Genomic DNA, 72089 nt, shown 5'->3' with positions numbered 1-72089 from the left:
ACAGTTAACCACAAATTATTCCTGCAAGCATTATGTATCTATTCGTATGGTAAAGCAACCTGCAGAAAAGAGATACATATTATAATAAGGTGTTTAGATTATATTCCCATTGCATACATGCAAGTGTTTGCCAAAGTAAATTAAGCTGGGAAGCTATCATTTTCTTGTTACTGATAGAGTTCATCTATATTCACTTGCATTTCCTTTTTAATATACATTTTACTATCAAATTTTTTCAACCTCTTTCCTTCATTGGGACTAATCTTCTCTTACTCTCTCTCATTATGATGGCCTTAGAGAGTAAAGCATATCTTATGAACACTTACAAGGGTGTGGAGCAAGACAATTCTTTGATTTTTTTGTTCCTAAACGTTAATACCCATTTTAATAAACATAAACCAAATATTGTATTTTATTGCCTTTAAATTATCTAATATGCCCTAATCTTCCAGGGTGTCCAATTAATGTCTGACATCAAGAGCACCTAATTTTGTATAAAGCTTTATAGGCATAAAAAAAGTAAGTGAACTGGGCAAAGTACTGTGTACATAATATAGTTATAATAATTATCACATTGTTTTCAAATTATTCACTTGTGTGTCACACATATCTACTACCTGTGACCTCTCCAGTGAAAAGAACATATGTTATTCATAATTGGTATCACCAGGGCAAATCTCAGTGTCTGCTACAAAGGGAGTTCTACAAAAATTATGGCTGAATGAGTGGGTGGGTGGGTGGGTGGATGAGTAGATTGTTGAACAACTATAATAATGCATTAACTCCCCCCAAAAAGGAAATTATGATGGAAAACTAGATTCCAGATGTAAAAATGCTTTATAGCCATATATATTTTTAGAGAAATAAAGTGTCATAATACTTAGCATAAATTTGGCCCACTTTTGTTCAGCATAAGCAGAACTAATTATATATAAAAAGGTATTTGAAATAATTCTGAAAGACAATCTAGAATAAAATCTTTAAATCCACTGATGTCATCTCTCAAAAAGCAGCACTTAGACATGCACGCAATTATGCAAGTCAATCATTTACACAGAGAAGCATAAAAGCTTACTGCAGAGGCAGAAAATTAATGAGAATCAATAATTAACCTTATTTCATCTATTCAAACATCTTAGAATTTGAAATATAAGTTATTACACTACACAATATCCTTTGGAATTTAGAGTGATGGCACCAAGGAAAAAGAACCATTATTCTCTCCTTTCAAAGCTACTGAAAGCAAGAGCAAAAATCAGAGTTAAATAGAGTTTTAAAACGCATTGCCACACAACACATTTCAGCTGACTGCTCAGCATTCTTTCCACGCGCCATGTTGTGTGGCTCTCTTGTTCACTTTCACCTGTATTTTGTTCTTCCTCACAACATGATCCTCAGGTAGAGCTGCATTCTACCCTTATAAATGCTCATTAGTGATGAATCTGGCATTCACTGCATGTGTGATTTCTCCAGATTTTACCATTAAAGTGCCCACCTTGCCAAGTTGTTCTATTTATATCCAAGGAGAACACCTAGTCCTACTTTTACACCAAATTGTACCTTAAATTAACATTGTTTAGCTTCCATATCTCACAGTAGACTCTCTCCCCCCACACATAATTTATTCATTTTCTTCACACAGATTCTTCTCTCTAGGGGTTGTACAAAGTTCTACAAAGCTTGGCTGGATTATTAATGAGAAAAAAGTTACTGAGAAAGACTGAGGGATCCTTTGTCAGTTACCCACAGACAAAACAACCTAATCATCCTCTCTCAGCTGTAAAGTTCTTATGCGACTTGATTCATGGGAGGCCTCATTACCAACTAAATTGACATTTACATTTATTGAACAAATATTTAATGTACTAGGCACTGTGTAAGGCACACGGAACACAACAGTAAACAGGAAAGACAATGTTGTTGTTTCCTGGAGCTTACATTATTGTGAGTGAGTGAAGGTCAGATTGAGAGCTAAATTAATATACAAAGAAAATATCAAATAGTGAGCAATATGTGGAAGAAGGGAAACAAGAGACTAGAATATCTTTGAGAGAGACAATACTGTGGACTAGAAAATGTAAGATATTTGCACTCTATTCCTAAAGGAAAGGCCATTCTCACACATGTTCAACCTTTAGGAATGTATTTCACATGCAGAAACAGTGTCCAATACAGAGAAAATGAGAAAGAAATGCTTGTTTGTAGGGAAAAAAACCCAGTATTGTTGCCATAATTTGAGTATCCTCAGCCACAAGAATGGAGAAAACATTTGTCTAAAGAAATAGAGGGGGAGTTACCAGCAAAGAACATGGGCCTCGGGGGGCCAGCAAACTTCTGTGGAATTACAAATATTCATATGAATGAAAGAAGGATATTTATGCTGAGAAATGAAAGACTGAAAAAAGAAGTTACATCTTCAGAAAAAGAAATAAAAAAAGACCTTTCAGTAGAGAAAGAGTAATACAAGGACCCTAAGTGGGAATAAATCTAGTGGATTCCAGGAACATAAAGACCAGTGTGTCTACAGTGTGATGCTTAAGAATGGAGTGGTATTACAAGAGGAAAGAGAGTTAGAATAGGTCCAGATATATCAGGATAAGGGGGTGTGTTTGATTTTAGAATGATTGAAATCTACTGGATAATTTTAAGTAAGGTTGTGACATAACCTGTCATAACATTAAATAATAATAAAGGTCATTTAGGATTCTACACAAGAAATGGACCAGTACGGACACAAGAATGAAACAAGATGAATTAGGAGGCTACTGTGGAAGTTCAGGTAGGAAATAATTATGGCTTATGCCAGGGAAATTAAAAAGAATGGACACATTTTGGAGGTAACTTTATAGAAATTGATAATTTAGTTAGATATGGGATGGTAGGAAAGGGTAGAGTCATGGATAACTCTCAAATATTCAGCTTTCACAACTGACAGAATGGTTGTCTCATTTTCTGAGACAAGGAGGCCTGGGGGGAAGAGAGTATTTTGGTCATGTTAAATTTAACTTGTGTATTAGGCATTAAAGGTGAGGTGTAAACTGGATAGTTGGATACTGTATATGAGGTTAAATTCAGTAAAAGATAAGAGCTGCAGAAAGTTCAACTTCATGTAAATGGAATGAATAGTTATGATAACTGAGGCAATCACTAAGGGAGATGTGTAGCCAGAAAAAGAAGAGGACCCTGGGATGACTCATAGGGTGATACAATGTTAGGCTAATTGCATAAGTTTCCTATTGTAGCTATAAGATATCACTACAAACTTTAAGGCTTAGTACAACACAAATATATTTTCTTAAAACTTTGGAGATGAGAAGTTTAAAATGTGTTAGTAGGGCTTCTGGAGTCTTAGGAGAGAACTCATTTCTTTTTTCCAGCTTCCAGAAGCTGCTCACATCCCTTGGCTTTTGACTGTGCACAACTCCTTCCTCTGCATACAACATCATGTCTCCTTTTCTGACTCTCCCACCTCTCTTTTTCTCTTATAATGTTCCTTTTGATTACATTGGGCTCACCTGGATAAACAGCATAATCTCCCCATCTTGAGATCCTTAACTTGATCACATCTCCAAAGTTCATTTTGCCATATAACTTATTCACAGGTTCTGGAAATTAAGACATGAACATCTTTGGAGTTCATTATTCTAACGAACCACAGACATGTAGTAGAGTCTGGGTTCAGCTACATGGATTGTGACTTCAGAGTCCACATACTAGAATCTTTCTGGGTATCAGTTACCCTTGGAATTACTGTGGAGAGAGGTGCAATTTGGGGAAGAAACTGTACTAGGCTCGAACCGTATATTTATAGGATTTTTAAGATGAAGGGAAAATTAAAGATCACCTAATTCCCCCAATTCTTATACAGATAAGAAAAATAACACTAGGGATAATTAAATGGGGTTAGGTCTCACTGATGAGTGGTAAAACTAGAACTTAAATCCAGGTCATTTTACATGCAGTTTCTAACATGTCCCTCACCACAGTGTATCCTGGTTTTTAATAAACTCATGTTGGATTGTAGACTACCATTTGCCCGACTGCTTGGGTTTGAATTCTGGCTCCACCAATTAAAAGATATATGATCTTGGTTATCTCTGACCCTAGTTTCTACATTTGCAAAACCAAGACAATAATAACATCTGCCTATTAGTGTGTTTATCTAGTGTGTTTACCTGTTAGCCCAGGTTTCATCAAAAGAACAGAATCAATAGGAGTGGTATCTAATATGGGATTTCTTATATGGATTCAGACTATAAAACTGTGGGAGATGCTGGGGAAATGAAGGATCAGAAAGGGGAGTATGAATATCCAAGCAGGTGTTACCAGTCATTCTGGGAAGATATTCATTTCCAGCAGCGGAAGTGGGGCTGGGGATTAGATTTTGTGGGGAGGTCTTTGGGAAACTATTGTGTGTAGGTAGTTTTGGCCTCAGTGGGTCCACAACAAAGCCTCTGACAGTGGGCCTAGAAATGCTGCTCAGCAGTAGATCCAATAGTTGGGATGACAGCCTCCCAGCAGAGTGGAGGACAGAAAAGACATTCTAAAGCCCACCAGGCAATTATGTGTCCTGTCTTGGCATCCAAAGACCTCCTGAAAGTAATTCACTTCACTTCTGCATTTAAACTCTCACAAGTTTCTATTGTGGCCAAGTTTAACTCAAAATTATATTAAGAAAGGAGATTCTTAGAAATATATTCTCTAGCTTAATCAAGTTGACACAGTTAATAAGCACTTACCATTTTCATTGACACACATACACATTATTTTACAAGTGAGAGTCTAATAAATTTGATGCAAAAATCTAATATTTAAAAATTGATCTAAATTGTCAATAGATGAGATTCTTTAAAATTCAAAAGACCACTTAGAAATAAATCATATAAAAAGAACAAATACATATGCATCTGATGATATGAAAAAGTTTCCCTGAAGAAAATTAAAGGAGAAAACTTATTTATATATAAACTGCATTGTTTAAGACATGTTTCATACTTTTGGGGGATGTGCACTTATGTGTAACTATACCATTTTTGTTTAATGTCTGTCTTAAAACACACTTTTTGTCACCAGCTAAAATATTTTCGAAATTTCAGTTACCAGCGACACAGAAATGCTCATTTATGCTCAGTATGGTGATCCAGCATTCTCTATAATTTCTTTAAAGATTAGTCATTGATTTGCAATTCACCTCTCTAAATACAGAATGAAATTGGATTGCTGCAATTTTTCTCCAAGGACCTAGTTTTGATCTGAGGTACTTTGATTTTTTCTGCAGAATAAGAATAATATATGAATGTTCTATTACTGAGGTGCAGTTTTAATGGCCTTATTGTTTTCTTGTGAACTTTTCTAACCATAGATCTAGAATTCTTTCCAAAAGTTTATCAAAACTTTAATGAAAATAGTTATCTATTCTTGTACCAAAGTTAGATTATTGCAAATGAAAATTATTACTTTGGAATTTCAAAATTAGATAGCTGTTTAGACTCTGAAACTTTGGGAAGTTTTTTTTATATACAACATTGATTTTTAGTATAATTGTTCTTACTACAACTTTCCGATTTCACAAGTCTGGAATATGTTCCCAGTCAGTACCATTTTTGCTCAGAAGAAAACATCATTTCTAAAATTCTCTTTACATAGAATAATTGTATATACAATTTATTTATTTATATTTTATATAAAATATAAATAAATTTTAAATATATATTTAAATAAATATACTTTATATATTTAAATATACAAATATATATTTATTTATATTTTTATGGTGAATTATATTTTCATAATTGAAATAAAACTTTTTGGTTTTTTTTACAAATATTGAAACCGAAGATAAGAATGTTCAAGTCTCAGTTTGAAGAGTAAATCCTGGAATAAAAATATAAAACATACGGTTACTTACAAGTATAGTATCTTTTATATTGTGCCAAGTGTATTTCTGTAAAATTGGATCATATTTTTCAATGAATGCTTTACCTCCATCATAGTTACATTGTTCTTTCAACTTACAGAAAAATAACATTTCTTACAGACATTTTTACATATAGAGCTTCAGGTTCCATTTCTCAGTATTTGTGTACTTTTATGAGAAATATTCACAGCTAACTGAGCAGCCAAGTGTTCTCCTATATTTCCTGGCCTCACTTGCAGTATTAAGAAGTGTTTTAAGAAGATGTTTAATATAATGAAATACTAATTAGTATACTATTAACTGTGAAATTGGTTGCATTTAGCTGATAATATTGTGGTTCCACAAACATGAATCTTAAAATTTATCATTTGGGTACTTTTGGAAAGAGATGGAAAAAGAGAGAGGGAATAAAATCATAGTTAAGTAAAAATAAAGAACATATTAAATGTTCTTTATTGCAAGAATAATGTATAAGGCCCAAATTCATAGCTGCTTTTTCAGTACTTTTTCCCTTAGAAAATTTTGTTATAGAATATAAAGAAAGGAAACTAAGTATCCTCAATTACAGTGTGGGGAATTCGATTTTGCATTTCTCTCTGCCATAATATTTCATTTTACTTCTTCTCATACTATAGAGCTAGAATTACCCTGGAAGAATTTTCTATGTGGAAATATAGAAACCAAAATTGAAGAGTACTTTTAAAATCATGTGGGAGAGCATCCTTGCTATTCGAAGCCAACATGCTCAGTATAGCATTGCTACCAAGTGGCTATCCAGCATATATTTGAGTATTTCAGAGACAGGAAACTCACTGGCTACAGAAAAAGACTTTTCTCCCTTTGGTCAGACAAATCATTAGAAATTCTCCATTATTCAGAGTCTGAGTTACTTTTCCCTGTGTCCATAGGTCTTGTTTGTACCGTTGCAGATATACAGAACAAGTTAATTCTTCTTCCTCATGATTACTTGTAGCAGAAATGAAATAATATGTGTATATGTTTCTCATAATATAAACTAGTCCCAATATGTAATCATGGCTTCCTGTAATCTCATCTAGTCTTAATAGAAAGTTCCAAACAAAATTTCAATTAGTCTTATTTACCATCTGGTTAGACAGGCAGATTTGTAATGGTAATCTTCCACTAATAGAACTGCAATAGCAACTGTCTGTTAGGAAATATGAAAGGATAGAGCACTCTGCCTTTTCAAATGCTATATCCACCAAACTACACCAATAAAAAATGAATAAATAAGACTTTAAAAAGATAGAACTGAGTTAGAGAACTGTAAATAGGATGAATTCGTGAATTCACTTACGCCTTTGGCTAAAATACATTACTCTTTGAGTCAGTTTGAAGCTGTTTACACAGTAGGGTGTTTCACCTACTAATGATATCGCAGCTGTCACATGTATGCCATCAATGTTTATTGGCATCCTCAATGTCAGTTATTTTTAAGAAGCTCTCTTCCAAGCCTCTGAATAAATTATCTATCAAGTGCAGCAGTGCATGACAACAACCACATTACAATTTGCAGTCTTGCACAGGCTCTCATTATTTGGTGTAAATGAAATCCCAAGTCATTAAACTTCTTAAAAAATGAAGGTACCTTGTATTAAAAATATGAGCAATTGAAAGACCTAAGTCATTCTTTCAGTCCATCATATGCATAACAATGATCCTAGAAATAGGTTCAATCCCTCAGCAATTGTTTACTTTCCTTTGAAAGACAAAAGTTTCTGTCAAACACATCATAGAAAAAGTTCAAGCAGGCTAGTTTCATCTATTCCACTGGGAATACGCTTAGAAAATTGATCTAGAGAAAAGACAACACAAGCAATGATGATAAGAAATAACATACTCTGAAATTTACAAAGTTATAAGTTATAAGTCAACAAATAGTGTAGGGTGTCTGCAGAATAACTATCAGTGGTTCATACTTCTATGTGTTGGCAAGATTTCCCCCCCACATATGCTGTAAGATTTATTAAAAAAAAAAAAAAAAGAGGGAGCTGGAAAGAGCTTTTCCTTAACCTGGTTATATGGGTCTTATCAATTTCAGGCAAGATGGCAATACTTTCTTGACAATGATTTTAAACATATCTGCAGTCTCTCCTGCTATGTTTACTATGAATTTTGATGATGCTTTATATGAGCCTCAAAGCTATTTGACGTTGATATGCTTTTAATCCATGAAGTGAGGTCATAGCCCATTAAATAAAACATTTAATCGCAAACCAGTATGGAGTAAATGTATCTACCACAGCTTGCTTTGTTGTTGGTTTACCTATGCAGTAAACACATACGATACAGTGTAACATCTTAATAATGTGAACGTTGAGGAAAAACATTAAACACTTATAAACTAACCAAGTTTAGGAGTGATTTCACTCTGCATTACCAATATGTTTTAGACATAATTTAACCCCTATGGTATATCTGAATCTGTAGAACTTAAAAAACAAAAAGAAAAAGAAGGAAAAGGCTATAACAGCTTTATCCAGAAAAATCTAAATGCAATTAAACATTTGATTAATATGGTTCTTTCCTACTATTGTTAAGTTCCACGAATGCAAACACTTTCATTTTTTTCTTCTCCAGTGTATTTTCCTTACTTGACATGTTCCTAACATGGTAGACTCAGCCAGTATTTGTTAAATGAATGAATAAATAATGAAAGTAACTGTCTTGTTCAAATTCTTGAGTATTATTGCTTTCAAATGACACTGTTATGGCAGGGGTTGCTTTGGAAATGTGTTTCACAAATAAATACAAAATTTTTTGGTGTTCCAAGTGATGATAAATTTATTAGAAAAATTCTAGCACTGAAAGAAATTGAGCTGAATCTTAAAAACCAAGTTCAAATGGCATGTTTTTTGCAGATGAGGACATAAGTGGTAGAGATAAAGTAAAGGATTTTCTTATGGACACAGATCCAGTTCCCAGCTGAGCTGGAACAAAGTGTTCTTTTCATTATCCTGTGCTGTTTATAGTTCTCTGTGGATTCTCTGCCATTCTATAACTCCCACAGCTCTGGCAACATCTTCAGTCATCATTATTATCTTCATTAGCAAACAAAAGCTTACTCAGCTAAGAAAGCAACTAGAAACCCTGATTAATATGCTTATACATACAGTTAGATTTTTATCAGATGGTCTCAACAAGAAGAAGTGGAAAGAACAACGTGAGAGGACTCATTCAATGAATTAGTAGACAATCTCATTTATATAAAAATACATGGCTGGGTCTAGTAGCTCTGGACCTTCCACTCCTTGAGCCTGCTTTAATTATCCTCTTTGATGTCCACAACACTATAATCTAGAATTTCTTCTAGTTTTCTCACTGTCCCCTCAGAATTATTTACTGGCTCATCTTTTCCCTTCTTTACATCCAATCAATAAAAAAAAACTCCCAAAGAATGAATTCTCAGCTTTCTTTTCTTCTTTGTGCCTGGGAAATACAATCTAATACCCTAACTTCACTCTCCTAGTTCTGCAAATTACTTCCATTTCTGTACGTCTAGCCTTACAATTTCTCATGCTACTGCAGCATTTCCCATTGGAATATTTATTAGCAATATTCTGAAAAACTATTCTATGTCTCTCACTCATTATGTCTATTCTCTCTTTCCTCTCTCTCTCTCTCTCTCTCTCTCTCTCTGTCTCGCCCCCCGCCACCAGCCCCCCCCACCCCCCGCCAACTGCTAACCATTAACACGAATCTCCAGGTCACCTTGACTGTGTCATTTGACCATCACATCTACCCACTGCTAATTCCTAACAATCTACACAGTATCTCTCCTCTCCATCCTTATGATTACTACCTTAGTTTAAAAATTCAGTAACTTGTCCTTCAGCTTACTGAAATATATTGAAAATACATGTCCTCCTTTAGTACCTCTTGCCTCTAGAATATTTTATATATACTAGTCTTTTTGAAGAACATACTACTTTCTTCCAGCTTTAAGCAAATACTAATCTACTATCTGTATCTACAGATCTGCATATTCTAGACATTTCATATTAATGAAATTTTACACCACGTGGTCATTGTGACTGGCTTTTTGGAATTGGTATAATGGTTTCAAGGTTCATACATGTTGTAGCATGTATAAGTATTTCAATATCTTTTTATTATCAAATAATTTTTCTTTGTATGGGTATAGCACATTTTATTTATCTATTAATCACCTGAGGGACATTAAACTCCATTTTGATTAGGGGTCCAGATAGAAAGTGATAGTGAGGAAAATTATTTGTAAATTTTTGAAGGTTGGTATTTTCAATGTGTTTATTTACTCAAATTTTATGTAAATCCCTTAACAGTCTTTGACACCAGGGCAAGAAGAACAAAACAGATGCACCAGTTACAGATTCAGTTGCTGGTAGTTATTGAAATAATTTTACATGGTTGAAGAGAGATGGAAGCTGAGTAGTTTCCGAAAAATGGAGAAACTGCAGAGATTCAGTATAAGAAAACATTGATTATTCATTTCTCCTCTTTTACAAATAAGAAAGTTGTTAACACCTCAACCCTTTTATAAAAAGTTCCTTTCTACCTTGACAAAAATAATGAGCAATACCAAGAGAGCAATCTCGGGCTTCCCTGGTGGCGCAGTGGTTGAGAGTCCACCTGCTAATGCAGGGGACACGGGTTCGTGCCCCGGTCCGGGAAGATCCCACATGCCGCAGAGCGGCTGGGCCCGTGAGCCATGGCTGCTGAGCCTGCGTGTCCGGAGCCTGTGCTCCGCAACGTCCGGAGACTGCTCCGCAACGGGAGAGGCCACAGCAGTGAGAGGCCCACGTACCGGAAAAAAAAAAAGAGAGAGAGCAATCTCTCTCATAAAGGATGGCGTTAGTTCTTAGTAGTAGGCTGAGTCATATTAACTTGCTATTTTTGTAGGTGGAGAAATATTGCCTAATACATGATTAAGTCTACTAGAAATTACTGAAACCCACTGGTGGGAAGAAATATTTTCCTTGTGGTGAATGGATAATAAAATGAAAGAAATAGATAAGTACTATTGTTATAATAAACATATACCACAACACATCATATTAGAAATATTTAGTGTCTTTTTTTCCGTATTTCTTTCTGAGAGTGTTTCATACTTCTCCTTACTTTCCGAATGTACACCCACAACTCCTTTCATGTGGGAATTCAACCTTCAGCACTAAATTCAAAAGTCCTGACTGCATCAACCAAAGATAGTTCATTTATAGGCTGGCTGGTAATTTATGACTTCGCTCAAAAAGATAACTTTGGGTAAACAGATTCACTAACAAGAATATGAAGTAAGAGTAAAAAAAACATTGGGGTAAAAATAGGCAAGAAAAAAGTAGCTCATACCTAGATCTGCTGCTGTTTCTCTACCTCATAAGCTTATTTTCACCTTCTTCTAGATTCTCATAAAAAGTATATGTATCCAAAAAATAAATCTACATTTTCTTTTTCTATATATTATATATATTATATTGTATATATATGTTAATACATAATACATAGATTGACATATATATAGCATATATATCCACTATAAGATAAACACCATGAGGGCAGGATGCTATTTGGGATATATCAGAAATTAAGTAGATATACATATATTATAGGTATTACCAGTTTTTTTGTCTGATAAGAATGCAGAGCCAAAAGAGCTTCCAGATGTTAATATAGAGACTTTGTTGCATGTCCTTCATTTACAAAAACAAAGTTTTTTTTTTTTACGTTCTATTTGCAATGATAATAGAAACTATCTTGGATTATAGACAAAAAAAATTCATTGTCTTTGTATTTAAATGCAAAAAATGTAATGATTATTTTTTGTTTAGAGAATCATTGTGCTCTTTTTAGTAGCTCTAAAGTGCCAGGAGGGGTTCAATGTAATGGTAGTTAGTGTGGGATAAAACAAAAAACAAAAAACAGGACGAAGTGTTATTGATTTAGAAAGAGACCTATTGTTCTTAAGGTACCACTGTAGCATGTAAACCTTGTGTATAGCTCACAGCCAAAAGTATAATTATCACATTATAAAGTTATTGGTGCTTTTTAACTTAGTATGCCTTAGTGCTCACTTTATAAACATGACACATGAAAATAAAATATCCATTCTTTAACATTTTTTTCATGTTTGGAATCATTCTTCTTCTCAGCAGTTGTAAAATGGATTATGGATTACTATAGAAAAGTACTAAAAGGCGAACCTACAGCTGGATAGCATGAGCAAAGGGGATGAATATTAAATACTTTTTAAAAACAATATTTTTCAAAAAATATTAATTTCAGAAAAACTTTAAAATATAAACAAAGTTAAAGAAAACATTTAGATGGATCATCTAAAATCTATCAGTCAGACAGAAATAAATATTGTTAGTATTTTGATATGTACCCTTTTAGTATTTTACATGTATATGTAGTATTATTTGCAGATATACACATACTTACAAACATACATATTTATATAAACATTAAAAAGCATGGGATTATGGTGTACATTTTGCTTTGTAAATTTCTTTTCTCAACAGTTTCGCAGATTTACTAAAATTCTAATATATGGGGCTTCCCTGGTGGCGCAGTGGTTGAGAATCTGCCTGCTAATGCAGGGGACACGGGTTCAAGCCCTGCTCCGGGAGGATCACACATGCCGCAGAGCAGCTAGGCCCGTGAGCCACAACTACTGAGCCTGAGCGTCTGGAGCCTGTGCTCCGCAAAAAGAGAGGCTGCGATAGTGAGAGGCCTGCGCAACGCGATGAAGAGTGGCCCCCTCTTGCCATAACTAGAGAAAGACCCCACACAGAAACGAAGATCCAGCACAGCAAAAATAAATTAATTAATTAATAAACTCCTACCCCCAACATCTTCTTTAAAAAAACAAAAAAATTCTAATATATGATTGTAAGCATGAATCTGATTAATATATATTTATATATTAATTCCTTATAATAAATATTTAAGATGTTTCATATTAATCATTATCATAATAATATGTAAACAATAATATTTGGAATAATCCCTTACAATTTTTTTTATTATTTCCTTAGAGAAAGCCTAAAAGGGACTTTGTGAGTCAAAAGATACAGAATACATTTTTATTAACATATTAGCATGCATAATATATATAGCAACTTAGAGTCTAAACAAGAACATAGGGAATGCCCATTTCTTTATACCCTAACTAGAATAAAATAGTACATTTTCCCCCCAATGTTAAAACCATGAAGCATTGTTTTCATTTTAATTCAATAACTAGTGAAAATATTCATTTTTGCCTATTAGCTCTTGTGCAATTTGTCCAGTTTAGTGTATTCATTTATGTACTTTACTTATAAAAGCTCTTTTCAGGTTAAATATATTAGTAATTTGCCTATCATATATATTTTGAAAAAGATGCTCAGATTGTATTTCTTTCTTTTTTTTCATGCACTACAAAAGTTTTATAATTCATGTAATCAAATATACCAATTTATTTTTTATGGTGTTTACCTAGGGAATCATGCTTACAAAAGGCTTTTCTTTTCCAGAATTTATATAAAAAATTATTCATATATTTTAAGTAAGTTTACAATTTCATGCAATATAATAAAGTGTGAATACTTCTGAAATTTATGTTGATTTCTTTTATAAAAACTGCTAATTTTATTTTTATTCCCAAATCTCAAATTCAATAATTTTTCAACCCCAAAATGTTATTATTCTTTCCTAATTCATTTGAAATTTCAACTCTGTTTGCAGTTTCAACTACATAAGTATATATGGTCAGTTTCCAGCATTTATAGACTATTCCACTTATTTTACCATTTATTCCTGTGCCTATATTTTGATATATATAACTTTAACTTAGGATTTTTTTTTTTTTTTTTTTTTTTTTTTTTTTGCGGTACGCGGGCCTCTCACTGTTGTGGCCTCTCCTGTTGCGGAGCACAGGCTCTGGACGCGCAGGCTCAGTGGCCATGGCTCACGGGCCCAGCCGCTCAGCGGCACGTGGGATCTTCCCGGACTGGGGCACGAACCCGTGTCCCCTGCATCAGCAGGCGGACTCCTAACCACTGCGCCACCAGAGAAGCCCAAAATTTAGGATATTTTTGAATAACGGCATAACTGGAAATACAATCAACAAAGATTTGATTTTCATTGAATTTTCTCATCTTCCCCTCTTCCTTCACCTTTATGAAAATGAGATACTAAAGTTGAAAAGGCAAAAATGAATTAGAAAATGATCTCCCTCTCTTTCTGTGTGTGCGTATATATTTCTTTTATTGAATCAACTATGATAAATGTTCTAAATACCTCAGCATTTTTATCTAACATTGTACTATATTCCAAATACTCTTACTCATTTATAGACGAATTTATTTGAAGTTATGGTAAAGAATTCATCCACTGTGAATACCACATAAATTTTCATAATGCCATATTCAAAAGAGTTTTCAGAGGCCATTTCTTTTCTCTGCAACTGCATTAAAACAAAGACACTAGAGCCTTACAAGAGAAAAAAATTTCCTTTCCGTTCACATGATCCACTTAAAATTGGCTGTGTCTTCCTTGGCTAGAAATAACTAGTTCAGATGCTATTGAATTTTTAACATGACTAAAAGAAAAAAGCTTTTAGACTCATAAAGGTTTATTCTTAGCAAAGAGTAGTAAAAGGGAAAGAAAAATTATATTGATACCTCTTTTTCTATTTCAGGATTAGCTTTCTCAAAGACACAGGGAAAAAAGAAGGATTATAAATAAAAAATAAAATTTGAACAAATTACTTTGGCCAAAATATATCTACAGTTATATGCATAGAGTTTGGAGTTAATTAGTAGCCATTATTAAGTTAAAAAAAAATAACTATTTGGAAAGTAAAAATTACTGAGTGACCACTGTACAAAGTGTAGAGAGCAAACTATGGAAATTTTGTCTCTATAAATGACTAAATGCATAATTACCTGTCAAATCATCCAGAACAACTAGAGTTAAAATTTTAGGTTATTACATTAGTAAATATGGTCAGAGAGCTGGTGTTTTATAAACTCCTAAGTGAATAAAAAGAAAATTATTCATATAATTTGTATTTGGCTCTTAGTTGTGTTTTTTGTTGTTGTTGTTGTTGCTTTGGTACATTTTAAATGAACGCCACTAGTGCTCTAAAGAGTCTCTTCAATTATATCAATAATATAGAAGAACCAAAGGAAAAGATGACTCAGTAGGCATTAGAAATGTACCTACTCCACCCTAACTCCTGTTTATCATCTCTATTTACCTCATTGCATAATGGAATAGATTGTTCATCTCCTATACAACGGCAAAGTCTTTAATAAAGCTAAATTGCATTCTCTCTAAACTCATTAAAAGCTTAAGAGCTTCCAATTGACATAAAGGCAAAAATAAATTTTTAAAACACATATTGGTGGATACATAGATGATAAAATACAAATAAAACAAGTAATTTTGCAGTCTGTATTAGTTCATTATTTTAAAATGAAGTCACATTTTATCTGCAATGTTTATGATTAGAAAATTGAGTCAACTTTGTTTTAAACAGTAATTTTTAGATTAAAGAGACACATTTAAAACAATCAATGAAATACTGTTCGTAGGTAAAATTAAAATTTAAAACTTAAATTTTTTGAAGCATGCAACCCTAGGGGAAAATAAAACAAAACAAAAGTAAGGCTGACTCATGATCAATGTGGATCCTAGTAAAGTGTAGAGACACGACTTTTTAGAGTTCAGTTAGATACCGTAAAATACTTTCAAAGCATCGCTGTGAAAGATTAGTTCATGTTTGATTGTGCCGCAGCCTGCGAATACTGACTAGAATGTCCCCAGCTATTTATACAGTTTATTGTTTGTGCACTAATCTATGAAATTTCATAATGAGTTTGCATTTTTCAATCATATTAACTTGTGTCTTTTTTTTTCCCCTTGAAAGCACATCTAGCCAGAAATCCATATCAGATGAAAAGAAAGTTGGTGTTATCGTAATGTATTCAAACACATTCTAAGGGGTGAAAATGTATATCGTGAAAATTATTCCCATTTCCTCTGCAGAAAATTCTTTCAGAGACATTTAAAAATCGTGCTGGTTTCTTTTCCTGAAATGATCTGAACGATTGAAAATATCAATAGAGGGCACTAACAGGCTGTTCTGGAAAGCCTTTCATTTCATTGCTTGTGACAATGAAACCAAGCTCAAAAGGCAGTGCCTTTTAGCTGCATAAAGTTGCAGTTGCAGTAGTGGAAAGAACAAAAAATATACATTGTCCTTGAGCTGAAACATAATTTCACAAACCTAATCCATTAGTGATTCACTTCTCTATATCAGATATTATTTACTAGCTCTATGGATTCCTTTTCTAACATATCTTATTTTGCCTGCGGTTCTTTCAAATGAAATGTATTTCTATTTTTAGAACTCATTACTGATAACTAAACTCAACCTGGGAAAATATTTACTCATGCAGTCAGCTCTTCATGATATATATTGATGGAGCTATATAGGAATATTCCCAAATAAGAACTATTTACAAATAATTATTGGTCTTGGCATCTTACTTCTTTATTTTGCTTTTGAAGTCATTTTGGATATTAAGCTAATAATGATTATAGAAATAAATCTATGGTAATATCTAAACTTTAACTCAAGTAAGTAGTAACGGTGATCCAGAAGGAGTTGTTTAAACTTTTTGGAACCATAAAACATGAGCAAGTTTATGAACACCTATGCTCTCCAGAATGTGATTTCTGGAACTTCAGGAAAATCTTTCCAATTTCAAGGGAGTTGAGAACGGCAACTCAATCAACCATGTGTCTAGAAGCAGGAAAAATGGAACATTCATGAATGGTGTTTGTGTGGACTACAGAGATTATCAACACAGAGACTACAGGTGAAGTCAGGGGATTACCTATGGTGGGGCTAGAGAGCATCTGAAGTTTATCCTCCCCTATATTTGATAAAATCAGTCTATTTTGATTTTTTCAATGTTAAGCAATTTGCACCTCTGTATCTAACTTAAAGGCTGTCCCTTCTGGTAAAGATTCCTTGACAATTTTTTTCTTAGTTTTGAGTAACTAAGATTTCTTCAGAAAACCATCTAAATACAATGCCAGCTGCAGACTACACCATACAGAGAATCACATTAGGAATCAGAGATAGAGCTTTGCATTCACACAACACCTTATAACTTTCAAGCAGTCATGTGACTTTTAGGAGTGTAGGTGATGATTCCAGTTTTCCTTAACTCTAAAATGAACACAATTTTGGCTGATTAATTTGAACTGAAGATCAAATAAAAATATAAGTGGAGCACCTGGTGTATTTCAGGTGCTAAATAAATGCTTCTTCAAGTCCTTACCTCTTTTTCTTTTAGACATAGTCCCTTCAGCTATACCAATTTTTTTATAGAGGTATTGTTGATTTACAATGTTGTGTTAATTTCTGCTGTACAGCAAAGTGATTCAGTTATACACACACACACACACACACACACACACACACACACACATATATACAATCTTCTACTTTAAATATTCTTTTCCATTGTTTTATCATAGAATATTCAATATAGTTCTCTGTGCTATACAGTAGGACCTTGTTGTTTAACCATTCTATATATAAAAGCTTACATCTGCTAACCCCAGCCTCTCAATCCATCCCTCCCTCAACCCCTTCTCCTTTGGCAACCATCAGTCTGTTCTCTACGACTGTGATCCCATTTCTGTTTCATAGATAGGTTCATTTGTGTCACATTTTATTTATTTTTAAGTCTTTACGGAATTTGTTACGATATTCTTCTGTTTTTTTTTTAATGTTTTGTTTTTTTGGCACAAAGCATATGGGATCTTAGCTCCCTGACCAGGGATTGAACCCACACTCACTGCATTGGAAGGCGAAGTCTTAACCACTGGACCACCAGGGAACTCCCTGTGTCATATTTTAGTTGCCACATATAAATGATACCATATGATATTTGTCTATTTCTGACCTACTTCACTTAGTATAATAATCTCTAGTTGCATCCATGTCTCTGCAAATGGCATTATTTCATTCTTTTATACCAATTTTAAATTGAATATAACGTGAGTTGGTAGAGACAGTATTGTTTCTATAATCACCTTACCCACAGAGTATGCCATTTGGTTTAAGCTTTTCTTGTTTTCTATCTCCTTTTTTCTCTTTGCTAAGTATTTATGTCCACCAACTAGCCATCCTAGTGGATATGAGTTAGTATTTTATTGTGGTATTCATTTGCATTTTCCTGATAGATAATGATGTTGAGCATCTTTATATGTGCTCATCAGTCATTTGTTTACTTTCATTGGAGAAATGTCCACTCAGATTTATTGTCCATTTTTTTTTTAGTTCAACATTTAATTTATGTTTTAATTTATTAACATCTTTATTGGAGTATAATTGCTTTACAGTGGTGTGTTAGTTTATTGCTTTATAACAAAGTGAATCATGCATTGTCCATTTTTAGTTAGATTATTTGTTTTTAATTCATTAATTTGCAGATGTACTTTATACACTCTAGGTACAAGGGTTTTTTTTTATCAGAAATGTGACTTGCAAATGTGCTCTTCCATTCTGTGGTTTATATTTTCATTTTCTTATTAATGTTCTTTAAAGCACAAAGGTTTTAAAGTAGTCTCTCCTTTCATTGGTAGTTATGCTGTTTATTGTCTATAAGTAACTTGATGCATATAAAATGCTGTATTAGGTTCCCAGGGCTGCCATAATAAGGTACCACAAATTAGGTGGTTTAAGCAACAGAAATTTATTGTTTCACAGTTTTGGAGACTAGCACTTCAAAATCAAGATGTCTGCAGGGTTGGTTCCTTCTGTGATGAAAAATCTATCCCATGACTCTCACCTAGATTCTGGTGGTTTGCTGGTAATTTTGAATGTTCTTTGGCTTGTAGGAGCATCACTTAGATTTCTGCCTTCATCTTCCCATGGCATGCTGTGCATATGTGTGTGTGTGTCCACTCTCCCTTCACCTAAACTCAACAAATTACATCAGCAACAACTGCAATTTCAAGTAAGGACATACTCTGATGTACTTTGGGTTGGGATTTTAACGTAATGTGTTTTGAGGGACACAATTCATTCAACCCATAGAAGATATATTATCAAATAAATACTAATTCAGTACTTACTTAGATTTTACTTAGTAAAATATTAAAATTTACATAACTATTTGCAAGGTTTTTCTCACACACTGTCTCCTTTATTTTTCTCATAACCATTTGGTATGACGATCAGTACTTATATCTTATCTCCATTTTATAACTAAGCAACTGATGTCTATAAGGAGATTTCTGATTTGCTCCAGTTTATTAAGTTTCTATGTAACAAAAACACAGCGGTACGATCTACCACTCTATATCTTCTCCAGGATCTTTCACATTCCTAGGGTAATGCTTGTGATTATATCTATCTATTTAAAAGAAAGGTAATACAAATAAAAATAAATGTTACAGAAAAATGGCATAAACTTTTATCCAACAAGCCTAATGCCTATCTGCTTTGAGTTCTTCTCAGCTAGATAACCTGGGAGATACAGAATGAATAGAAAGCATTATCTATGCTTTCAATATATGTATTGTCTATCAGGGAAGTTACAAATAATATAGAAAATAATGAATAAGAAAACAAGGTCAGAGAAACTATGATAAATTGTTCAACTGTGTGATTCAGACAGTGGTCAAAGGAGAATTAAATTTGTGTGGATTGAACTGTTCTGGGATGGCTTTATTATGAAAACTGAACTTGAATTAGGGACTGATATAAGGAGATGGAGTCTGATGTCATAGAAAGGAAGAGGCATTCCAGATGAGGGCAAAAACATGAACCAAGTTAACAGATTGGAATTGTGAATCCTTTCTCTGGGGAAGAGGGACAATTTGGATTACAGTGGCTGAAGAAAAAATAAATTGTAGACTTAATAATGGTAATTAAAAAACAAACCTTGCCATTCTTCTCATTTCATTACTTATATTTGTTGATTAATAAGTGACTGTATTAATAGCTATAAAATTCTATATTAATTCCAAAGCAAAAAGAGAACCACTCTCAAAAATAAGATCAAGTTTTTACTTCACGGTATTAAGATAAATTAGAGCATATTCAAAGTAATGAATTGAAATCACTAATACCTTAAGTGCTTCTTTAGCCTATCTACTGGGCAGGTATGGAGTGTGGGCCAGGAAAGAGCAATATTCCTCTCCAAGGAAAGTCAACTCTAATCTGGTGGGTCAGTACTTTAACCTCACAGTCTACTCAATCCCTCTCTATTTTTCTGTAACTACCAACAAGGCTGCCAAATGTGATTCATGCACTTGTCTACTAGAAACTGAATGGGAGCCATCAACTCATTTCACACAGGTCAGCAAACAGCAATCAAAGGCTAATGGCTTTCTGTCACCACCGGCCCAGGCTAGGTGCAAAGGCCGACCTGGAGGTTAGAGGCTCTGCATCCCATTACCTATCTCAGGAGCTATCTGGTCCCCCTCTAAAAGGCAATTTACTCGGTGCAAAATTGAAAGTACTACCTGATTTGCTGTTTTCTCAGTGTTGCTTTCAAAAATACTGAAAAGTTTCTAAAGTGACAAAGAGGCTGGCCTCTTTGTTAAGTGTTTGGCAGGTTTGAGGGGACAATGGTGAAAGAACTAATAGAAAAAAATCAAGTTACCTTATGGCAAAAGGTGAATCAACATTCACTACATAAAAAAGACGGGCTAAAATTTTCATATAATTGTTGTTAAACGCAAAATATAGTCACACAAAAGTGTTTTCAAGGAAAGCTTTTTTTTTTTTTTTCACAAAGTAACCATTAACTGATATTAGTGATTAGAGATGGATTGGTTAAAAATAATTACTTTTCTGGCTACATCACCAGAAAACTGAAATTATATGAAGAGTAGCTGACAACACAATATTTGATATTAGTACACTATGAATCTAGAAATTTTTTTTTTTTTTCAGAAACTGGCCCAAACAGTTAAATAAACAAGTTCTATAGTTCTTGTCTTAGATTTTAGGATAGCTTTGCCCTAAAATTAATAAGAAACCATCAACAAATGCAAAATCAAAAATTGTGGGTGAATATACTCTGAAATTAATGAAGACTAAGCTTCAGGCACCCGCCTAAAGCATTGGTCATATCCAAAGCTCTGGTAATTTTTTGTTGATTCATTTTGTTATTTTTCTCTTGAAGAAAGTCTTTCAAATTAGGTAATATTTAGGCTGCAAATAGCTTGGATGCACCCCTATCAACTGACTAATCCTATCATAAATCTATAAAAACCTATAAACACTATGTCTAACTGTGCTTTCTCAGTTTACATAAAAATCACTAGAAACAATGTTTGAACAGACTCCTCTCTGTGAGCCTCTGGAGGGAGACACAGCCCAAAAAGTGGTTGCAGCATTTTCTCATGTTATTTCATAGCATAACTACTCAGAGATGCACACACAAAAACAAGTACAAATGCAAATTCAAAGATAAAGGCAGAGTGGAAACAGATACTACATCTGAAAAAATTCTCAATGATTCTACTTAGGAAGAAATCGAAAATATCTTTCACTGTGAATGAGATAATTAGTAAGACATAAAATTATAGTTAACACAGAAATTACATGACTTTCAATAAAAAATATCCCAGCTTGTCAGTAATGCTTTGTAGTGTGAAATAATTCTCAGAACTCATGCTTTACAAGATTCTATATTATTTATTTTATAATAACCATAATGATTCACCATAGCCATTGACTTGCATAAATTGTGTATATGTGTGTGTATACTAGATTATTCCAAGTTTTATATATGTATAAGTATTGTTAGGAATATGTCAGTCATGTTTTTCAACACATCACAGAATGCTCTTCCTAGAATTATCTTTAAAATACTGACATATGAAAAATATCTTAGAGTCAAATCAAAGTTTAGGAATATCCTGAGTGGGCTCCAGCCGCTCCACAGCACGTGGGATCCTCCTGGACCGGGGCACGAACCTGTGTCCCCTGCATCGGCAGGCGGACTCTCAACCACTGCACCACCAGGGAAGCCCCTTTGCTAATGCTTTTAAAAATTATTTAGACTTAGAGAAAAGTTGAAAAAAGTATAGGAAGTTCTCATATACCCTTTACCCAGTTTTCATAAATGTTAATATCTTATACAATCATAGTGCATTTATCAAAACCAGGAAATTAACAGGGGTCAATACTACTAACTAAACTACAGAGCTTATTTGAATTTCACTCATTTTCCCATAGTGTCCTTTCAGGGTCCAATCCAGGATCCCACATTGTACTTCATTTTTCTTTCCCTAGTTTCCTCCAATCTGTGACAATTTTTCAGTCTTTCCTAGTCTTTCATTCTGAAGCTTCTCTTTTAATAGGAATTTCATTTATTTTCTGAAGCATCAGTTTCCACTGACTATTGCCACAATAATGTTATTACTATGCCAACCCACTCAGTTAAATGAGAAATCATCATTCATTTTGTGAAAATATGTAAAACAACACAAATATTTAGGGTCATGTAAGGAAGAATAATTTGAACATGTATATTGTTCACATATAATCATATATTTTTCCATTTTCTCATTAGCACGATATCTGAGAAATAGTGCTGTTTAATCTCATTTTATATGTGATGAAACTGAAGCTCAGAAAAGGTACTTTCCCCAAATTGCTTAGCTGATTAGTAGCAAACCAGAATTTTAAAACAATATTTTTTGTATTACAATTCATATGTTCTAGACAATCTCCAATGCATGACAACTACATATGATTAGATTTTCGTAGACTGTAAGACCTAACTCCTAAAGCATCTACATCCTTTTTAGCTGTCCTGCGCAGCTTCAGCTGCTCACTCACAATAAAATATGACACAGCCCTATAGAACTGTTGGTTGCCAAGTCCTGGTATGTCACTAGATTGTCAAGTTTGTACTTAATTTTTCTATTTTTCCATTAGGCAGTGTCAAATATTACATATACACAAATAACAAGTCTTTCTAACATCTTTCACATGAATTTCAATGAGCCAGAGTCCCTTAGTCCTTTAGTACTGAACACCAGTACTAAATTTCTCCCTTCACATTACCTCCCAGTTTTGAAAGGAATCACATTCAGAGACGTCTACCCACATAACTTTCCTCAGATTTCCTTGTCACCAAGGTACCATGCAATCCGAGCTGTCCATCATGGACTAGGTGTTTTCTGTCTCAATAAGTCATAAAGTTGTGCACACACAGCAGCACTCCATCATCAAATGGAAGTGGTATATATGTGACTGACCGGTGTATTCAGGCACAAGCAGTCCCTGAAGGCACAAATAAGTTACATGAAGAGCTGTCCAAATGCCTAAAGTCTCTACTGCTGTCACACTACCTCCTTTCTCTCAGCCTGTACCTAAGGCTTCATGTGGAGCCCCCTACAATCACCGGATAGAAGAAGAAAAGACTCAGGCATGATTTAGAGATGGTTCCGCATAATATGTAGGCACCTCCCCAAAGTGGACAACTACAGCGCTGCAGCCCATTTCTGGACCTCCCTGAAGAGCAGTGGTGATGGGAAATCCTTCCTGTGGGCAGAACTCTGAACAATGCCCTTGGCTGATCTCTTCGCTAGAGAGGAGAAATGGCTAGATGCGCAATTATATACCAGTCTATGGGCCATGGCCAGTGGTTTGGCTGGATGGTCAGGGACTTAGAAAAATACAGTTGGAAAATGGGTGGCATGGCAATGTGGGGAAGAAACATATGGACAGACCTCTCTGCATAAGCCAAGAATGTAAAGATATCTATGTTCTATGTGAATGCCTACCAAAGGGTAATCAGCACAGGAGGATTTTAATAATCACATGGCTATGACCTGTTCTGTGTATACCAGTGAGCTCTTTCCCCAGCCACCCAAGTCATCACCTAAAGAGCTCATGAACAAAGTGGCCAGAGTGGCAGGGATGGAGATTACATACAGGCTCAGCAATATGGACTTGCCACTCACAAAAGCAAGTTTCCTACAGTCACTGCTGGGTGCCCAATCTCTTAGCAGCAGAGACCAACACTGAGTCCCAGAATATGGCACTATTCCCAGAGGTGATCAGCCAGCCACTTGGTGGCAGGTTGATTACAATGGACAGTTTGCATCATGGAAGAAGCAGCGTTTTGTGGTCCTTACTGGAAGAGATACTTACTCTGGGTGCAGTCTTGTCTTTCCTGCATGCAATGCTTCTGTCAAAACTACCATCTGTGAACTTAGGGTATGCCTTATCCTCCATCATAGTATTCCATGCAGCATTGTTTCTGATCAAACAACTCACTTCCCAGCATTTTCTCATCATCCTGTAGCAGCTGGCTTGATAGAACAGTAGAATGGCCTTTTGATGACCCACTTGCAGCACCAGCTGTGTGGCAATACCTTTCAGGGCTGGAGCAGGGTTCTCCAGAAGGCTGTATATGCTTTGAATCAGCATCCAATATACAGTGCTCTTTCTCCCATAGTCAGAAGTCATGGGTCAAGCAGTGGAAATGGGAATGGCACCACACACTAACCTCCTGGTAATCCACTGGCAAAACATATGTTTTTTGTTCCCATAACCTCATGTTCTATTGGCCTAGAAGTCTTTGTTCCAAAGGAAGGAATGCTTTTACCAGAAGACACAACAATGATTCTACTGAACTGGAAGTTAAGACTGCCATCTGGCTACTTAACTCTTCGCGTTGCTCCCTTCGGACTTCTCTTAGGATTACCATGCCTTTTGATTGAGGTCAACAGAAAATTACAACAACCGAATCCAGGCAGGACTACTAATGGCCTAAACCCTTCAAGAATGAAGTTTTGTGTTACCCCACGTGATAAAGAACCATAACCTAGCTGAAGGCAAAGGGAATATAGAATGAATAATGGAAGAAGGTAGTTATAAATAATAGCTAAAAGCATGTAACTAGTTACAAAAACAAGTAGTATAATTCTTAGGTGTGTTGCTCCTTATTTTGTTGTGAATATATTTCTACGTATGTGTATAGCAAATATCTTTGTTTTCTTCTCTTTTATTCCATTACCACATAATATAAGATGTATTGACTTATTATTGTAATATTTAAGTGTTGTTAATTTTACATCATAGTATTTAAGTTATGGGATATCAAGGAGAAGAGTAAACATAACTCAAGGACTTTACCTCCTCTTCTGGAGAAGGGGTTACTAGAGTTATTGGTTACATGCCGGATAGTTGTAACATAATAGGTGGAATTCTCACCGTGTTATTGTCTTTATTTGGAGATTAAGTATGGTTAAGAAGATGTGTATGGGTGTTACGTTGACAAGAAGTGGACTTGTAATGGTTAATTTTATGTGTCCACTTGAGTGGGCTAAGGGATGCCCAGATATTTGGTTAAGCATTATTCCTGGTATGCCTGTGAGGGTGTCTCTGGATGAAATTAACATTTGAATTGGTAAACTGAATCAAAGTACTAATTTCATACATGAAGGCTCCACCCTCATAATCCAAGCACCTCCCAAAGGCTTCACCTGATAACATCACATTGAAAAATATTATTTCAACATCTGAATTTAACAGGCCCCAATCCTTCATATTATAACATATAAAAATAAATCATATATACACATCATATATTTATATATACACACACACATATACATACACATACATCTGACTCTTAACATGGGTTTGAACTGGGCAGGTCCACTTATATGAGGATTTTTTCAATAAATATTACAGTACTACACTATCTGTAGTTGGTTGGACCTGCAGAGGTGGAACCACGGATTTGGAGACCCGACTGTTATGTTACTTGAGCATTGGTGGAGTTTGGTATCCACAGTGGGTCCTGGAACCAATCCCCCTTGGATACTGAGGGATGACTCCATATCAATTATATATCAATATATATTTATATATCATATAACTATATACGTGTGTGTGTGTGTGTGTGTGTGTGTGTGTACTATTGGATTTGTTTCTCTGGAACAGTCTAATACAAATGACCATGTGAAGACACAGGGAGAAGGTGGTCTCCTGCAAGCCAAGGAGAGAGGCCTCAGAAGAAATCAAATCTGCTGACCCCTTGATGTTGACTTCTAGCCTCCAGAACTGTGAGAAAATAAATGTATGCTAAGTCACACAGTCTACGCTATTTTCTTATGGAAGCCCTAGTAAACTAATACAGGCTTTCACTCTCATAAAAGTAATAAAGAATCCAGACCTGAATAGAAACACAAAATATTTGAAAGAATGCAGAGTGAGTAATAAATAACTTTCTCAGCCCATGGTAGGTCCCTTCTCTTTCAATCTTCTAATTGTCCAAGCATTGTAAGAGAGCTATCTGAGTTAAGTGGACCTAGCATACATTCACACTTGATACATTATTTCCCCAAATGGACTGAGTATAGGAGTCGCACACCACAATGAAGGAATGTCTAAATAAGGCTATTCCTGATTGTTCCATACATCACACTTACATATCATATTAGCTTTCTATTGACACATAACAAATTGCTACAAACTTAATGACTTCAAACAATGTCCGTCTGTGATCTCAATGTTTCTGTAGGTCATAAGTCTGGGCACTGGTTAACTGTGTCTTCAAATAAAGGTCTACCAATGCCAAATTCAAGGGGTTTCCCAGGTTTGCATTTTCATCTGGAGCTTGGAATCCTCTTCCAAGCCCATTTAGATTATTGGTAAAATTCAGTTTCTTGTACTTGTAGAACTGAGGTACTGTTTTGTTGCTAGACAATGGCCAAAGATTGTACTAAGCAATTAGAATATTTTCTCAAGTCTTCGACACGTGGGTCCCTCCATCTTCACAGTGAGCAATGGAGAATGTTTCTACTACAGAATTTGTCTGACTTTAGGAAGACCTCAGTCTCTTTGAAGGGCTCACCTGGCGATGTTAATAACACCCAGAAATCTCTCTGTTGACTGACTCCAAGTCAACTAATTAGGAGTCTAATCATGAGAGTAATATTTCATCATATTTACAAGAGGAGAAGATTTTACAAGGCATATACAACAAAGGGTGAAAATCTTTGGGACCATCTTAAGCTTCTGTCTACCACATACATAATGCAGTTAAAATGTATCCTAGTGGTTGAAAACACAAATTTTAGAGCCGGACTTCCTGAGCTCAAACCCAATTATGTTACATATTAACTATGTAATCTTGTGCAAGCTATTTAAATTTGGTGTGCTGTTGTTTCCTTATATGTAATATACACAAATTGTATATATACAAATTGTAAGTGTATCTATCTTGCGAGTTGTGAGGATTCAAATTTATATATAGAGAGAGAAAATGAGAAGAGAGCTTGGAAGAGTGTATGGCACACAGAAAGAACTGTATGCATTTTAGCAATTTTATAATTAGTCAGAATAGAAATGTGTTGAAGCAAATTGAGAAATCACATTTTATTAAGCTGTCCTGCCCTGTTCTTGACCCCAGACCTCTTTCATGACTCCCTATTCACCAATTTCTTCTCCAGTGTAGTGACTGCCCTACCTAATTATCAATTAGTGTTTTCTAACATGTTTGCTAGTTAAATAATTGTTTCTCAAGTTATATCAGAACCTATTTACATTATGCTAGGGTAGAAGATGGCATTTAAAAACCAACAAAACTACACTGATCAAAAAGAATAAATCTCTCATGTCCTAATCTGATAATTGATCTGGACAATATTTTGAAGAGTTCCTCATTCAAATATTAATTATATTGATTGAGTCCATATTATTCACAGCAAAATTGGAATGCAACTATTACCTTTAATAGGCTATGGTTACTTAATATAATTTGATATGCATTATCAAAATATGACATTAGGAGTGGCAAACATACTGTTGAAAATGGAGAAACTGGAAGTCAAACATCTAGTTTCTAAAGTCTGTTCCCCATGTAACTTTCACTGTGACATTGCAAAAATATCTAAACCATATGGGATTCTTCACAGCAATAAACAACAACAAAATAATAAAATGGTCAACAAAGATCAAAGACTCTTTCAGTTATAAATTCTCTATTTTATGAGTCAAATATAACATCAATATTAGCTTCATTGGTTAAATATAAAATGAATACTAATTATGTTTTTTTTCATTTTTGATCCATAAACCCCCCAAATCCAGAGTGAACTCTTTTTATAATAGCTTACCTCCTCGTTTGAGTCTATTGTTTTTTTTCTCTTTTTTAAATTTTATTTCTATATAATGTTAAAGGTACTTTCCATTTATAGTTATTACAAAATATTGGCTATATTCCCCATGTTGTACAATAAATACATCCCTCTAGCCTATCTCACACCCAATGGTTTGTACTTCCCACTCCCTGACCCCTATATTGCCCCCATCCCCACTGGTAACCACTAGTTTGTTCTCTTCATCTGTGAGTCTGCTTTTTTTCTGTTATATTCACTAGTTTGTTGTATTTTTTTAGATTCCACGTCTAAGTTGTATCATAGAGTGTCTGTCTTTCTCTGTCTGACTTATTTCATTTAGCATAAGGCCCTCCAAGTCCATCCATGTTGCTGCAAATAGCAAAATTTCGTTCTTTTTTATGGCTGGGTTGTATTCCAGTGTGTGTGTGTGTGTGTGTGTGTGTGTGTGTGTGTGTGTGTGTAGATATACACCACATCTTCTTTATCCATTCATCCATTGATGGACTCATTTAAAACAGTTTTCATATCCATTATCTCATTTCATCTTATGCACACACACAGAATGTGGTGAATAGAGCAGGTATTATCTCTAGTTAAGTATTATCTTTACTTTGTAGATGGAATAAGGGTGATTCAGAGAAGTTAGGTAACTTGCAAAAGACACACAGTTAATACTGCTAGCGACGTGACATAGATTTCTGTGTTTGCTTATTTCAGAGCACCATACTACCTTTTTCACGTGATTTGCACTCTAAGATAACATAGTCTAACACTTCTATGTTTTTAATCTTTAGGGAAAATAAGACAAGAATCATAACACAACTGTTATCAGGCATGAATGACACAGTATTGCACACTGTGCTCTCCATTTAAGTGGTCTTTAGAATCATAGATTTGTCAGTCAGTAAGTAGATATTTATTGAATCTATTGTTTCCTAGACACTAAGTTAAACAATGTAGAATGCTGAGACATATAAGGCAGGATTTCTGTGTTCCACTAAGCATTTGTACTTAGAAGAGGATATCAATGAAAAAAGTTATTAATTGTCATTTCTCTTCAATTCTTTTTTGCCCGAATAATATTGGATGTCTTGTGCTGTCACCTAATATGGAAGATATCTTGTGAAAATAGGTACCTAAAATCACAAGACATTGTACAATGAGATAAAAATTCTTAGAAATTAAATGAATAAAGAATGACAGGGCGCAGTGGTTGAGAGTCCGCCTGCCGATGCAGGGGACACGGGTTCGTGCCCCGGTCTGGGAAGATCCCACATGCCGTGGAGCAGCTGCACCTGTGAGCCATGGCCGTGGAGCCTGCGTGTCCGGAGCCTGTTGCTCTGCAACAGGAGAGGCCACAACAGTGAGAGGCCCGCGTACCGCAAAAAAAAAAAAAAAAAAAAAAGAATAACAGAGTGATAGGGTCCAACATTTGAATACAGTTGGGAAAAATATTTTAAAGTAGGTAATTGAGTTTTTTACTCCATTCAACTATTTTCTTACATCCTCTTTGATGGGAGTTAATTCAGAAAAACTGCCTAAATATATTTCAGTCTTATGCTTATAAAAATTTATCAGACATAGAGATAATTCAAGAGAATAGCTTTAAGAAAGGGAATATATGGTTTTCAGAGGAGAAGTATATTTATCTGTGCTACACATAAAAGGTAAGTTTTATCAATCTTGTCAGCCAGTTTTGGTTAATGCCGAACCAAATATATATTGGATTTTCTTTTTCTCCAAATGTCAGGCTTACTTTAAAGATGAAGATGAAAAATAATGAAAATTTGGAACATTAAGGGTTGCTACCTAAAATTTTCACAGCCTGAGTAAGTATAGTTATTTGCTAAACACAAAAAGTAAATTTTAGGGATTGGTTTACAGAGATACTGATTACAATTTAATAGTTTCTTGAAAATTTTGCTTTTACAATAACTTGCATTAACTCTCATGATCTCAGCCTCTGTATTTTAAACTATATTTAATTTTTCCTTTGAGAAATATGAAATAGCTAAGTTTAAGAGGTGTCTCTATATTGACCTTGAGACTAATATAAAAGTAATAGCTTTATAAGTACAATCAGTTGATCAGTACAGTAGTTGAGTAGCATATTTCCTCTTGTATCACTCCTAATTATCTCATTATTCATATATGAGTCATAATTTGCCACATCATTACAAACTAAGATTTAAGATGGTGATTGAACCTATGATATTTTCATATCTTATTTCTTATAACCTATGCTTGTGTCTTACTTTATATGGGACATCTTGTTAGATAAACTTATAATTCCATTGATAAGAGTTCAAAAAGAGAGACAAATAGAATATTTACAGTGTGTTAAATTGCCAAACTATAACTTCAGAATTAACTACATGAATTAAGAGTAACATTTCTAAACACAAGAGGAAAAAAACTGAAAATCTGTCAAGCTTTTCCACTGATTACTTAGGTGATTTGGGACAAATAACTTAACTTCTATGTTCTTTCTTCTCCATCTTTTAATTTATATTCCTTTGTGTCTTAGAATATTTGCAAAGTAAAGTAATGTTAAAAAGGGGAAAAAAGAAAGTGTCATCTGGAAAATGAGGATACCGATATAGTAACTGTCAAACAGTTTGAATTATTTGGAAGAAAAATATGAAGTAATTTGAAGCATAATTATTTAATGAAAGCAGCTATTCTTTTACTCACATTCACATGAACATAACTATAAATTATAAATGAATCTTTGTGCTTTGGGTAAAAAATGCGTGGCAGAAAATTGTCATACAGCAACAACTTGATATGTGAAAAGTAAAGAACCTAGCATTATCTACTGGTTTAATAGGCAAATCAACCTAAGGGTAAAATATCTTTCTTCCAATGATAAGAAAAAAGTTTATTATACTAATCATTTTGGCCTACCTTTTCATTGTTAATGTAAATGTTAATGTAAAATACTTCATCTAAATTTTGGTTATTTCCTGTCCTGAAATAATATCTTTTTTTTTCTTTTTTAATACACTCAAACTTAAAGAGGGATTTTTTATCATAAATGTGATAGCATTATTTCTCAAATTTCTTATTGGATGTTTCTACTGATTATATCCATCTTCCAATAAATACTTATTGGTGACCTGTTAAATGCAACGTACTAGGATTTCTGAGGTTTTGTACTAAAGCTTGCTAACTAGGATACATGGTAGATGGTTGTGCCTGATCTTTAATGACACAGCAGCAGGTGTAACCTAGCTCAACTGGGCGAGGGGAGAAGAGTGGTCTATAAGGACATTTGTTGTCTCAGGCCAGTCTCCATCTACATGCCAAGAACATGGTCCAAGGAATCCCAGTCTTTCTCATCTCTCAACTGTACTTTTTCCCTTGAAGTCTGCAGTTGAGACTGGATACCCAAGAAGCATTACTCTTTTTCAAATTCTTTTCTTCTGTCAGCCTGATAAAAATAAATAAATAAATATCTGGCCTGCCAATTTAGGAAGGTGTGTTTTTCCTCCTTCTACTTACTTATACAGACTTTTTATTGGTTAATAAAAAGAAAAGCCAATTTTTAATTTTTAGTTAATAAATTCTGACAATAATATCTTGGCATATTTTGTGAGGAAATTATTTAATATTTATTCACTGTCTGTTGAATAGGATGATGTGAATTGACTCTTTTGAAAGAGTATGATTAATAACTTGGGAAACATTTTATTTTAACAACTCTTTTTATAATGCCCCTGTATATGCAGAGTGCTGTGAATATTACTGTGAGTTACAAAAAAATGTCATTGGTTCATACCCTCAAATAGTTAATAGCCAAGTGAGAGAATCTGACATGCATAGTGTGTTACAATAACATAAGAAAATATATTTTAAATGCTTATTAACTGTGCAAAGTATAATGCCAGCACTGAGAACAAAACATACATTTTTAAAAAGATAAATTTTACCTGAGGATCAGGAAAAACTTAAAGGAGAAAAACACTTTGAACATGGGTAAGATTTCTTTTGGTGGATAAGTGTCAGAGTATATTCTTACAATGGGAATTCTTTAAGAAGAATAATTCCAGGGGAGGAAAGTGTGGCTTATTCAAACGACAATTTGATATGGGTCATGCATACAATCTAAGAGGTTTAAAAGAGCAAAAATGGCTAAAATGTGGCCAAATCAATAGCAGCTTTAAATTTAGTCTAAAAAATTCAGAGCTAACACATATCAGACCAACTGATATTGATTCTTTATCATATCGTTTGCGTATGTTCATAAACTCTTAAGTGCATGAAGGTTATAATAAGGCAATGAATGTATCAATACAAGTAACAGTGAATACTATATATTTCCTAGAAAAACTGGGGACACGTTATGCTAAATAAGGGCTCATTCCTTTCTTCTAAATGGCTATATAAGCCTCAGGTAGTACAGATAATCATATACAATCTAGTTTATTAAAATATTAAGTCCCATATGACTTAGTTGGTATTTAGAAGATTTTTATGTCATCTTGAGAGAAAGAGAAACTGAGAAAGGTTAATAGATTGTAAGAATTAAATTAATATATTCATTTTATTCATTCTTTTTAATACAGCATTGTTATGTGTTGGGGAAAAATGTATGTTTTTCTGAAATCAAGTTGGCCCCAATGAGCCATTTACAATGGGCATATGGCATTCATTATCCCCTTGAAAATAGGTGAAACAAAATATTCTAGAATATCTCGTGTCTTTTTTAATCCATCTTACTTTTCCTAGAGAAGATGGTAGTTATATCATGTATATCTTTCTCTTAAGGAGAACAACATATTCTTAGCTGTCCACATATTCAGAGCAAAATATAAGGCTTTAGTTTTAAAAGTGTTTAGAGCCTGCTCCCCAATAGTGTAAAAAAATGATAACCATATGCAAAAATTTAAATAATCTTTATTAATATTTGCATATTTACCTTCTGTTTTAGATAGAAATTGTAAATATAATTCCATTTCATACAAAAAATTGGATAAGGTAATTGTTTTTTATGTTTTAAACTATACAAAAGTTCTTACTATTTCAATATGTTTCTAAGTGACATTTTGTTCTGAAAGAATTAAAATGACACCATCTGTGCATTTGTAAATCAATCACCATCAAATCAAATGTATCACCATCAAATGGTAATATATGTCTATCATGGGGGCTTTGAATGAGCTTGACTCAAACTTGTATTACAAGAGTACAAGATGTTACAACTTGTCTCATTATATAGTGTGAAAAAATACAAATGCAAATAATAAAGTCTAAAGTTTTAATGATGACTGTCAAAGAGGTACTGTATCAGAATCCTGCTTTACATTCAATTTAGAATGGTAGACTTTAATCAGCATGGAAAGAATTATATTGAAAACAACGTATATTGGGGATCAATCAAGATGGTGGAGTAAGAGGACATAGAGCTCACCTCCCACCACAAACACATCAAAATTACATTTACATGTGAAACAATTCTCACTGAAAACTAACTGGAAACTCCAGTACAACCAAAATTGTAAGAAAGATACACAAGTAACTGGGTAAGAAGGGAAGTAAAGCAATTAGGCTGGGACCTGTACCCAAGGGACGGGACTGGAGGAAAAGGAAGAATAAACAGGTAGACACTGCCATAGGAAGTGAGTGGTGAGAGTCACATATTGAACTCCATAGTCCTGGGGTTCTGCTTAAGGGAGATGAGCCCTCTTGGTTAGTCCTGAGGCAGGGCAGACAAAGGTCTACTCTAGCAGCTGCTGGGTTTGCCATGACTGCCTTAGTGAGTGGCCGAACCCAAGCTTAGTTATAGTTCTGGCCCTGCTCACTCCACATCACAGTGTGACCCTGGACCTGGGGTGGCCACAACCTTAGAGAAGACTTGACTTTGAGATGCAGAGGTGACCCAGTCTCAGGGCAAAGCCTGATCGGGGTGGCAGTGTGTATTGTTGGTACTTACTCAGGCAGCACCCTAGAAGCCACCCAGATCTCTGATGGTGGCCACTCCACCACAGCTTACCTTCCAATATGTGCTGAGAGTCCACAGGTTCCCCACAAGTTCTATGGTGTGGTTCTATAACAGGACAGGGGCAGTGGAGGCTGCGGGCAATGATCAGCTGTGAGGGACAAAGGGGACTTGCCCTGAGGCTGTGTCTGAGCAGAGCAAGGGAAACAAATATGGGCACTCACACAGGCAGTACATCAGAGACAGCTCAGAACTCTAGTCTGCAATCAACAGGAACAGAGAGTCCACACAGACTCCACTTGCTTCAGGACTCCTCCTTTCTGTGGCAAGGGTCCCAGTGTGGGAAGAGGGGAAAACATACACTTAAAGGAAACAGAGAAACCCCAGGCTGAAGCTCAGAGCTTCTGCTACAGAACTTGGGATCAGAACCTACCCCTAATAGGGTCATGATGGCCATTGAGCAGACAGGAAGTCCCACCTCATAAGCAGCTCCAGCACTAGCCCCTCATCTCCAGCCTCACTTCCTACCAAGGTGATATTTGCTAGCACACCCTGAGGAAAGATGTGACTTGTATCCATGTCAAATCCAGCTCTCCCACCAAAGGCATTGGGCACACCCAGTCTGTATAGGGAAGCTCCCACATAAGATCACCACATCAAGACTGCAGACTGAAGGTAACTGTTTCACCTAAACTTAGAAAAGTGGAGAAAGTTAAGCAAAATGAAAGGGCATAAATAATGAAACAGAAATAAACAATTAACCAGATAAATAATTCAAAGAATTTGTGATAAAAATGTTAACTAAATGAGGGAAAAGAATAGATCCATACAGTGATAATTTTAATGAGGATCTAGAAAATATTTTTAAAAGACCCAATCAGAAATGAAGAATTAAATGGCTGAAATAAAAGATACACTAGAAGGAACAAACAGCAGACTAAGTGATACAGAAGAATGCATAAGTGATCTGCAAAACAGAATAATGGAAATCCCCCAATCAAAACAGCAAGAAGAAAAGATAATTAAAAAATATGAAAATAGACTAAGAGAGCACTGGGGTAACATTAAATGTACCAACAGTTGCATTATAGGAGTCCCAGATGGAGAAGAGAGAGAAAGGGTTTAAAAATTTATTTGAGGAAATTATGGCTGAAAACTACCCAAACTTGAAGAGAGAAACAGATATGCAAGTATAGGAAGCATACAGGGTCACAAACATGATGAACCCAAACAAACACACAACATGACATACCATAATTAAAATGGCAAAAGCTAAAGATAATGAGAGATTGTTAAAGGCAGCAAGAAAAAAACAAACAGTCATCTAAAAGGGAATCCCCATAAGGCAATCAACTGATTTCTCTGCAAAAAATTTATAGGCCAGATTGAAGTGGCATGATATATTCAAAGTACTAAAAGAGAAAAACCTGCAACCTAGGATAATCTTCCCAGAAAGTTTAGCAATTAGAATACCAGGAGAGTTAAAGAACCTCTCAGACAAGCAACAACTAAAAGAGGCATCAGTACTAAAGGAAATGTTATATGGTTTTCTGTAAGGAGAAAAGAAGAAGTTATAGGAAAGGGCAAATCCCACTAGGAAAGGAAGATATATAGTAAGAACTGAGGATCAACCACTTAAATAAGCCAGTATGAAGATTAAAAGACAAAAATTTGTAAAAGCAACTATAGTTACAGTAAAAAATTAAGGACTGAACATGAACATGTAAAATATGACATCAAAAACAAAAAATGTGGGTGAGGGGAGTAAAAAATGTAGATCTTTTAGAATGTGTTTGAACTTAAAAGACTATCACTTTAAAACAAGTAGATATAGTTATAGGTCAACATATGAACCCCATGGTAACCACAAATCAAAACCAATAATAGATGCACAAAAACTAAAAAGAAAGGAACACAAACATACTACTAAAGAAATTCATTGCACCACAAGGGAAGAAATGAAAAGAGAAGAACTACAAAAACAACTGGAAAATAAGTAATAAAATGGCAATAAGTACATAACTATCAATTATTGCTTTAAATGTCAATGGACTAAATGCTCCAATCAATAGACATAGTGTGGCTTATTTGATAAAAAAAAAAAGATCCTTCTTTATCCTGCCTATAAGAGACTCATTTCAGAACAAAAGACACACACAAACTGAAAGTGAAGGGAAGGAAAAAGAAAAACCAGAAAAGTGTGGGTAGCAATACTCATATCAGAAAAAACAGATTTTTAAAACAAAGTCTATAACAAATGACAAAGGACGGCATTATACAATGCCAAAGGGATCAATACAAGAAAAGGATATTATGCTCATTAACATATATGTTTACTCCTGCACCTAGTACAGGAATACCTGTATAAAGCAAACACTAACAGATGTAAAGGGGAAAATTGACAATAACACAATAACAGTAGGGGACTTTAACACCCCACTTATATCAATAGACAGACAATCCAGACAGAAAATCAATAAGGCAACAGTGGACTTAAATGTCACAATTGACTAGTTGGACTTAACAGATATCCACAGGACATTCCATTCCAAAACAGAGGAATACAGATTCTTTTTAAGTACACATGGGATGTTCTCCAGGATAGATCACATGCTTGACCAAAAAATAAGTCTCAACAAATTTTGGAGGATAGAAATTATATGAAGCATTCTTCCCAACCACAATGGTATGAAACTAGAAATAAATTACAGAAAGAAAAATGGGAAAAGAATGAACACATGGAGATTCGACAACATACTACTAAAAAACCAATGGGTCTAGGAAAAAATCAAAGAAGACATCAGAAAATACATTGAGACTAATGAAAATGGAAACACAACACTCCAAAATCTATGAGATGCTGCAAATACAGTTGTTAGAGGAAAGTTTATAGTGATACAGGCCTTCCTTAAGAAACAAGAAAATTCTCAAATAAACAACCTAAGACCTAAAGGAATTAGAAAAAGAAGAACAAAAAAAGCCCAAAGTCAGCAGAAGGAAGAAAATCATAAAGATCAGAGAGGAAATAAAATAGAAATCAAATAAACAATAGAAAAGATCAATGAAACAAAGACTTTTTTCAATAAAATAAACAAAATTGACAAGCCTCCAGCCAGACTCATAAAAAAGAGAGATGACCTAAATAAACAAAATAAGATATCAAAGAAGAGAAATAACAACATCACAGAGATACAAAAAGTCATAAGCAAATACTGCAGTTACATGCCAACAAATTGGACAACCTAGAAGAAATGGACAAATTTCCATAAACATAAAACCTACCACAAATGAAACAAAAAGAAACAGACAAATTGAACTACTAGTAAGTTGAATTTGTAATAAAAGTACTCCCAGCAAACAAAAGTTCAGAACAGATGGCTTCACAGGGAAATTCTACTAAACACATTAAGAGATAATACCTGTACTTCTCAAACTATTCCAAAAAATTGAAGAAGAGGAACAATCCATAATTCATTCAACAAGGCCAACAATACCCTGATACCAAAACAAGACAAAAATACTACAAAAAAGAAAATTACAGGAAAACATATTTGATAAATATAGATGCAAAACTCCTCAACAAAATATTAGCAAACTGAATCTAATAATATATAAAAAGGATCTCACACAATGGTCAAATTGTATTTACTCCAGGAGCCCAAATGTGGCTTAACATTTGCAAATCAATCCATGTGATACACCAGATTAACCAAAGGAAAGATAAAAATCACACAGTCATCTCAATAGACACACATAAACCAAATGACAAAATTCAACATTCAGTCACAATAAAAACTCTCATCAACCTGGGTATGGAGGGGAAATATCTCAACACAACAAAGGCCATTTATGACAAACCTATAGCTAACCTCATACCCAACCCTGAAAAGTTGAAAACCTTTCCTCTAAATCCAGGAACAACACAAGGATGCACATTCTCACCACTTTTATTTAACACAGTATTGTAAGTTCTAGCCACAGAAATAAGACAATAAAAGGAAATTAAAAAGCATCCAAATTCAAAGGGAAGAAGTAAAACTGTCACTATTTGCAGAGGACATGATACTTTATCTAGAAAATCATAAAGTCTCCACCAAAAACCTATTAGAACTAATAGGGCTTCCCTGGTGGCGCAGTGGTTGTGAGTCCGCCTGCCGATGCAGGGGACACAGGTTCGTGCCCCGGTCTGGGAAGATCCCACATGCTGCGCAGTGGCTGGGCTCATGATCCATGGCCACTAAGCCCGTGCGTCCAGAGCCTGTGCTCCGCAATGAGAGAGGCCACAACAGTGAGAGACCCGTGTACCACAAAAAACAAAAACCTATTAGAACTAATAAATGAATTCAGTAAAGTGTCAAGACACAAGATTAATATTCAGAAATCTCTTGCTTTCCTATACACTAATAATGAACTATCAGAAAGAAAATGTAAAAAAAAATCTAATTTAAAATGACATCAAAAAGAATAAACTATCTAGGAATAAACATAACCAAGGTGAAAGACCTATACTATGAAAACTATAAAACATTGATAAAGGAAATTGAAGATGATACAAAGAAATGGAAATGTATCCCATGTTCTTGGGTTGGAAGAATTAACATTGTTAAAATGGCCATACTACCCAAAGCAATCTACATATTTAATGCAACACCTATAAAAATACCCATGACATTTTTCACAGAACTAGAACAAATAGTACTAAAATTCATATGCAACCACAAAAGACCCCAAATTGCCAAAGCAACTTTGAGAGAAAAGAACAAAGAGGGAGGCACCACCCTCCCAGAATTCAGAAGATGCTACAAAGTTACAGTAATCAAAACAGCATGTTACTGGCACAAAAATAGACACAAAGGTCAACGGACAGAATAGGATGCCCCAAAATAAACTCATGTACCTATAAATCAATTAATCTACAAAAAAGGAGGCAAGAATATACTTTGGAGAAAAGATAGTCTCTTCAACAAGTGGTGCTTGGAAAACAGGACAGCTACATGTAAAACATTGAGATTAGAATTCTTCCTCATGCCATATATAAAGAATAGACTCAAAATGGATTAAACACCTAAATGTAAGACCTGAAACCATAAAATTCCTAGAAGAAAACATAGGCAGAACACTCTCTGACATAAACCATAGCAATATTTTTTGGATCTGTCTCCTAAGCAAAAGAAATAAAAGCAAAAATTAAGAAAAAAAAAGAGACCTAATTCAACTTAAAAGCTTTTGCACAGCAAAGGAAACAATGAACAAAATGAAAAGAAAGCTTGTGTACTAGGAGAAAATATTTCCAAATATTATTTCCCACTGTCTTATTCATTTTCTCATTTTCTTAGTCCTGATAGAATGTATCAAGTTAGACCTTTATTTTACCAAAACCTCTTTCTATAGTGTCTAACTATGATCAGGGCCACTGATGTAGTTTTATTTCAGCAATTATGACTTTATCTCTATATTATTTTTCCCTGATAGAAGATTGTTGCTTCTTAGCTCTAGGTTCATGGGTAAAATGCAATCCTAAATTGCACCTTAACATAAATGAGAAATTAGTGTAAATCATACACAAGGAAATTGTTTCTCTTTTTATTCAAGATGGGCTCTTCCTTTTGAAATGTAGTGCTTTCATAAAGCTGGTGATATTCACTGATTGTTTATTTTCTTATGGCACTCTATACTTGCCTTTTAATGGCTTAAAATGAAAAAAGATCTGGGATGGTTTCTGATGGGCATTGTAGGTAATGTGATAAACCTATTATGTCCAGATAAAAAAGGATACAGTTCAGACTGGCCAAAAATTCACATACAGTGCATTGATCCTAAATCTTTTATTGACAAAGAAAGAGCTGGGGCTAGGATTGGGGGAAGTGTTTGAAAGACCGAACCCTAGGTAATCTCTACAAAATACTTTATCTTCAGGCATATTTTTTCCTTTCTGAGTTGGTAGGATCACATACACTAAAAAAAAAGTCTTGGCAGTTCCTGTTCTATTCCCTTTTGTTGTAAACTCATCCAGAAACAAGACCCACAGTGATGTTATAGTTATTGGAGGAAGTCCAGCATTCATGTTTATGTGAAAGTTTATAAGGTATGCTTCTGCCTAGGAGGAGTTCTACTTCCAGCCAGGATGTAGAAAACTGGAGAGAGCGTTGCTCCCACCCTAATAACAAAATAAAAGTGCCATGAAATCTAAAGAAAGATAGGGACTTGTGAAGGGAAACAGGATACGAGCACTGGCACACATACGACAGAATAAGGGAGAAGAGATTCTGAGTGACATACCAGCAGGTAAGAAGAATTCAACTAAATTTAACAAATTGCTAAAGTCTAAGTGTAGTTTAATTTAAGAGTACAGAAAACAATAGAAGCCACAGACACAAGGGAAGGTCATAATCATCCTTATGTTTCAAACTCCCTGGTTGTTCATGAGAAAGATCAGACACAGGGTAGGAGATGAGAGAAAGCCTCCAGCGGTAGTGAAGGCCTGGAGAAGGTGGTGGTGGGGCTCCCTATGGGAAAAGCAAAAAGTCCTTCCCAGATAATTCTACCTTAAGCAGGTGGTGAAAAGGTAACTTGTCTCCTCAAGGACACAGATAGAGGTGCATTGTGGCTTAGAAAAGAGCATGTATCTGCTGTGGGCCCAGACCATAAAAGGGTTTTTGCTGGTGGAAGAGGAAAAGAAAACTCTTTCTCTGATAAAATTCACCAAAGAGGGCTTCCCTGGTGGCGCAGTGGTTGAGAGTCCGCCTGCCGATGCAGGGGACACGGGTTCGTGCCCCGGTCTGGGAGGATCCCACATGCCGCGGAGCGGCTGGGCCCGTGAGCCATGGCCGCTGAGCCTGCGCATCCGGAGCCTGTGTTCCGCAATGGGAGAGGCCGCAACAGTGAGAGGCCCGCGTAAAAAAAAAAAAAAAAAAATTCACCAAAGATCACAGTCTGACCATGAGCAGAATCACTGAGAAAGTGATCTTCAGATACAGAGATAGCCTAAAACTGATGTTGGACGAGGATAAGAGAGAAAATGCTTCCACCCCCAGCACATATGCATACACACATCCCCGCCCTAAGTAACAAGCAACAGAGTCAACTACTGAGGGAGGGTCAAGAGTATTTGGAGACATCTCATCTGAATCACAGGCACACAGGGAAAGTAGAAAGTTGAGGGTGAAGCAGAAGTATTAAGAAAGACAGTTTGGGAAACCAACCTTTACCTTTAACATAACTGATTTTTTAAATCAAAGCTGAAAATAAAATTTATTAGAGAATGGTCCTAGAACAATTAGATATCTATATGCAAAATAAATGAATGAATGGATAAATGAAAGATACATGTTTGAAAATGAACAGACAAGCTTCAGACTGGGAGGAAACATTTGCAAACATATATCTGATAAAGGACTTGTATCCACAGTATGTGAAGAGCCCTAAAAATCAATAAGAAAACAAATTATACAATTAATATGGGCATGACATTTCAAGACACTTGCCCAGAGATATGATGGCAAATAAGACATAGATAAAAAGGCTATGTACAAATCAGTCATTGGGCAAACACAAATTGAAACTGCAACGAAAATCCACTGCACCTATAATGATAACAAAATAAGAAAACAAAAGCCAACCGAACAAAAAATACCAAGTGCAGAAAATTATGCACAGTAACAAGAACTCTCATAAAATACTGGTAGAAATGCAAAATGTACAGGCAGTTTGGACTAGCATTAGGCAGTTTATTACCAGAGTTAAATATTCATCTACCATAGAACCAAATAATACACACTTCAGTGTTAGTGAAGAGAAATGAAAACTTATTTTCACACAAAACCATGCATGCAAGTGTTTATAGAAGCTATATTCATAACTGTCAAAAGTGGAAATAACACAAATGTCCTTCAGATGATGAATGGATACACCAACTATGGTATGTCTATATAATGGAATACTATTCAGCAATAAGAAAAAAGAAATTATTGATACAAGGAATAACATGGATGATTTTCCAATGTATTATGCTGAGTGAAAGAAGCTGATCTGAAAAGGCTACATTCAGAATTACTCCCTTTATATTCCTTTCTGGATAAAGCAAACAAATTAGTGGCTGTCAAGTGTTGAGGTAATGGGAATGGTTGACTACAAAGGGGCAAGAGAAAACTTTTTTTCCAATAATGGAAATTCTACGTAATTATGGTTTCATGAATCAAAAATGTTAACACTCATATAACTGTATGCCTAAAAGGGTAAATTTTCTGATTTTTAATGAAACTTTAATAATCTGACTCAAAACAAAAAATGTTAAAGATAAGCACAATTGTATCTTTGCAAAAGTTAACTAAAGGACAATGTTTCAAGCATTCCTATTAAAACTAGATGCAAAATATATTTACAAAATATGATAAATTTCACAGTAATAGAATTATAAGTCTACCAAGTTGGGATAGAAAATACATATGTTTTTCTAAGGCAGAAATCTGAGTACTCTACAGTAGAATCAAACAGATTTCATGCTTGTACAATGCAAGTAATAACAAAGAATAATTGTATATTTAATGGAAATGAGCCATTTACATCCTATTAATATTCAGTGAAAGAAAAACACATATACCAATTCTTCCATAATAAACTTCTAACAACTATTCTTTTCATAAAATGACATCGAAGATATAAAACATAAATCATAGGTTTAGATCATACCAGGTTCACTCTAAATTAAAATACTACAATATATATCACATCATAACCAATGATCAATGACTAAATACAGTTCATAGATCCCTTCCCACACGAGGATATATGATTGCCAAAAATTAACTTTAGTGGAAAATTAATGTTAAATGTAAATGCAAATATGTTAACAAATAGACCTAGCCCAAATACCTAACATTAGCAATTCTTGCTGTTTTCATTTAAATAACTATTGAATTTCTTTTTAAATGTGGAATAATTTTGTCATGAACTTCACTAAGTTTCTAATAGTCCTGCCAACACTAAGCATCTGTTAAGAAGTCTGACACCAATTCTGAGTATATTTTATATCTTTGGGCAAAGATGCCTTTGCATAGTAATAATAGTGTCTTTAAAAATATATTATAAAATCCTATAGAATAATCATGCCATGAATCTCACTTTATTTTTCCAACACATTCGGTAAAATATAGTGAAACAAAACAAGAATGCAAACCCAGTCATCTAAGCAACTGTTTCTTTGAATGTTTTATTGCTTTATTTTTTCCTGAGGGAAAGGATAGTTTATGTGTACCTAGAACATTTTCTGATTACCTTAATATTTCCTCACAGTACTGTGAAATAAAGTATATAGAATAAAATTACTTCTCCAGTAGGTAGTGATTTGTTGTGCTATTGTTTTGGGGATCACTATTTTCAGCATTATAGAGGAAGTCATATTTTAGCTGGACATATGAGATATTAGTGGATATTAATGGACACCAACAGCACTTATTTATGGTTGTCTTAAACAATCAGTTTTGTATATGAAGAGAACTCCTAACCAAACCATTTAGAAATATGAGATGTGAGTTTTGTTTGAGTCAACGTACTGTCTCTGCAGCACTAGTCATAACATACATTGTCCAATGCTTTATATCTTCATTGATAAATTAAGAAGTTAAAAAATATCAGCAATCACAAATAACTTTTGATGAATTATTTTTTGCAGTTTGTGAAGGAATATTTTTATTTTTTCTATGAAATTAAATGTAAAATATAATCTTTCTACATCTAAAGTCATAGTTTAAAAAAAATTACACACTATAAACCAGATCCCAGAAAATTGTTTACTCACAATGTTCTATAAAACAACAGCTAATACTATAGAACCTCCTAAATCATGCTTTCCTAGATATTTAGAGTTCCCACTTAGTTCTTTTGAACCTGTGTTTTCCAAGTGGTTTCCCATTAACTACTTTATTTTCAAATAAGTTATTCTCTTTAGGTCATTTTCCTTTGATATTGTGTATTTATTATTCCAAGATTAAAAACAGCATAGCCTGGGAAATATATTACAGTTTTCCAGAGATGAAGTTTCAGTGTACACTCAAGTTTTAATTATTGACTTGACAATTATTAGGTTTTAAGGTTTGCTTTTTTTTCTTATTCCTCTCCAGATTATCCTCTAAAATTCAACAAATGTGTTTTATATCCTAATGACAGAGGTCTTTTTGTTTTAACAGCTTTAATTATTTCAATTTGGAGCAAGGAATCAAGAAAGTATAATGTGGTAAGAAAAAACTTATATATTCTTGATAGAAGACAGACAAACAAGGAATTTCTCCAAAGTGATTCTGTGTATCTTAGATGCATATTCCATTACAGTTATGAGTTAAACTGATTTTTGGAGAGTATATTTGAGTAAAGAGGAAACTAGATTGGAGAAGGCACCAGAAAAATTGTCAAAGGGTAAAATTGAGGCTCTAACCTTTATTTCTTTTCTGCCTGCCTTCATCTGAAAACTTGATCACTAATTCATTTCTCTTGATAATTTAAATGCAAAGTGGTTTGATCAGCAAAACATCTACTAAAATTGACCACTTCTTGCGATAGATTTATCAGGGCTTAGATTTTATAAGATAGGTAAAGCTTTCACCCTTTACAGTGTAGTGTGAAATTAAGTGTAAATTTGCCTTTCCTGGGACTGTTTGCACTTTATGTCTTATAACTTTTTGAGGAATAAAAATATGGGTGCTCAATTAAAATGTTGGGCTTGAGTGCACAGGATGGGAAGGATTTAGATAAGAGAACATCTCAGAGACTCTAAATTTGTGTTATGCAAGCTGTCTGTGCTCTACCCATGCCAATCATATTTTCATTGACACATTTGTTGAATCCAGATTAAAACATTTTCTATAACTGCTTCAAACAGCATCAATCAGAATTCTGTATAAATCATTTATCACCCTTCCCCCACCACTGCCCAACAAGAACCTCCCTGAGTTTTACATAACATTTTTCAGTTGAAAGGACATTTACAGAAAAATATATACATGCCATAAATTTCAGCAAACACCAAGAAACAATCTGCCTTCATAATTTAGTGTGCAGGCTAAGTAAAAAACAGAACCTCTGGTGAATGATTGTTCCCTGTAGTCATAATGCACCTTGTTTCATTGCCCATAAAACAATATGAAAAGTGGCACTGTGATGGATTCAGTAGTTATACCATATGCCAAGATATTTTCTTGAAAATACCTTCCCTTAAACATCTAACAAAACAGGTAACTCATCATGTACTGATTCATATGCAAGTCTAAAACATTTCCTGCATACTTGAAAAGGCCCTGAAGGATAATAAAAGGATAACAGGTTGTTAGCATTATTCCTATAATTAAATGTTCAGGAAGTTAGATGGTGGCACTTGTAGGTTCCTAGTGCTTGATTCATAGTCACATAATCATATCCTGCAAAGGATATATGTCCACAACTTTATTACGTCTGGATATTAACATGCCATCTGTGACGAAGATTCCAGTGTCTCAGTTGCTTAACATTTAGGAGGTGATGCTTTTCTGGAACAATAGTAATATTTTCAAACTAATACAATGTTTGAGAAAGATATCTCCTTTCATTCTCACAATGTTAGGGTAATAATGGCAAATAAGTGAAAAATAATCAAACCAAGAATCTCTACATGAGAATGGACAATTAAACATTTACTATTATTCAATAACAGTTTAGTAAGATACATTCATTTGAAATGTATGACACAACTATTTTCAAGCTTTACTTTAGAACATACAGATGAATGTAGTTAAGTATGGGACTATACACCCTAAATAATCAGCAGGCATTCTCAACTTACAAAAAATGCTCAACTAAATTTTCATCATATCAATTTTATCCACTACTCCATCTCCACAGAAAGACCAGGGCTAGATCTATTAAAAAAGACAATAAATGCTTCAAATAAATGAATGATTAAAGTATTTTTTAGCATTAAAGCTACTTAAAAAATTATGTTCCAATTATTTCAAGTCTTTCATTAAATTAATGCAATCTGACATTTCTCCCTTTTTCTCATTTCATTCTCTTCTCTCTCATCTTCTTCTTTTATTCTCCACACTCTCTCCAAGAAACTATTGAAAGACAAGGAAGTGCCAAAGGCTAGCTTTTAAAATTTATTAAAAGAAAATAATCTCATAATTCGAAGAAAAAACAATAGAGTAATTAGAAGGAAGTTAAGTTTCACAAAGGAGAAAAAAGAGGCTGTGTGACCATGAAATTATTCTAGATAATTGAGAGCAATCAGTCCCAGCCTTGATCTATGTAGAAAAAAAGAAACAAAAAAAAGAAAGAAAGAAAGAAAGAAAGAAAGAAAGAAAGAAAGAAAGAAAGAAAGAAAGAAAGAAAGGAAGGAAGGAAGGAAGGAAGGAAGGAAGGAAGAAGAAAAAGCTGGTAATAACTTTATAGTGAATATACTACTCAATTTCTCTTTGAAAAAGTACATGAATTTAGGAAAACAACCTCAATTTTCTTAATTTAAATGTTTTGTTTTGTTTTTACTTTTAACATGATGTATGCTACACAGTAAGTACTTGATAGGTATTTCTTCATTGTTGATAAACATAATACTCCATATTCTTAAAAAAATAGACTATGCTAGCTCACAATTGTACTGTGACACACCATTAAATTGTGCTAAAATGGTACATAATTAAATATTCACTGTGCATAGGATATTGGGCATGAAGTTTGATTTAAAGTTATTTCCCTGTTGGTTGCTTGATCTTGGGGAATTCATTTAATATCTGAGGTTTTCTCATCTCTAAATGAGGACATTATCAATATATTCTTCCAGATCTACTATGTTGATTAAGAAGACAATGAAAAAGTACAGTGCACACTGTATACAGTAAAATAAACATTTACTAAGACCAGATTTATTTTCCTTTACTGGAGAAACTTGCACAGTGACGTCAGGCATGTGAGACTCGGCTATTTTCCATGAGATGATTGTGGAAATTTAAATTTGTCTAAGAAGTAAACATAAATTGAAACTTGGAAAACATAGTCCCAAAAAGCTTGGACTAGTCAATCCCAAGGTAATTAATATGACACATCAGTAAGCATAATGTACTTGTAAAGTATTTCTATCCTGTTTTATGTCAGGATAGATTGTGAATGCTTGCTACTTCATAAAAAATATTATTGGACATTAAGGAAGCTGTTTTTGTCTGCAACCCACCCTCAGAAATCAAAATGAGAAACGAAAAGATGTACTAGGATGTCCTAACTGTCAATGGGGTTTACAAAAGACTGCCAAGTCACCTCACTCATAGGAAAATACTGACTATATCTTGTATATGAAGTTTGTCAATAGATAAACCACAATATTTGCCTCTCCTAAGACAGTAGGAAAGGAATCTCTATAGTTCAGCGTTTGCAAACATTGAAGAAATCTCCCTCTGAGAGTAGGACTATAAATTAATATGTTCTTGGCTTTGTTGAAAAATGACATGACTCATGTTTGTCTCTTACAGTGCTGATGACTCACTGCTCCATGAATATAAACTATTCATTTGAGCCTTATCAAGAAGTGAATCTCTTCTGATCTCTGGCCAAAAATCTCTTAAATAGTGTCTTAGTTATTTACAGGTGATTAAACTCTCTCTTCATATTGCAGTATTATAATCTGGTATGTACTCATTGTTCTGGCAACAGTACATTATTTGGACCAAACTGATCCCGATTTTTAAAGTTTAATTTTGCAAGTTTTCAAATAAGCCCACAATTTGGGAGATTCTACCTTCATTTAATCCTTATATAATCATAATTTCCTGTTCATAGATTGTGAAACTTCTTCATCTTAAAATTACCCTTTTTATTGAGATTTATTATGGATTTACTAGGAAAGCATTAAATATTTTCATTTTTCTAATATGAATTAGAACTCCCAGTGAGTACCATATCTTAACCTAACTGAACCTGAGTATAACATAATAAGCAGGTATAGTAATGCAGGTTGTCCCCTGCAACTGTGTATTTGCAAATTAAGATATCAAGTTTAGCTTGATTTGCCCTTTGATTCCATTTTAATTCCAGGCACATGAGTCTATATGTCTTAGTTATAAAAATGGTTATTATACTAACATGACTTCTAGATCTTATGAAAGCCACCTACTTCTCTTCAGAATATTCAGCTAAGTTTTTTGGTCTAATGAGATTGATCATATGAGAACATTTAGGGTTATTAACAGCTGCAAATAATATATCTGTTTCTCCTAATCAATTACTTTACTGTAAGCTAGTGGTCAATTATTATAATAACTGAAACAATTTATGAGGTAAATTCTTTACTGATGCCCAAAATGCTAAACCACTTATATGAGCAAGATGAATACAATATGTATATAATATACATATTTTATTAGGGAATAAATATATCATCACAATTTATGTGCCAATTGCTAATTAAAAGCAATGTTTGTGATGATTCTTTCTGATGTCCTTTTCCATTTGAGTACATCAAAGAGGTGTTTTGGGAGATATAAAACAAATTCCTTTACCTTCCTTTTTTTCTTCATTTCTCCTCTTCTTGACATTAATAATATTAATCTAGAAAATAAAATATCTAATTTTTTACATTATATTTTTGTACAATATATTGCTTCTTACATAAAAAATTCTAGTGTCATTTAACTTCTTAATATTCTGAGGGTTGATGGGTTTTATTTTGTTTTTAGAATACAAACACTTTCAAGAATTTTGTCCTTAAATGCATTTAATTTAGAGAAAATTATATTTAAAACCACATTATTAGAAATTCATATTACTGACTTTTGTTTGATTCTTGGAAGCCCTAGTAATAGTTCAAAGAATTGTGAATTCATAGAATAAGTCCTGGATTAGTGTCTTATCTCATTCATAGCAACGTTTGAGGCCTTGAGCAAGACACCTATCATCTCTAAGACATTTCTATATATAGGTAGGCTGGAACAAATGTAAAAATTCTACATTTTTTTAAGGAAAAAAAATTTTATTCTCAATGTTTTTCTATGATGCTGGTAGGAACAGAGTGAGTGAAAGACGCTGCTAAATTTAAAAATGTATAGAAGGGAAAAGATTTACCCTCCTGCCAGAAATAAGTAAAACTTAAAATATAAGAAGCAACAGTGTGCAGACTTAGGACATTAGGCAGTAAAGGATAGTGACCTTACAGAGAGGAAACAATCAAGGTGAGCACTGTGATTGTCCCTGCTCACTGCCTGATAAGAGTCTTCAACTGGAACAGGAGGATGGGTGAACTCTAGGAGGAACTTGGCAATGTCCTTGAGTTGAGGATATGAAGTTGGCAGTCTGGGAAGGCCAAGATGACTGGAGTTTGCATGGGATAATACCAAAGAGGAGAGAGCTGCACAGAGATCTACAGTCCAAGTTGAATAGTCATCTGTTTATGCACGGAAGGAAATTGCATGAGGTTGGTAAAAGAACCACATGAATAGAGAAAAGGGCACAATTTCAACTTTCACAAGGGCTGGAAATAGTTTGTAATCCCACAAGGAAGAGGGAAAATCCTCATAATTTATAGGGCATCAGGTAAGTATTCAGAAAGTTATTGCCTCAACAGTTGGGAAAAATTAGCTTTTGACTAAAGGCTGCTCTGGTCCTGCCTAAAAAAGTTTACATGTAAGCTTACAAGGATCAAATCATTTCCAAGTAAGTTACCATGCTCCAAAGTAAAGCTTACTATTTATAAAAACACAAAATTATTCACCACTCAATAAGGTAAAATTTATAATATCTGCCATTCAATAAAAAATTACAAAGCATGCAAAAAAGAAAGAAAATATGACCCATAATGGGGAGAAAAACCAATCCCCAATGGAAACAGACATAGAAAGGAATTAGATGGTGGAATTAGTAGGCTAAAATATTAAAAGAGCTATTAATAGATAACTAATGAAAACCTACTGTATAGCACAGGGAACTCTGCTCAGTGCTCTGTGATGACCTAAATGGGAAGAAAATCCAAAACAGAGGGGATATATGTATACATATTGCTGATTTACTTTGCTGTACAGTAGAAACTAACACGATATTATAAAGCAACTATACTCTAATAAAAATTTTCTAAAAAAAGTCAATCTGAAAAAAAAATATACACCAATATTTCTCATGAATATATGCAGAAATCATCAATAAAATATTAGCAGGCCAAACAGCAGCATGTAAATAGGAATATGCACAATGTTCAATCAACTATAATTAACAAATGAGCTAATCAAGGTCAGAAGGTACAATGTCAATATTTATATTATATTTCTATATAATAGTAGTAAACAATATGAAAATTAAGAAAATAATTTCATCAATAATAACACATCAAAAATAAAATAATAGAGAATAAATGTAATAAAAAAGTGAAACCATGCACAATAGAAACTACAAAACATTAATAAGATGAATTTTTTTGAAAATAAAAATAATTGGAGCCACATTGGATTTTCACGGGTTGGAAGATTAATTTTACTAAAGAAGTTATATGATATACCAAAGGGGAGAAGGAAGGGTGTGGGACAAATTAGGGGTATGGGGTTAATAGATACAAACTACTATGTGTAAAATAGATAAGCAACAAGGATATACTGTATAGCACTGGGAATTATACTCATTTTCTTACAGTAACGTATAATGGAGTATAATCTGCAAAAATACTGAATCACTGTGCTGTATACCTGAAACTAACATAATTTGTAACTCAACTATACTTCAATTAAAAAAAAAAAGCAAATGATGCTCAACGCTAGTCATTGGGGAAGTGTAACTCAAAACTATAATGAAATGCCACATCACACCCAGTAGAATGACTGCTATAAAAAGAAAGGCAATAAGTGTCAATGAGAATGTGGACAAATTAGAACTTCAACATTGCTATTAGGTAAGTTAAATGTTGCAGCCACTTCAGAAAATGTTTTGGCAGTCTTAAAATGTTTAAAAATATTTTTTTCATATGACTAAGCAATTCCACATCTAAATATTTACCCTAGAAAAATGAAGACAAATATCCACATAAATAGTTGTATGGGAACATTTATAACATAATTATTCATAATAGACAAAAAAGGGGAAATAATCCAAATGGTTTATAGATTGATGAATGGATAAACATAATAAACAGAATTGTATATTCATACAATGGAATACTATTCATCAATAAAAGAGAAGAAAGTACTAATACATGTAGGAACTACAAAAACATTATGTTAAGTGAAAAAGCCAAACATATAAAATTATCGAATATTATATGATTTCTTTTTTATGAAATGTCCAGAAAAGACAAACCTATAGATAAATAAAGTAGACTCTTGGTGCCTGGGGCTAAAGGTAAGAATGGGAAGTGACCGCAGATGAGCATAAGAGATCTTCTGGGTGCAAAGGAAATGTTCTAAATGTGGATTGTTTCACAATCTGTAATGTGATTATTTTACAATTCTGTAAATTCACTAAAAATTTTGTATTGTACACTTAAGAAACACTAATTTTATGGTATGAAAATTAAATCTCAAGATTTTTTTTAAAAAAATAAAGGAGCAAAACACCAATCAGTTCTAGATCAACTTCAGTTTGCCAAATACAGTGTAATGGGATTCCCTAATGAGAGAAGATGAGGATGAAAAAAAGTTATAGAAATAATAGCTGAAAATGTTCCAAATTTGATAAAAATTATTAGCCCATACTTCCAAGAAGCCAAAAGGAACCCAAGCATAAGAAACAAGAAAATAGCTACACAAGACACATCATAATCAAATGGCTTAAAAGAGTAATAAAGAGAAGATTTTAAGAACAGCCAAAGTAAAAATAAACATTGCATAGAGAATGACGACAGGATTCTTGACAGAAGCAAAATGACTAGAAGACTACAGAGCATAATATTTAAAGTATTTAATGTCAACCCAGAAATCTCCACCTAGCAAAAATATCCTTCAAAAATAAAGGAAAAAAAAGACTTTTTACAAACATTTAAAAGTTAAAATAATTTATCACCAGCATTTCTGTATTACAAAAAAATTTAAAGAAGTCATTCAGGAAAAGAAAAATAATAACAGATGGAAATCTGGTACTACTCAAAGAAATAAAGGACACTGATACTGGTAATTGTATAGGCAAATACAAAAATAATTTTATTTTTATTTTATTATCTCTTTAAAATTGAGGTTTATAGCCCAATACTGACAATGTAATTGAGATTTATAACCTATATAGAAATAAAATACATGACAAGGGTGACACAAAGGCCAGGTAGGGAAAATAGAAATATACTGTTATAAGGTTATTATAATATATATAAAATGGGATAATATTACTTGAAGGTAGGCTGTGATAAGAAAAAAATGTATATTATAAACTCTAAGTCAAAAAATGACAAGGAAAAAAGAAAAAGGGAAACAAAGAACAAGCGGGACAAATAGACTACAAATATCAAGATAGAAAATTTAAACACAAATATCAATAATCATATTAAATACAAATAGTCTAAACAATCCAATTATAAGGCAGAGATCGTTATACTGGATTAAAAGAAATTAAGCCCCAACTTCATGGTCTCTGTAAGAAACCCAGTGTAAATATAAATATACCAATATGTTAGAGGGAAAGTATGGGAAATGTTGTCTTGCTATCTCTAATAAAAAGAAAACTTCATTGGTTATATTAAGATCAGACAAAGTAATTTTTAGAGCTACAGACATTTCCTGAGATAAAGATGCCATTTAATGATCATAACAGTTTCAATTCAACAGGAGGACAAAGCAATTCTAAATATTATTGCACCTGATAAAAGTGTTTCAAAATAAATTTTAAAAAACGGATAAAACTATAAAAAGGAATTAAACAAATTCTTAATCGAAATTGAATATTTCAACACTCCACTCTCAATGACTGATAGAACAAGTAGCTAGAAACTCTGTTTATGGAACACTTAAAGAACTGAACTAGTTAACTTGACATATATAACATTTATAAAACATTTAACCAGTACATAGTAAAATATTCATTTTTGTCCAGAGCATTCTTGTACCTATACTAATGTAGTCCATATCTGGGGCACAAACAAGTGTCAATATATTTTAAAGGACTTATACAAAGTATCTCTTTTGACAACAATATAATTAAAGTAGAAATTAAAAAATAGAAAAATATCTGAAAAAATATCCTAATATATTGAAACTAAATTACATACTTCTAAATAACTGAAGAGTTAAAGAAGAAATCAAGAGGGAAATTATAAAGCATTTTGTACAGAAAAAAATTTAAAATACAATATCAAAATTTGTGTTTTAAGGCATTAATGCAATTATTATAAGAATATTTATAGCACTAAATTTCAGTATTTTAAAAGAAAAAGGTCTTAAATCAATGTCTCAGCTTGCCCCTTAATCATCTTGAAAAAGAAGAGAAAATTACACATAAAGAAAGCAGAAGAAAAGCAATAGAGAAATTCAATAACAGCAAAGTTGTCTAAAAAAACCCCCATGAAATCGATATAACTCTAGCCACAATGATCAGGCAAAAAACAGGGAAGACACAAATTACCAATATCAACAATGAAAGAGGAATCATCATTATTGTTTCTGCAGATATTAAAAGAATAATAGGGGACTTCCCTGGTAGCACAGTGGTTAAGAATCCACCTGCCAATGCAGGGGACAACTGTTCGAGCCCTGGTCTGGGAAGATCTCACAAGCCTCGGAGCAACTAAGCCCATGCGCCACAACTACTGAGCCTGTGCTCTAGAGCCCACGAGCCACAACTACTGAGCCTGTGTGCCACAACTACTGAAGCCCATGTGCCTAGAGCTCACGTTCTGCAACAAGAGAAGCCACTGCAATGAGAAGCCTGCACACTGCAACGAAGAGCAGCCACCGCCCACCATAAGTAGAGAAAGCCCACACGCAGAAACAAAGACCCAATGCAGCCAAAAATAAATAATAAATAAATAAAGAATAATAAGTAAATATTTTGCACAACTTTATCCTAATATAATTGACAACTTTTAAAGCAACATGGAATTCTTTTTGAAGGATACATATTTCGAAAGCTTACTTGAGAAGAATCCAACAACCTGAATACCCTCATATCTATTAATAATTAAATTTGAGGTTGAAATCCTATCCACAAAGAAAATTCCAGATCCAGATAGCTTCACTGATAATTTCTACAAAATATTAAGAAATAAATAACAATTCTTCACAGAGTTTTCAATAAAATTGAATTATATGATGTTGACATCACCCTGAAATACAAACTAGAAATACAGAACACAAGAAAAGAATATTATAAACCAATATCCCATATGAACATCGATATAAATATAATGAATGTTGGGTGGTATAAAGGGGATAGTCTCAGTGAGAGACCTAAGCATGACTTTAGAAAGTACAGCCAGCCAACTAATGTGCCAGAAATTTTATGGAATTTTCAGAAATCTGCAGATAAAAATAGCATCAAGAATTTGGTTAAGAAAGTGGAAAACAGTTTAGGAATCAAAGCAGGAAAATTTGCAGATATTCTATTTCTTGATCTTGCATCAGTGTTGTTGAAGGAAGGAGGGAAATCTAACACATACTTGGCTGCTAATAGTAGTAATTGCTGTAGTAGTGCAGATCCTCTGAGTAGCAGATGTCATGACTCAATTAATGATTAAACATGCATGGCTTTTATTATGGGACATACCTGTGAGAGAAATGAGGAAGGAGTAGGATGAGACCTGGAGACCTGGCATATCCTGTGTAAGTCTGACCCTGAATGCTATGGACTAAATATTTGTATTCCCCAAAAATTTATATGTTGAAATCCTAACCACTAATATGATTATATTAGGAGGTAGAGCATTTAGGAGATGATTAGGTAGTGAGGTTGGAGCCTTCATAGACAGGATTAGTGCACTTATAAGAGGGATCTCAGAGAGCTCTCTTGCCCTTTCTACTATGTAAGGCCACAGTGACAAGGTGACCATCTATGAACCAGGAAGCAAATGGCTCTCACCAGACACCCAATCTGTCAGTGTCTTAATCTTGACCAGCCTCCATAACTGTGAGAAATAAATGTTTGTTGTTTAAGTCACCAATCTATGATATTTCTATTATATCAGCCCAAATGAATTAAGAGAGAGAAGAATGGAGGCAAGGAGTTTAGGTAGAAGCAAACTAGACAGTCATTTCATCTAAGGGAAGTTTAACAAAGTCATCATGGAGTTCTCAACCCAAAGTCACGCAACAGAAGAAATCTGTTCTCTCAGGAACTGGACCTGCCTTAGTGCATAAGCTTCTCCCTCACCTCCACCCCAACTTAGAGGAGCTGAAGGAAAAGGAAGCATGGTCTCAGTGAAAACATGGACATGGTTTTCAGACTATAGGAACTAGGGGCCTTAGCAAATTATTCTTACAGTTGGAGATCTGTGAGGTGTTACCTCATGGCTACCTAGTCCACCCTTTGTGCTAGGTAGATATATAATTTTCTTTAGAGGTTTGGGGAGCAACTTCTCTATAGTTGCTGTGGGTCTTTTCTCCCACTTAGGAGAGAAGGTTAGTGAAATGAACTGCAACCTCTGTTGCTACATTTTATTTTGGGACTGCCACTCACACTAACACTCTTCTTCCTTTGTTCTAAATTTCCCTGTTTAAGTTTCCCTCATGCTCATTTGCTTAGGTACTGGTGGCTGCTTGTTTTATTATCTATACCTTCATTCCTGAGTTATCTGAACCCATGATAATCATATCCTTCTCAATCTGGAGTTGTTACTCGTGTTTTTCTCACAATTATAACCCTTCAAGGAATTTTGTCAAACACATTATCTGTTTTTTTTTTTAAATTAAAACCATCTTAGTGTGAAGCGGTATTTCATTGTGGTTTTGATTTGCATTTCCTTGATCGTTAATGATGATGAAAATCTTTCATGTGATTATGGGCCATTTGATAACATTGGAGAAATGTCTATTCAGATTGGTCACTTTTTAAAACTGAAATTTTGTATTTTTATTATTGAGTTGTGAGGATTCTTTATAGATTCTAGATAAAAGTCTTTCATCAGGTATGTGATATGCAAAAATCTTCCATTATTTTGTCTATGTTTTCACTTTCTATGCTGTTCTTTGAAGCACAAGTTAAATTTTTTTTTATTGGAGTTGATGTATAATATTATATTAGTTTCAGGTGTACAAGAAATAACGATATTTTTATGGATTATATTTCATACAAAGTTATTATAAAATATTGACTATATTCCTTGTGCTATACATATATCCCTGTATTATTTTTTCTATCATGAGGTTTTTTTTTTTAAACATCTTTATTGGAGTATAATTGATTTATAATGTTGTGTTAGTTTCTGCAGTATAACAAAGGGAATCAGCTATATGTATACATATATCCCCATATCCCCTCCCTCTTGCATCTCCCTCCCACCCTCCCTAACCCACCCTGCTAGGTAGTCACAAAGCACCAAGCTGACCTCCTTGTACTATGCAGCTGCTTCCCACTAGCTATCTATTTTACATTTGGTAGTGTATATATGCTAATGCTACTTTTTCACTTTGTCCCAGTTGACCCCTCCACCTCCCCGTGTCCTCAAGTCCATTCTCTATGCCTGCGCATTTATTCCTGTCCTGCCCTAGGTTCATCTGAACGATTAGTTCTTCTTTTTTAGATTCCATATGTATGTGTTAGCATACTGTATTTGTTTTTCTCTTGCTGACTTACTTCACTCTGTATGACAGACTCTATATCCATCAACCTCACTACAAATAACTCAGTTTCATTCCTTTTTATGGGTAATATTCCACTGTATATATGTTCCACATCTCCTTTATCCATTCATTTATTGATGGACACTCAGGTTGCTTCCATGTCCTGGCTATTGTAAATAGTGCTGCAATGAACATTGTGGTACATGTCTCTTCTTGAATTATGCTTTCTCAGGGTCTATGCCCAGTAGTGGGATTGCTGGGTCATATGGTAGTTCTATTTTTAGTTTTTTAAGGAACCTCCACAGTGGCTGTATCAATTTACATTCATACCAACAGTGCAAGAGGGTTCCCTTTCTCCACACCCTCTCCAGCAGTTATTGTTTGTAGATTTTGTGATGATGGCCATTCTGACTAGTGTGAGGGGATACCTCATTGTAGTTTTGATTTGCTTTTCTCTAATGATCAGTGACTTTGAGCACCTTTTCATCTGTTTGTTGGCAATATGTATATCTTCTTTGGAGAAATGTCTATTTAGGTCTTCTGCCCATTCTTGGATTGGGTTGTTTGTTTCTTCGATACTGAGCTGCATGAGCTGCTTGTCTAGTTTGAAGATTAATCCTTTGTCAGTTGCTTTGTTTACAAATATTTTCTCCCATTCTGAGGGTTGTCTTTTCCTCTGGTTTATGGTTTACTTTGCTGCCCAAAAGCATTTAAATTTCATTAGGTCCCATTTGTTTATTTTTGTTTTTATTTCCATTTCTCTAGGAGGTGGGTCAAAAAGGAGCTTGCTGTGATATATGTAATAGAGTTCCCTGTCTTTTTTGCTATTACTCTATGTAAATTGGGACTTAGATAACTTTCCCCCCAAATGTTGATACTTTTGCTACCACTGTTGCTGTAAAATATTGAGACCAGTATGTGGCATTTAGAAAGAGCTTAAAGTAGTATTACCATCTGTTTACTAATGAAAAAACTGAAGTTAGTAAGTTACTTGAGAAAATTCTTTCAGGCCAATCTTAAGTCTGACCAGCTCCAAAACTGTGGGATAATTAAAAGAATAAAATATTTCATGTCATGTATAAATTACCCAGTATGTTAAGGTTGGTCAATAAATATTGATGCTGTCTTTTTTTTCTTCTACCATTATTGAGATGTAATTGACATGCTGCCATTCTTATATATGTACACATTAAAAATTTGAATAAGAATGTGAGACTTTAGGGCAAAGTCAGGAGGATCTTTTCAAAGTATCCAAGATTAAATGTCAGTAACAATTTTTATCCTTGTTATTTTGAATAAGTATGATCAGAAGAAAAGACTAATAAAAAATTTCATTAAAATCCAATTGAACTATGATTTTATGGACAATGTATAACAGAGCTGTAATTCTGAGATTAAACAATATTTAGTATAATTAAATATCTCCTCATCATTACTTTACTATTGCAAGTGTGACTAGGTGTATGAATGATTGGATGGAAAACTGACTTTAATTTTAGTTCTGTCATCATTCAAAGATAAACTGTATTCTTCATATATTAATATATTAGTATTCCTTAAGAATAATGCACTGGATTTTAAAAAAAGGTAAAAATAAAAGTAGATAGACATATTAACTAGTAAGACATTCAGAGCATTCTCTCATGTAAGGTTTTTCCCCAAACATTATTGATTTTGGCCCAGAGATAAACCCAGTCATTGTGAGTGATAAACTATTATCAAGTCCCATTGACTTTTTCCCTCTTTTTGCTGTAGATTTTGTCAGGTCAATGAATTATCCTTGGCTTATACTTTGGTCTCTAAGGCATAAATCAAAATTTTTTTAAATGTGGGATCCTCATAAATTTGGAGGGATAAACAGAAATATAGCCTGAAAAGAATATCTCTGCTTCTGTTTATTTGAAATATCTTGCTCTGATTCATAGAATGTCAATATACTTGCGATTTATTAATGATTAGATGTGGTTTGTTTTCATAAATTTTGAATTTGTTAATGAACAGAAAGGAAAGGTTTTTTTCCCCTTATTTTTACTTCAATAGTCATAACATACTGATACAAATAACTTCTGTAATTGCAATTAGTAAAGAAACTATATAGCCACAATATTATTATTAATAATCGCAAACTTCTATTAAATATTTAGCTTCTTCCAGATGCCATATTAAGTACTCCGTGTGTGTATCTATCTACCATCATCATAATTATCCATTCATCTGTCCATCTGATGGATTCCTCTAAATCTAGAAAGTAGATATTATTATAACTCTATTTCATAAAGGTAAAAACTGAGGCATAATAAGGCTATGTAACTTGCCCATGTTAACGTATTTAGTATGTGGTGAGAAAAAATCTGAATTCAGGTCATCTTGTTTTGTGCCTGTATGCTTAAAACTACTATATTATATATATGGCCTCTTTAATGTGACAGCAAACCTACATATGATGGTTATCAAATATTCTATTTAAAAGTTTAAAAGTACTGATATTTAGGTTAAGCTCTCTCAGATTACATTCTATTAAAAGACACCCAGAAATAACAAAATACACTAAAAATAAAACAAGAAGTGATTTAACCCAAAACAAAGAATGTATTATTTTGAAGCATTTAAGTTGATAGTTCTAACAAGTACTACAATGGCTTAAGAGTAGTTAGAGAGCTAGTATAGCATTGAACTTTCCTGTAATGCTACCCTTTGGACCTTCTCTCTCACCCCAAAATTTCCTCCCACACCACATTAATTCATTCAAATTTTTTTTTCATTTTCATAGTAATGTTGCATTTTCTGGCTGTAAACAGTATATTTGGCATTGTATAATTTTTAGCAAATTGTATAAATTTTAGCAAATAAATGTAACTTACTGAGAGAGAATAATACACAGCTAACATTTTTAAACTACAAATTATACTGAATGTAATATTTTGCTTGTTTTGCAAGCGTATGTCTTTCCTCTTTATCATTTATATTAATGGGATCAAAATTTTCCCAAGAACTACCGACAAGATACAAAATGTTTACTAAATACCACTTCTCTAATTATCTCTCAATAACATTTTCTCACAACCACTGTAACACAGACATTTAAGTTGTAATCAAAGCCAAATAATTTAATACAATTATAACATAAAACCTATTGTAAGTCTATGTGATATTTTAGTGTTATTCAGGATTTCACAAATGGAGGTTGAACTTCTATTTATATTTTCTCAAACCTTATATTTGAGGGACAACAGTCAAAGAAAAGCTAATATAAGTATTATATAATAGGAGTGCACAGAAAAAAAGAGGACCATAGAACAGGAAAAAAATATTTTTAAAAAGTCTAACAAAACTTGAAACAACAAATTAAAATGCCATGAAGTAACTCCTGGGTTCATGAGCAACCTGATAAATGATCTTTCCAAACATGTCATATCATGCCCCTTCCTTGCCTACAATTTTTATATTTCTTTTCACTGCACCACAAATTAAACTCTAGTTCCTTATTTTAGGGGGCAAGTCTACATATGAGCTAGTTTCCATTTCCTTTGAACTCAGCTCTTACTTCTCCATATTGTTTTCTACACTGTAGCCACAATGGCCTATTTTCTTATCAAGAACACTTCAAGCTTATTCCTGCCTCTGGGTCCTTACTGACACTATTATTTTCTGAAGCAAAAAGCTCATGGAAAAATAAGTCTTGCATGACTTATTTTTGTATCTTTTCAGATTTCCTATTAAATGTAAACTTCTTAGAAAAGCTTTCTCTGAACATCCTATCTAAATAACCCCATATGTCACTACTGTATTACTCTGGCTATTGTGCTGATTGAACTTGTCACTTCCTGAAGTTATCCTCCATTTATTTGTTTCCTTTTTTTACTGGCTGTATTCTCAACTCTAAAGTGTAAGTTTTGTGATAGTAAGGATTTGCATATCATATTCATTACTATACCCTTAGCATTATGAATACTGATGCTTACCTAAATGATCAATAAATATTTGCAAATTTAAGAAAATGGTCATTTAGAAATAGAACACATTTTACTCTATCATTATTGAAACAAAATACACTTTTACTCACTCCTCCACTTTCCTATGACTTAATTCTTATGAGCATGATGACTTAAGTAGACTGCCATTTGGAATAACAAATCTTAAACAAGATTACCATGGTAAGTGAAAACAGTGAGTTAATGTGATAAGCAACATGAATTAAAATTATTGGATTTTGTCACACTGATTAGTTCTTTAAATGCTGAGTGATTCACAGGAATGTTTCCTTTTAAGTTAAATATCATGTTTGATCTTTTCTTTAAAAAAGGGGGTATTGTGTTTTTTATGGCTGTGTAACAAATTACTGCAAACCTAGTGGCTTCAACGATGCCCACATATTTGCTCAAAATTCTGTAGGCCAGAAATCTGGACGTGGCATGACTGTATTCGCTCCTCAGGGCCTCAAAAGGGCAAAATCAAGGTGTTGGCCAGGAAGTTTTCTCATCTAGAGCTCGGTATCCTCTTCTAAGCTCATATAGTTGTGGAAGAATTAAATTTCTTATTGTTATGGGACTGAGATCCTTATTTCCTTGCTGGCTATCAATTAAGAGCCATTCTTAGGCCTCATATGCCATTCTCATTCCTTCCCACATGGTTCCCTTTATCTTCAAAGAAAGCCAGCTGTAAAGTATTTCCTTCATTATCACTCATGTCCAATCCCTCTCACACTTCTAATCTCTTTAAGAGTTCCCCTGATTATGCCAGGCTCACCAATCTCATCAATTTGTCAACGTATCTCTTTCTCTCTCACTCTCACTCTCAGAATCAACTGCGCCATCTAACCTAACCTATTCACAAGTGTTACCCTCCATTATATCCATAGTTTAGGTCCACACTCAAGGAGGGCAGGGAGATTATATAGTGTCATCACCAGCAGGCACAAATATTAGAGACCAACGTAGAATTCTGCCTACCATAAAGTGATATTTTCTTGGTATTTAATCAATGTATAAATTTTATAAACAATGATTTATAGATTTAACTATTTTAAAAATTAATAAAATTGTTATTACTACAGGCAATGGAATATTAAAACAGTAAATAGGAAATCTGTTTTTTCCAGATATATAATTTATATAGAGATTGTTAAAACCTTAGATAGAGGACAAGTTGATCTCACTTACTTCTCACTTCTTCACTTACATTCTCACTTACTTCTAAAACATTCTCAAATAAGTGTAATTTGTAGTTAAGAGCATTTGTTTGTGCATGAATAGGTACTTACAGATATTTATTAGCACCCAAGAGATAACCAGTTTGCTTAATAACTAACTGAAATATAGATGAGATTTAATTTTAAAATTAGATTATGTGTACATTAAATCTGGAATGGTGAAATGTTACCTGTTTATTAGCATGGAAGTAGGACAAAGGTTTTCAGCCAGTTAGTCATGTGAAGAGCAGGTAATATATTTCTGTTTCACAGGGACTTCATTGTCTGTTAAATTGAAAGGGAATCTGTTAAATCATCCCCTTCCCATGATCCTAAAATCCTTCATCTCCACTTTCTGCTATGAAGATATTATGATTAAACTCTTTATCCCTGCTTATCTTGTCCACAGCAAGAAGCCTAGGTCAAGATCACTCCTCATTTCCCACACTTTAATTTCCATATTGCTGTGGGTAATGCCCATTCTAATGTGATCTCTCAGCTTCTTCCCAACTTCTGAAACCTTACACTTGGATCTGAAACCCAGGGATTGCTATAAGCAAAATAGACTCTTCTCAAACTTCTGCTAAATGCTTCCTTTCTCTTTTTGCTCTGACTTACGATTACCTTTCCTTGAAGATACTTCTTTGGTAACAGTAGGTCTTCGGGTGTTATAAGTGTTCTCCTTTCTCCTTGTAGCTTCCAGACTTTTCTCCAGTTTCTTCCCTACAGTTCCCTAGATTTGAATTGCATTTTAAATTCTACTTTAATCTTCCTAGTTGCAGTTTACTACTGACCTCTAAATCAATCTTTTCCCTGTGCAATATTTCCTGCAATATTGCCTCTCTTTCCAGCACAATTTGTATTCTAATTCTGATACTTATATTTTACTGGTACATAACATTCAATAGAACTTCTATGAAATTTTGAAAAATCATGGAGATGAAGGCTATCTCTCTCTAGAAACTGTATGTTGCTGGGTTTTGGTAAACATAATTTTTTTTATACCAATAGTCTCTGCTTTTTATGAGAAAATTCTTTATTTATAGCTAGTATAATAAACAATATATTTTGTGTCTCAGCTCAAATCCTTTCTTTCTCATTACTCTTTATGATACTAAAGCTGGCGTCCTGAAAACTTTATTTCCATCTTCTCAACTATTACTCTGTCAGGCTCAGCCAAAGGAGACAGAAGAAGGAGTCCAAGGTTGGAGAAAGAAGGGACTTCTCTTCCCCTTTGCTTCCTGCAAACATCCTATTTGCTAATGGTTCCTGTAAATGTCACTATGCAACACTATCTCATGCAGCTGTAGCAGTTCCTTCTGCAGAAGTAGCTGAATCCAATGTGCTATTTTGCCAATACTTCCAAAACCAACCTCATTGACCCCCATCATGGACTGCAGCACTGGCTGATCGGGGTCCTCCTGTCTCCCACTAGAGGTTTGGTTCCCTGTCCTTTGGGATCCTCTCTAAGTTTCTAAATTTTAATAATTCCAAACACTTTTTTTTTTTTTTTTTTTTGTGGTACGCGTACCTCTCACTGCTGTGGCCTCTCCCTTTGCGGAGCACAGGCTCCGGAAGCGCAGGCTCAGTGGCCATGGCTCACGGGCCTAGCCGCTCCGCGGCATGTGGGATCCTCCCGGACCGGGGCACGAACCCGTGTCCCCTGCATCGGCAGGCGGACTGTCAACCACTGCACCACCAGGGAAGCCCCAAACCCTTTTACTTTAACCTCTGCCCTATGAATGGTGATGCTTCCTTAATGAACTTAGAATTCTCTTTTAATCTTTTAAATTTCCTAGTTAAAAATTTTATACATAGTTAACCATTTGCCATACTAATGTGTCTTTGTTTTCAATAAGCTCCAGCTAAGGCATCAATTCTGCTTGGAACCTGGTGAGCCCTTTAAGTCAGTTCACTGAGATTTTTCTTCAGGTTAAGAAACAAGTTTTCAGTTATTTGTTCAATTCTGTCTCTTCTCTCTTTTTTTTCTAAGAAGAAAGGTACACCTACGATTCAAGTGTTAACTGTCTTGGATGTATCCTTCAAATCTTTGTTTTCCCTTTTTTTTTTTTTGCATGATTTTTGTTTATGTATTCCTCTGTGTTTTGAAATAGATCTTACATATATTTCAATACATTAATTTACATCTCCAAAGAGATATAAAATATTGGACAATCAAGTTTTCATTTAAATCTCTTTTTTGTGGTGGTACTAAGCTCCTTAAATGATTTTCATTAGTGGTGGTATTGTTCAAACCATCATTAAATCCTCAGTGCTGTGCAAAACATTTCTAAGAATTTACGCTAAGAATTAAATGTGAAAAGATGTGAGCAGAAGACTATCATTGCAGGCTTATTTATGAATAGCTGACCACAAGACACAGGAAAAATATCCAACTCTGATGGATCAGTTAAATAAATTATGGAGCAACACATGATAGAATGGTGTTATAAAGTGTTTCAGGTCATGATTTTGGGCAGGTTATTTCTTTATGACTCATTTTCTTAATTGCAAAATGGGCAAAATGATAATAATATGTCCTTCCTAGGATAGTTGTGAATATCTGCTGAGTTATGCAAGCAAAGCATTTTAAACAGCACCTGTTACATGGTAAATCTTAATTAGGTTAATGTTAACTGATATTATTATTCAGCCATTAAACTGTATTTTATTATATTATATAAATGTAATGTATTCATGATATTTTGTTAATAAAATTAACAAATATCAAGCTAGTTAGAAACAGTAAGTACAGTTTAATTTAGTTTTCTTGGATGCACAAATTAATAGGGAATACAAAATCTAGATAACGAAGAGATTACATATAAAATATATATGGCAGCCTATGACCTAAATTACTTACACAATTCTCTCTAGGTAGAATAACTGTAATTTTTTTCTTTCTTTCTTTATTCTAAATTTTTCTAACTTCATGTAATAACTATATTCTACCTGTTTAGAAAAAGTTTTTTAAAAAGTTGAATTTTAAATCTTATTTAAAGTCTTATTTAAGTCTTAATATTACAATAATTGTCCTTATCCTTGTTTATTTTATGACAAAGTATAATAATTGAAATAATCCTTTATATCTTTTTTGGTCTTAACATTAATTATACATTTATGGAAGATGTGTTAGTCTTTGCAAAAATAAAAATTATTTAATTGGATGCCAATATTACTTTTTGTAGATAGATAGAAATATGTAAATATGAATATTTTAGATAATTGAAGGGACTCAATAAATTGTATCTGAGTTCTGATCAAATTGAGAAATGAGACAAAAGGATGGCAGATAGAGTAAAAGAATATTATTTCACTATATTACACATATGAATAATATATAAACAATATATAATGTTGTTTCAAAATATTCTCAAGATGAAAATGAACCAGTTCCTGAGTAGACGCAAAATTACTTCCTAGAGTACCCAAGAAAACTTCCTCTCTTCAAAACTTACAAAAGAAATCATTACTAAGTTTAAAAAAAGGCAAAAGTGTATAAATAACATTCTTGTTAACCTTTCTCCTTACTGATAAAGAAATAAAAAAAAGTATCAAAATTCTTTCCAAGACTAATATGTATAATAAAATTGATGGCATAACCACACAGAAAGAAATTATTTAAGTAAATTTAAAACACAGAAAGTTAACAAATTCTTAACTGGTGATACATGCTAAAAAGACAAAAATAAATTAATGAAAATTCTAGAATTACTTTTAATAATCATAGTCTTGGTAATGACATAGGAATATTAACTTGAAACTTTAATATAAAGTGTAGCATAAAACAAAGAATAATCATACTAATATCATTATGATGTTCACAACTGAAAGAAAAATATGTGTTATAGATGTATATATAATCAAATAATATAAGTAATTCTATAATTCTTAAAGCTGAATTCAAAATGTAATTATAAACTTACAATAAATTAAATCTTATTTCTGTTTAAAAATAGTGTTTTTCCACTATTTTAAAAGCTTAGGAACAAAGGGTAACCTGATAGTGAAGAGCACCCTTAGCACACAAATTAGGATTTTGGTTTATAAATACCACTTCCCATTTCTAGTAACCAAAGGATTTTAGAAAAAAAAAAAATTTAAGGATGGGAAAGAAAATGAAGATCATGTTACATGATAAGCCTGTAACATCTTGTCTTATCAGACAGATACAAAGCTAATGAAAAATGTTGAGGGAGAAGCTTTAAGATGGTGGAAGAGTAAGACATGGAGATCACCTTCCTCCCCACAAATACATCAGAAATACATTTACATGTGGAACAGCTCCTACAGAACACCTACTGAACGCTGGCAGAAGACCTCAGACCTCCCAAAAGGCAAGAAACTCCCCACGTACCTGGGTAGGACAAAAGAAAAATTAAAAAACAGAGACAAAAGAATAGGGATGGGACCTGCACCAGTGGGAGGGAGCTGTGAAGGAGGAAAGGTTTCCACACACTAGGAAGCCCCTTCACTGGCGGAGACTGCAGGTGGGGGAGGGGGAAAGCTTCGGAGCCACGGAAGAGAGCACAGCAACAGGGTGCGGAGGGTAAAGCGGAGAGATTCCCACACAGAGGATCAGTGCCGAGCAGCACTCACCAGCCCGAGAGGCTTGTCTGCTCCCCCGCCGGTACGGGCGGGGGCTGGGAGCTGAGGCTCGGGCTTCAGAGGTCAGAACTCATGGAGAGGACTGGGGTTGGCTGCGTGCACACAGCCTGAAGGGGCTAGTGTGCCACAGCTAGCCAGGAGTGTGTCTGGGGGAAATGTCTGGAGCTGCCGAAGAGGGAAGAGACTTCTCCTTGACTTTTTGTTTTGCAGTGCGTGAGGAGAGGGGATTAAGAGCACCGCCTAAACGAGCTCCAGCGACGGGCGCAAGACACGGCTATCAGCGCGGACCACAGAGACGGGCATGAGATGCTAAGGCTGCTGCTGCAGCCACCAAGAAGCCTGTGTGCAAGCACAGGTCACTATCCACACCTCCCTTCCGGGGAGCCTGTGCAGCCCGCCACTGGCAGGGTCCCAGGATCCAGGGACAACTTCCCAGGAGAGCACAAGGTGCACCCAGGCTGTTGCAACATCACGCCGGGCTCTGCTGCCACAGGCTCGCCCCAAATTCCATAACCCTCCCTCCCCCCGGCCTGAGTGAGCCAGAGCCCCCTAATCAGCTGTACTTCAACCCCATCATCTCTGAGTGGGGAACAGATGCCCTCAGGCGACCTACATGCAGAGTTGGGGCCAAGTCCAAAGCTGAACCACAGGAGCTGTGCGAACAAAGAAGAGAAAGGGAAATTTCTCCCAGAAGCCTCAGAAGAAGCAGATTAAATCCCCATAATCAACTTGATGTACCCTGCATCTGTGGAATACCTGAACAGACAACGAATCATCCCAAATTGAGGCAGTGGATTTTGGGAGCAAAAAAATGTATAATTATTCCTTTTTCTCTTTTTGTGAGTGGGTATGTGTATGCTTCTGTGTTTGATTTTGTCTGTATAGTTTTGCTTTTACCATTGGTCCTAGGGTTCTCTCTGTCCGTGTTTTTTTTTTTTTTAGAATAGTTTTTAGCTCTTGTTATCATTGGTGGATTTGTTTTTTCATTTGGTTGCTCTCTTCTTTCTTTCTTTTTTTTGTTACTTAAAAATTTTTTCTTTATTTTTAATAATTATTATTTTTTATTTTAATAACATTATTTAATTTATTATTTTTCTCCCTTTTGTTCTTTTCTTCTCCTTTTTATTCTGAGCTGTGTGGATGACAGGGTTGTGGTGCTCTGGCTGGGCGTCAGGCCTGTGACTATGAGATGGGAGAGCCAAGTTCAGGACATTGGTCCACCAGAGACTTCCCAGCTCCACGTAATATAAAATGGCAAAAATCTCCCAGGTCTCCATCTCAACACCAAGACCCAGTTCCATTCAACAACCAGCAAGCTACAGTAATACACACCCTATGACAAACAACTAGCAAGACAGGAACACAACCACACCCATTAGCAGAGAAGCTGCCTAAAATCATACTAAGGTCACTGACACACTGCACCACAAGATGCAGACCTGCCCACCAGAAAGACAAGATCTAGACCCAGCCACCAAAACAGAGGCAATAGTACCCTCCACCAGGAAGCCTACACAACCCACAGCCAACCATAGCCATTGGGGGCAGACACCAAAAACAATGGGAAATTCGAACCTACAGCCTGTGAAAAGTAGATCCCAAACACAGTAAATTATGAAAAATGAGAAGACAGAGGAATATACAGCAGATGAAGGAGCAAGGTAAAAACCCACCAGACAAAAAACAAAGAGGAAATGGGCAGTCTACCTGAAAAAGAATTCAGAATAATGATAGTAAAGATGATCCAAAATCTTGGAAATAGAATGGAGAAAATACAAGAAACGTTTAACAAGGACCTAGAAGAACTAAAGAGCAAACAAACAATGATGAACAACACAATAAATTAAATTAAAAATTCTCTAGAAGGAAACAAAAGCAGAATAACTGAGGCAGAAGAAGTGGAAATAACTACCGCAGAGCTGAATAAAGAAAAAAGAATAAAAAGAATTCAGGACAGTCTCAGAGACGTCTGGGAAACATTAAACGCACCAATATTCAAATTATATGGGTCCCAGAAGAAGAAGAGAAAAACAAAAGGACTGAGAAAACATTAGCAGAGATTATAGTTGAAAACTGCCCTAATATGGGAAAGGAAATAGTTAATCAAGTCCAAGAAGCACAGAGAGTCCCATACAGGATAAATACAAGGAGAAATATGCCAAGACACATATTAATCAAACTGTCAAAAATTAAATACAAAGAAAGCATATTAAAAGCAGCAAGGGAAAAACAACAAATAACACACAAGGGAATCCCCATAAGGTTAACAGCTGATCTCTCAGCAGAAACCCTACAAGCCAGAAGGGAGTGGCAGGAGATATTTAAAGTGAGGAAAGGGAAAAACCTACAACCAAGACTACTGTACCCAGCAAGGATCTCATTCAGATTTGATGGAGAAATTAAAACCTGTACAGAGAAACAAAAGCTAAGAGAATAGAGCACCACCAAACCAGCTTTACAACAAGTGCTAAGGAACTTCTCTAGGCAGGAAACGAAAGACAAGGAAAGGACCTATAATAAAAAACACAAAACAATTAAGAAAAAGGAAATAGGAACTACATATCAATAATTACCATAAATGTAAATGGATTAAATACTCCACCCAAAAGACATAGACTGGCTGAATGGATACAAAAATAAGAACTGTATATATGCTGTCTACAAGAGATCCACTTCACACCTAGGGACACATATAAACTGAAAGTGAGGGGGTGGAAAAAGTTATTCTGTGCAAATGGAAATCAAAAGAAAGCTGAAGTAGCAATTCTCATATCAGACAAAATAGACTTCAAAACAAAGACTATTACAAGAGACAACGAAGGACACTATACAATGATCAAGGGATCAATACAAGAATAAGATATACCAATTTAAAATATTTATGCTCCCAACATAGGAGCACCTGAATACATAAGGTGAATACTAACAGCCATAAAAGGAGAAATCGACAGTAACACAATCATAGTAGGGAACTTTAACACCCCACTTTCATCAATGGACAGATCATCCAAAATGAAAATAAATAAGGAAACACAAGCTTTAAATGATGCATTATACAAGATGGACTTAATTGATACTTACAGGACATTCCATCCAAAAACAACAGAATATATCTTCCTCTCAAGTGATCATGGAACATTCTTCAGGATAGATTGTATCTTGGGTCACAAAACAAGCCTTGGTAAATGTAAGAAAATTGAAATCATATGAAGTATCTTTTCCAACCACAACAATATGAGACTAGATATCAATTACAGGAAAAAATGTTTAAAAAACACAAACACACGGAGGCTAAACAATACACTGCTTAATAACCAAGAGATCACTGCAGAAATCAAAGAGGAAATCAATAAATACCTAGAAACAAATGACAATGAAAACACAACGACCCAAAACCTATGGGATGCAGCAAAAGCAGTTCAAAGAGGGAAGTTAATAACAATACAATCCTACCTCAAGAAACAAGAAACATTTAAAATAAATAACCTAACCTTACACCTAAAGCAATTAGAGAAAGAAGAACCAAAAAAAAAAAAAAAAAAAAACCCCAAAGTTGGCAGGGGAAAGAAATCATAAAGATCATATCAGAAATAAATGAAAAATAAATGAAGGAAACAATAGCAAAGATCAATAAAACTAAAAGCTTGTTCTTTGAGAAGATAAATAAAATTGATAAACCATTAGGCAGACTCATCAAGAGAAAAAGGGAGAATACTCAAATCAATAGAATTAGAAATGCAAAAGGAGAAGTAACAACTGACACTGCAGAAATACAAAGGATCATGAGAGATTACTACAAGCAACTATATGCCAATAAAATGGACAACCTGGAAGAAATGGAAAAATTTTTAGAAAAGCACAACCTTGTGAGACTGAACCAGGAAGAAACTGAAAATATAAACAGACCAAACACAAACAATGAAATTGAAACTGTGATTAGAAATCTTCCAACAAACAGAAGCACAGAATCAGATAGCTTCAGAGGCAAATTCTCTCAAACATTTAGAGAAGAGCTAACACCTATCCTTCTCAAACTCTTCCAAAATACAGCAGAGGGAGGAACACTCCCAAACTCATTCTATGAGGCCACCATCACCCTGATACCAAAACCAGACAAAGATGTCATCAAGACAGAATACTATAGGCCCATATCACTGATGAACATAGATGCAAAAATCCTCAACAAAATACTAGCAAACAGAATCCAGCAGCACATTAAAAGGATCATACACCATGATCAAGTAGGGTTTATCCCTGGAATGCAAGGATTCTTCAATATACATAAGTCAATCAATGTGATACACCATATTAACAAGTTGAAGAATAAAACCATATGATCACCTCAATAGATGCAGAAAAAGCTTTTGACAAAATTCAACACCCATTTATGATAAAAACGCTCCAGAAAGTAGGCATAGAGGGAACTTACCTCAACATAACAAAGGCCATATATGACAAACCCACAGCCAACATCATGCTCAATGGTGAAAAACTGAAAATATTTCCACTAAGATCAGGAACAAGACAAGGTTGTCCACTCTCACCACTTTATTCAACATTGTTTTGGAAGTTTTAGCCACAACAATCAGAGAAGTAAAAGAAATAAAAGGAATCCAAACTGGAAAAGAAGTAAGGTTGTCACTGTTTGCAGAGGACATAACATTATACATAGAGAATCCTAAAGATGTTACCAGAAATCTACTAGAGCTAATCAATGAATTTGGTAAAGTAGCAGGATACAAAAGTAATTCACAGAAATCTCTTGCATTTCTAAACAGTAATGATGAAAAATCTGAAAGAGAAATGAAGAAAACACTCCCATTTAGCATTGCAACTGAAAGAATAAAATACCTAGGAATAAACCTACCTAAGGAGACAAAAGACCTGTATGCAGAAAATTATAAGACACTGATGAAAGAAACTAAAGATGATACAAATAGATTGAGAGATATACCATGTTCTTGGATTGGAAGAATCAACATTGTGAAAATGACTCTACTACCCAAAGCAATCTACAGATTCAATGCAATCCCTATCAAACTACCACTGGCCTTTTTCACAGAGCTAGACCAAAAATTTTCACAATTTGTATGGAAACACAAAAGACGCCGAACAGCCAAAGCAATCTTGAGAAAGAAAAATGGAGCAGGAGGAATCAGGCTCCCTGACTTCAGACTATACTACAAAGCTACAGTCATCAAGACAATATGGTACTGGCACAAAAACAGAAATATACGTCAATTGAACAGGATAGAAAGCTCAGAGATAAACCCATGCACATATGGTCACCTTGTCTTTGATAAAGGAGGCAAGAATATACAATGGAGAAAAGACAGCCCTTTCAATAAGTGGTGCTGGGAAAACTGGACAGCTACATGCAAAAGAATGAAATTAGAACACTCCCTAACACCATAAACAAAAACAAACTCAAAATGGATTAAAGACCTAAGTGTAAGGCCAGACACTATAAAACTCTTAGAGGAAAACAGGGAGATCACTCTGTGACATAAATCACAACAAGATCCTTTTTGACCCACCTCTTAGAGAAATGGAAATAAAAACAAAAATAAACAAATG

Source organism: Stenella coeruleoalba (genome assembly GCF_951394435.1).
Source record: "Stenella coeruleoalba genome assembly, chromosome: 5".
NCBI classification, from domain to species: domain Eukaryota; kingdom Metazoa; phylum Chordata; class Mammalia; order Artiodactyla; family Delphinidae; genus Stenella; species Stenella coeruleoalba.
The sequence above is the reverse complement of the archived record's forward strand: the minus strand, read 5'-3'. Positions refer to the sequence as shown.